Consider the following 72,089-nt stretch of genomic DNA (forward strand, 5'->3'; position numbering starts at 1 on the left):
AGACGCAATTTACATAGAACAGAAAAAAAGCAGTTCAATTTTGTGTTGTTTTGTTACTGCAAACTGTAGAGGGTAATAAAGAAGAATAAAAAAAATCTAAATAAAATGCAGAACAAAACAACAAGTACCCTGCGATGCATACCATATTTCGATGACTTACAGTTTATGGTGTTTGATTCCTTTTTAATTACTCCAGTAATAAAATGCTGAAATGAAGAATGTGGTGGGTCAAAAATGTAAAAAAGAAAAAGAAAGAGTTAAGCTTGAAGTTTACATTAGATTTGTTGTGCTTCAGTGTGTAAGCATCAGCGCTGTTAGACACAATAGACCCAAAAGGTAATACACTGCCTGAAAACATGGCTATCAATCATTGGCTCTGTGGAAAACAAGACCATAGTTGCTTATAATAAGCAGACAGGGGAAATATAAGGATGGGAGCAAAACAGAAGTAGCAGATTGAGGTGAAAAAAATGATGGAGTGGATACGAGGGGTGAAGGCAGAGGAGAGTGGAAAACTGACAGAAAGAGTGGTGAGAAGAGAATTATAACTACTGTATGTAATTACTGCAATAACAACCTATTTACCCTGTGTGACCAATTTTAGTTGGTCGATATGACAAGGGGGAAAGACGGTAATTGGTGTCCTAAGAACAAAGCAGATTGAAAAAAAAGAAGATGAGCCCATCAACTTAGATGAAGGCAAAGCGCGTGTATGTGTTTCTGTTTAATTGGGTGCTCATTACAAAGACTCTGCAGAGAGTCAAGGAAAAGGTGTGTGTATTCATAACAAGCTATATTAGCGTGTTCTAGAAAGTTAAGTTCTGTGTGTTTAGAGTGGCAGTATTTTGTTTATATATTTAGGTTCTTTTGTGTGTGTGTGTGTGTGTGTGTGTGTGTGTGTGTGTGTGTGTGTGTGTGTCTTGTAGATGACAGAAAATGACAGCTGCTGGGTTATATTGGATCTCACAGCTTGGTGAACACTGACCGAGGATAATGAAGTAAGGCTGCTTGCTGTTCATACTGTCTCACTTTATGAACACTCACTATGCCAGCTTCTGTTAGAATTTCTAATCATTTCTACTCCACTTATTTTCAGGCTTTTGTCCAAAGTTGTTTTATTGGTGCTGATCATCACAAGTTGAAACCATGGGTAAGTGTTTGTGTGTGAGTAAGTACCAGCTCTTGTACGTTTATTTTTGTGCAGACCAATTTGAATTTTTATCAGTTTTAGAAAGACAAACCCCCCCCAAAACATTTTGCTTATAACACTGTTAGATAAGGGGAGGTGGAGAAATTAGGTTTATGACTAGATTTAGGTTATCTTAGGGTTATATGGCGTTCAAGTGGATAAACACAGTAAATGAACAAAATCTGAAAAAGGCTGTAATTAAATGTAATTAATTAATTTCATTCTGAATTATGTTGTTTGTGGCAACAAGGACAATTAAAAAATGCATATTGAATGAATATGGCCCCGCATGTGGTTATTCCAAAAAGTCATTAGCAGTGTTGGGTAAGTTACTTTAAAATAGTAACTTAGTTAGATTACTAGTTACTTCTCTCAAAAGTAACTCAGTTACTTCAAGTTACTCGTTACTTTCAAAGTAACTAGTTACTAGGGAAAGTAACTTTGGTTTTACTCAGAATTCTCTTGTTAATGTGTTTCTTCCATAACTTTGCCAGTCTTCTAGCTTGCTTACTTGCCACAAGTGCACTGTGCCACCTACCAATAGAAAGGAAAAGATAATGTATAATGCATATTTCCACGAGAGAAATCCCACGCCTGGACCGTCATTGACTGCTGCCATGATTCTAGCCTACGTCACAGAGTCATGTGCGCCTTTTACATCCAACACAAAAACTGCAGTCGTGGTGCTTTCGATTGTACTCAGAACTCAGAAATTCTGTCTTCTGAATAGGAAGATGTAGGCAACACCAGACTGCAGATGAGCTGCATACAGGGCTGGACTGGGACAGAAAATTGGCCCGGGCATTTTGACTAGAGACCGGCCCGCCATTATAGGAAAAATCATAAAGCCTTTGAATGAAAATAAACACTGTTGTGACAGTGATGTACACTCTTTTGATGGTATATATGCATCAATCTATCAATCGTTTGTCGTAAGATTCAGATAATTATTTTTTAAAAGCGAGACACTTTAAATGAGAATAAGAAAGAAAAGTATTTCTTTGTGCCCCCCTCTCCCTGTTAATGCCCTACCTGCCCCCCTGGCAACACTTTGCTAGATTCGCACCTGCACAGTTACCAGCTGTCAGCTACCTAAAAAAGGATCCTGGTGTTATTTGTCTCTCAGAAACAGTTCATAACTTCCCTTCAACTCATTCATGTCACCTAAAAGGTAAACCTGTTTCTCCATCACCTGCTCAGCTCTCATGATCCAGTAAGGACATCTCCTGGTTTCATCTTCATGTTTCCCTCTCACCAGATAACCAAACCATATCATGACCAGCAGTTTTTTTGCAGCTGTGGCTCCAGCAAACATCAGCTGATACTAGAAATTAATATTAAATAAATTCTAACAACAGCTGATCAAGCTTAAACGTGCTGCTGTTGTTTAGCGCGACATCCGCTGGTTTCCTCTTTCGGAGCAAAGTGAGCGATAAACAAACAAGAGAGCCGATCAGCTGATCACTGATCAGTTTTCATGATTGAAGTAGAAACGGGAGAGGGAGGGGGAGAGGATGAGAGATGAAGAGGCAGCTGTGCAGCGTAAACACAGAATAACTCCAGCTTTGTGTCTTTTTCATTGTAGCTGAATTACGGGACAAACTGTTCCTTTTCACCTCAATAAGAAACGCGTAATATTTTCTCTGAATACCAGACGGGACGGTTGGCAACTCTAATAACTTATGAACAAAATAAAGTTCAACATCATTAACTTCATAGCACCACCCAGCTGTATAGAAACTCCGTCATGCTAGCTAGCACGCAGTACGGAAAAAGTCAGAATAACGAAAATAAACTCCACCTAAACTTGGTTCATATCTGACCCAGAGAGACTGCAGGTCATAACTTCTTACCTGAAGTTCAGTTCACACTTGGACCGGCGGCCGCCTCGGGTCTCTTTTCCTTCTGCGTCCCCTTTCCTTCATCTACCTGCTGGCCTCCACCACTTGCTAATGTTACTGAATCTGTGGAAGCTCCGCGATAGCCACCACACGAAGTAACGAGTAACGACCCTATCTAAATCCCAGTAACGACTAACGCGTTCCTGATTTTAGCATAATAACTAGTTACCGTGCTCGTTACCACAATAATAACGTAGTTACTGTAACGCGTTACTTAATAACGCGTTAGTCCCAACACTGGTCATTAGTGAAAAACACACTTACTATAATATCTTCTTGCGATGAAAATATATCATTGTTGTGTTCTGAGGTTGTTTTTGACTACAGTTACAGAAAACATCTCCCAGGTCAGAACTGGTTGTGTCAAAAACTGAACTGCAGATTGAGAGATGTGACACTATTTGAATGCAGAATAAAGGTCTGTGAGGTGTATTATGAAGCAAGGTTAATACCTTAATGAACCGTGTTGAGCTTAAAGTCAGAGTTTAAGACGTACCTTACTAAAACCACTGAATGAAGCGCATACTATGTGTCATATTGTCATGAGAATGGAAATGTATTAATCTGGTGATTAATTTATCTTATCATTAGAAGACATAATATACATTTTTACTGCTATGCAGATGACACCCAGCTCTATCTATCCATGAAGCCAGATAACACACACCATTTAGTTAAACTGCAGGAATGTCTTAAAGACATAAAGACCTGGATGGCCGCTAACTTTCTGCTTCTTAATTCAGATAAAACTGAAGTTATTGTACTCGGCCCTGACAATCTTAGAAATATGGTATCTAACCAGATTCTTACTCTGGATGGCATTACCTTGGCCTCCAGTAACGCTGTGAGGAACCTGGGAGTCATTTTTGACCAGGATATGTCCTTCAACACACATATTAAACAAATATGTAAGACTGCTTTCTTCCATTTGCGGAACATCTCTAAAGTTAGAAATATCATGTCTCAGAGTGACGCTGAAAAACTAGTTCATGCCTTTATTACTTCCAGGCTGGACTACTGTAATTCATTATTATCAGGAAGTCCTAAAAACTCCCTGAAAAGCCTTCAGTTAATCCAAAATGCTGCAGCAAGAGTACTGACAGGGACTAGAAAGAGAGAGCATATTTCTCCTGTTTTGGCTTCCCTTCATTGGCTTCCTGTTAAATCCAGAATTGAATTCAAAATCCTGCTCCTCACATACAAGGTCTTAAATAATCAGGCCCCATCTTATCTTAATGACCTTGTAGTACCATATCACCCTATTAGAGCACTTCGCTCTCGCGCTGCAGGCCTACTTGTTGTTCCTAGAGTATTTAAAAGTAGAATGGGAGGCAGAGCCTCCATATCTGTTATTAATCTCTGTCCCTCTTCCACAGCATGTCTTTATCCTGTCTTCCTTCTCTCACCCCAACCGGTCGCAGCAGTTGGCCGCCCCTCACTGAGCCTGGTTCTGCTGGAGGTTTCTTCCTGTTAAAAGGGAGTTTTTCCTTCCCACTGTCGCTAAAGTGCTTGCTCATAGGGGATCATATGATTGTTGGGTTTTTCTCTTTATCTATTATTGTACGATCTACTGTACAATATAAAGCACCTTGAGGCGACTGTTGTTGTGATTTGCCGCTATATAAATAAAATTGAATTGAATTGATGCAGAACATGTGTAATTGTTGTTATACTTGATTTCAACTTACTGATAAGTCTGTTTTCCTCTGCTGGAACTGCTGAAATGAAATTGCAGTCTAGTAGCTGCAGTTCCAGCAGTGTAAAGAAGACTTAGCAACAGATTAGAATCAAGTATTGAAACATACATTTTGTGAATTACCAAATAAATAATGCACATTTCCATGGCAATGTGATGTACAGTTTGCGCTTTTCATTCAGTGGTTTTAGTAAGGTATGGCTTAACAACTTGCTCATAGAAAATGTAGTCTATGGGCAGAAATCTGTGCCATCAGAAACTGAATTTGAATAAGTTCAATTTGAATTTGAATTGCTCAGATTGAATCTGAATTGTAACTTGAATAAATGCTTTTGAAAACTGAATTTGAATTAGTCTAATTTGAAATTGAATTTATGGTTTGAAAATGATCATCACTAAATTGAAATTGAATTTTATATTTTGAAAATGAATTGATTTGCTTTGAAACTGCATTTTATCCTTTAAAAATTCAGCTCTCGAATAATTTCAGTTTCACTTCTCACCATTCAGTTTCAGTTCTACAATTCAGTTTTTTGGAACTTACATCCGGTTCCAGTTCAAGCGCAGATTAATAGAACTACGTTTTACTAGCGGACTGAAAGTGTTACTGACGGGAATCTACAGCGTCTTGAGCTGAATTAAGACTTCAGAAGTCATTCGTCATGTCGAATGACCAGCGGATAAACTCTCAGGTTGGTAATAAATGTATTACATGTATAAGAACAACCGTCATGTTAACAAATGATAGCCGTAAGGTAACTTTTATGCTTTTTGTAGCTGCTAGCTAAAAACGGTAATTTAGCGTAGTTTGCCCTGGATTCAGCTTTGACAACAAATATGATCGGCTGTTTCTAGTAGAATTCCAAAGTTGTCATGTTGTATCCTCTCAGAGTACCCCCTCTGTATGCTTGCAGAGACCCCTACAGTAGGGAAACATGCAAAACGGTGCCCAAACCTTTGTATTTTAGCTTTATTTATGTCTTACACAGCATCCAACTCTTTAGCTAACTTAATAACTTTAGCTAAAGTGAATAGTTAGTCTAATTCATTAGTGCAGCATTACTGGATCACCTCTGTTTGAAGTGATATAATGTGATATACAACTATCACTGAAACAGCAAACTTTGTAAATAAGCAAACAACACTTCTCATTCTCTAAACGTTTGGCCACAGCTGTAGATTACACTATCAGTGCTTGTTCACTCTTGACAATAATAACATTTCTAAATTTACTTTGTGCATTTACAGGTAAACAATATCTAATATTTTATCTAAATGACTGCTTTGTCTTTGAAAAGGGTGAAGAGCCTGAGGCCAGTGACAGTCCAGTTCTACTCTAAGTACATCCTTACAGTGGCTCACAGGACAAGGCCACATTCCTGTCCTGCCAGAAGAGAAGAGAAACTTCAGAGTCTTCATGCAGTTCAACCACACCTGTCATATTCCATATGACAGGGGTCTCAAACTCCAGTCCTCAAGGGTCAAAGTGTCATGCAACTTTTCCATGTTCATGCTGTTTTCTACCCCACAGTTACAGCATGTCTGACTGCCTGTTCAGCATATGCAAAAATATATGGTGAGTTTAATAGAGCAGTGTGTTTAAAAAAAAAAAAAAATCTAATTAAGCATGCACTCAGTACCCTAAGAATTATTATGGTAGTTAAACACAGTGATAGTTGTATATCATATTATATCACTTCAAACAGAGGTGATCCAGTAATGCTGCACTAATGAATTAGACTAACTATTCACTTTAGCTAAAGTTATTAAGTTAGCTAAAGAGTTGGGATGCTGTGTAAGACATAAATAAAGCTAAAATACAAAGGTTTGGACACCGTTTTGCATGTTTCCCTACTGTAGGGGTCTCTGCAAGCATACAGAGGGGGTACTCTGAGAGGGTACAACATGACAACTTTGGAATTCTACTAGAAACAGCCGATCATATTTGTTTGTCAAAGCTGAATTCAGGGCAAACTACGCTAAATTACCGTTTTTAGCTAACAGCTGCAATAAGCATAAAAGTTACTGTACAGCTATCATTTGTTAACATGACGCTTGTTCTTATACATGTAATACATTTATTACCAACCTGAGAGTTTATCCGCTGGTCATTCGACATGACGAATGACTTCTGAAGTCTTAATTCAGCTCAAGACGCTGTAGATTCCCGTCAGTAACACTTTCGGTCCGCTAGTAAAATGTAGTTCTATTAATCTGCACTTGAACCGGAACCGGATGTAAGTTCCAAAAAACTGAATTTTGGAACTGAAATTGAATTGTAGAACTGAAACTGAATGGTGAGAAGTGAAACTGAAATTATTCGAGAGCTGAATTTTTAAAGGATAAAATGCAGTTTCAAAGCAAATCAATTCATTTTCAAAATATAAAATTCAATTTCAATTTAGTGATGATCATTTTCAAACCATAAATTCAATTTCAAATTAGACTAATTCAAATTCAGTTTTCAAAAGCATTTATTCAAGTTACAATTCAGATTCAATCTGAGCAATTCAAATTCAAATTGAACTTATTCAAATTCAGTTTCTAATGGCACAGATTTCTGCCCATAGTAGTCCCGCAGCAGAGAATCTTTAATGCACTTAAACAAGGTGTAAATCAAAGAGTCAGTGAAAATACCACTTCCAGCCAATTTTAAATAGAAACTTGGAACATAACCTGCTCCTGACCAAATTCTGTGTTCAGCAGAAGTTATCACAGTGATTTAGCCAAGTAAAAAGAGCTGGAAAACTCTACCTTTCTGAGCTTGACATAGCTTGCTGAGCCAATAATCTCACTTTGTAGCACACCCACAGAGCCTGATGTGCTGGACTGTTACAAATATCACTTCTTTCTTCTAGATGTCAGCATCATAAAACAGGGGATGGGTTTAGTGGATACTGAAGTCTATATCTCAGACGGAAAACAAACAAACAAAAAAAACAGGTTTGAACATGTGAGATCCTGGATTCAAGTCACTATTTAGCTGTTTTTTTCTTCACATTCTTGCTATTTAATTTTTTATTTATTTAATTTTATTATATTTAATTAAGCAATAGAAGGTATGCAGAAAGTAGGTCTTGAACTCAAGTCTTCTGGAAAGTCTAACTTTCCTTTAAAGTCTTAAGTCTAACACTGAAGACGTACCTAAAAATTGAAGTAAAAAAGATGTAGAGTGTCAAGGTCTGGCAGCCCTTGCCAGTTGACCTGCTCATTGTGTCCATGTATTATTATTATTATTATTTGTCTGGGCTCCCCTCCCAGTCCCCTATTTCCCTGTTTGTGTGTATTTGTGTTTGGGCATGTGTTTCAAGAGTCATCAGAGTGGGAAGAGTTCCCGCGCTGAAGTCAGCCACACCTGCTGCTCATCAGCCCTCACCAGCTTCAGCTGATTGTCACCACGGGCAGTCTCCCTACTTAACTGTGTGGCTGAGTTTCAGTCGACGCTGGATCGTTGAGCTTACTCCTCAGTGCAGTCTGGGCTCGATAGTGAAAACTTTGTGTGTGTGATGCTCACCAGACTAATCTATGCATTTTGTCTTGCTAGGATTTGGGAACAGAGATTGTCATGGGAGCAGAGCCACTGTACAAATTGGGATTTGTAATTTCACGATTCACGCCACAGACACAAGCACTGTGTGGGATTTCGGCCCTAAATGGGTCCCACCTAGTCAACATTGCTCACTGCACTCAGGTGATTTAGCAAACGTTGTCTGGCAATCATGTGGAGGAGGTCAGTTTGTTTCTGTTTTGGGCACCTAGTACTCCTTCGATGTTAGGTTATCCTTGGCTTTACTGGCATAATCCCCAGATTTACTGGGACCAAGGGCCACGTCTCTGGGTGGAGTACTTGGTGCCACGACAACTGTGCCTAGCATTGCAGTATCCAAACCTCCCGAGCAGTTAACTAAACCTGACCTCGTCGTCGTTCCTGAGATGTATCCCAATCTGGCCAAGGTCAATAAAGATCTGTCTCTATTACTTCCACCACACTGACCTTATGACTGGAGCATAGATCTGTTTCCCGGTGCTCCTCTGGCTACTAGCTGGCTGTACTGCCTGTCTAAACCCAAAAGAGACTCCTCCGGTCGATGCGGGCTTTTTCTTTGTCGAAAAGAAAGACAAGACCCTCCGTCCCTGCAAAGACTTCTGTGACCTAAACAAAATCACCCTAAGGAATAAATATCCCTTATCTCTGCTGTCTTCTGCATCCAAGTTACTGCAGGGAGCCACCATATTTACCATACTCATCCTCCGCAGTGCTTACCAATTGGTTAGTATCTGAAAGGGTGACAAGTGGAAACCTGTGTTCCATATTCATCTAGGCCACTTAGCGGATCAGTCCAAATGGCATGACTAAATACTCAATCTTCCAGTGCTTTGTAATGATGTGTTGAGAGACTTTATTAACCATTTTGTTTTTGTCTATGTGGACAACATCCTCATTTTCTCCAAGAGTCACGCCAACCATGTGAAACATGTCTGCCTCATCCTGCAATGCCTGTTGGAGAATCATCTTTTCGTGAACAGGGGCCGCTGTGGGCAGACCGGGCCAAATCAGGGCTGTGGGGGAGTGGCCTGAGCCAAAGAATCAGAAGGATCTGCAAAGATTCCTGTGGTTCACAAACTTCAACAGACAGTATATCAGAGACTTCAACAAGGTGGTAACACCCCTAACCCAACCCAAGTCACCAAAAGTTATGTTTCAGGGGTCTCCCTGCTCAGCAGGCTTTTAACCGGCTCAAGCAGCTGTTCTCCTCCGCATCCACTCTGATCCCGATGGAGCTCAATAATTGGGTAGAATAAGGTAAATTAAGTATATCAACAACGTTAAATTGCATATGCTTTTTTTCTCTTGACGTATCTCTCAGGCCGAACAAAACTAACGCGGGGGATCACAAGCTGCTGGCCATCAAATTAGCCTTGGAAGAATGGAGGCATTGGTTGGAGGGAAGTGAGCACCTCATGCTCATCTAGACGGACCACAAAAACCTGGTGCACCTGCAAGCTGCCAAGCACCTGAGTCAAGCTAGGTGGGCACTGTTTTTGTTTTGTTTTTTTCCAAGTTTTAACTTACTATCATCTACAGGCCTGGATTTCAAAATAAGAAGCTGGACACTCTATCATGCCAGTTTGAACCGCATCAAGAAGCTTCAGACAGAGAGAAGCCCATCCTACCCATCATGTGCATAGTAGGCTCCCTCACCTGGGAGATCGAAAAGCTGATTCAGGAGGCTCAAAAGAATGAACCAGATCGGGGGTCAGGACCCAACAGCCCACTGTGCGTCCCCACTGTGGGCGAGGCAAGGTCATCCACTGGGCAAACATGCCCCAATTTGCCTGCCACCCCGGTAAGAACTGCACGGTTCAGTTTCTTCAACATCTGTTTTGGTGGCTGTCTTAAGTGAAAGACAAGAATACATGACCACCTGCTCTGTTTGCATACAAAATAAGGTGCTAAACACTCCTCCAGATGGCCTGCTTCGACCACTACCTATGCCCAAGAGGCCATGGTCTCACATTGCCATGGCTCACAGGAACTGCCTCCTTCATCAGGTAATACAACCATCCTCACCATCATTGACTGCTTCTCCAAAGCTGTCCACTTTACTGTTCTACCCTAAGGTGCACACTGCCCTCGAAACTGTTAAACTGCTTCTGTGCAGCATCACAAGTGCCGCTGCCACGACTTGTAGAGGACCACGCGGGCAGCTCTCCTCAGGTCAGTGGAACAGAACAAACATCTCGTAGATTGACATCGTTCCAGCTCCCATCTATTAAGTTGGCCAGAGAGTATGGCTCTCTATCAATTAGTGGGGCAGTGGGGCAAAAAAGTATTTAGTCAGCCACCGATTGTGCAAGTTCCCCCACCTAAAATGATGACAGATGTCAGTAATTTTCACCAGAGGTACACTTCAACTGTGAGAGACAGAATGTGAAAAAAAAATCCATGAATCCACATGGTAGTATTTGTAAAGAATTTATTTGTAAATTAGGGTGGAAAATAAGTATTTGGTCAATAACAAAAATACAACTCAATACTTTGGAACATAACCTTTGTTGGCAATAACAGAGGTCAAACGTTTACTATAGGTCTTTACCAGGTTTGCACACACAGTAGCTGGTATTTTGGCCCATTCCTCCATGCAGATCTTCTCGAGAGCAGTGATGTTTTGGGGCTGTCGCCGAGCAACACGGACTTTCAACTCCCACCACAGATTTTCTATGGGGTTGAGGTCTGGAGACTGGCTAGGCCACCAGGACTTTCAAATGCTTCTTACGGAGCCACTCCTTAAGAAGCGGTGTGTTTTGGATCATTGTCATGTTGGAAGACCCAGCCTTGTTTCATCTTCAAAGTTCTCACTGATGGAAGGAGGTTTTGGCTCAAAATCTCACGATACATGGCCCCATTCATTCTGTCCTTAACACGGATCAGTCGTCCTGTCCCCTCGGCAGAAAAACAGCCCCATAGCATGATGTTTCCACCCCCATGCTTCACAGTAGGTATGGTGTTCTTGGGATGCAACTCAGTATTCTTCTTCCTCCAAACAAGACGAGTTGAGTTTAATTCAATTCAATTTTATTTATATAGCGCCAAATCACAACAAAAGTCGCCTCAAGGCGCTTCATAGATACAGAGAAAAACCCAACAATCATATGACCCCCTATGAGCAAGCACTTTGGCGACAGTGGGAAGGAAAAACTCCCTTTTAACAGGAAGAAACCTCCGGCAGAACCAGGCTCAGGGAGGGGCAGCCATCTGCTGCGACCGGTTGGGGTGAGAGAAGGAAGACAGGATAAAGACATGCTGTGGAAGAGAGACAGAGGTTAATAACAGATATGATTCAATGCAGAGAGGTCTATTAATACATAGTGAGTGAGAAAGGTGACTGGAAAGGAAAAACTCAATGCATCATGGGAATCCCCCGGCAGCCTACATCTATTGCAGCATAACTAAGGGAGGATTCAGGGTCACCTGGTCCAGCCCTAACTATATGCTTTAGCAAAAAGGAAAGTTTTAAGCCTAATCTTAAAAGTAGAGATAGTGTCTGTCTCCCGAATCCAAACTGGAAGCTGGTTCCACAGAAGAGGGGCCTGAAAACTGAAGGCTCTCCCTCCCATTCTACTTTTAAATACTCTAGGAACAACAAGTAGGCCTGCGGAGCGAGAGCGAAGTGCTCTAATAGGGTGATATGGTACTACAAGGTCATTAAGATAAGATGGGGCCTGATTATTTAAGACCTTGTATGTGAGGAGCAGGATTTTGAATTCAATTCTGGATTTAACAGGAAGCCAATGAAGGGAAGCCAAAACAGGAGAAATATGCTCTCTCTTTCTAGTCCCTGTCAGGACTCTTGCTGCAGCATTTTGGATTAGTTGAAGGCTTTTCAGCGAGTTTTTTGGACATCCTGATAATAATGAATTACAGTAGTCCAGCCTGGAAGTAATAAATGCATGAACTAGTTTTTCAGCGTCACTCTGAGACAGGATATTTCTAATTTTAGAGATGTTGCGCAAATGGAAGAAAGCAGTCTTACATATTTGTTTAATATGTGCGTTGAAGGACATGTCCTGGTCAAAAATGACTCCCAGGTTCCTCACCGCGTTACTGGAGGCCAAGGTAATGCCATCCAGAGTAAGAATCTGGTTAGATACCATATTTCTAAGATTTTCAGGGCCGAGTACAATAACCTCAGTTTTATCTGAATTAAGAAGCAGAAAGTTAGCGGCCATCCAGGTCTTTATGTCTTTAAGACATTCCTGCAGTTTAACTAATTGGTGTGTGTCATCTGGCTTCATGGACAGATAGAGCTGGGTGTCATCAGCATAGCAGTGAAAATGTATGCTATGTCTTCTAATGATACTGCCTAAGGGAAGCATGTATAATGTAAACAGAATTGGTCCTAGCACTGAACCCTGTGGAACTCCATAATTAACCTCAGTGTGTGAAGAGGACTCTCCATTTACATGCACAAACTGGAGTCTATTAGATAGATATGATACAAACCACTGCAGCGCAGTACCTGTAATACCTACTGCATGTTCTAATCGCTCTAATAGGATATTATGGTCGACAGTATTGAACGCTGCACTAAGGTCTAGCAGGACAAGCACAGAGATGAGTCCACTGTCAGAGGCCATAAGAAGATCATTTGTAACCTTCACTAAAGCTGTTTCTGTGCTGTGATGAGCTCTGAAACCTGACTGAAACTCTGGCCTATAATTAGCTAAGACTGCTGGGTCTAGAGATGGCTTTTTGAGTAAAGGTTTAACTACAGCCAGCTTGAAGGCCTGTGGTACATAGCCGATCATTAGAGATAGGTTGATCATATTTAAGATCGAAGAATTAATTAATGGCAGGACTTCTTTGAGCAGTTTTGTAGGAATGGGGTCTAAAAGACAGGTTGATGGTTTGGAGGAAGTAATTATTGAAGTTAACTCAGAAAGATCAATTGGAGAAAAAGAGTCTAACTTAACATCAATGGTACTAAGAGTAGCTGTAGATAATATTACATCTGTGGGATGATTACTGGTAATTTTTTCTCTAATGATAAAAATTTTATTTGTGAAGAAGTTCATGAAGTCATTACTAGTTAACGTTAAAGGGATGGTTGGCTCAAAAGAGCTCTGACTTTTTGTCAGCCTGGCTACAGTGCTGAAGAGAAACCTGGGGTTGTTCTTATTTACTTCAATCAGTGACGAATAGTAAGATCTTCTGGCTTTGCGGAGGGCTTTCTTATAAAGCAGCAAACTATTTCTCCAGGCTAAATGATGATCCTCTAGATTTGTGACACGCCATTTCCTCTCCAGATTACGAGTCATCTGCTTTAGGGTACGTGTTTGAGAATTATACCACGGAGTCAGGTACTTCTGATTTGAGGCCTTAGTTTTCACAGGAGCTACAGTATCCAGAGTCGTACGTAGTGAGGAGGTGAAATTATTAACAAGATAATCGACCTCTGTTGGGGTAGCGTTCAGATAGCTGCTCTGCTCTGTGTTGGTACAGGGCATTGGAGATGATAACAGTGGGTGGATTATATTCTTAAACTTAGTTACAGCACTTTCAGAAAGACATCTACTTTGATAAAGTCTACTCTTCACCGCGGTGTAATCAATTATTGTAAAAGTAAATGTTATCAGGAAATGATCAGACAGGAGAGGGTTTTCAGGAAACACTGTTAAATGTTCAGTTTCTATGCCATATGTTAAAACAAGATCTAGAGTGTGATTAAAGTGGTGGGTGGGTTCTTTTACATTTTGAGAGAAGCCAATTGAGTCTAATAACAGATTAAATGCCATGTTGAGGCTGTCATTTTTAGCATCTACATGGATGTTAAAATCACCCACAATAATTATTTTATCTGAGCTGAGAACTAAATCAGATATAAAGTCTGAGAAATCAGACAGAAACTTGTCCCCTTGGCAGAAAAACAGCCCCATAGCATGATGTTTCCACCCCCATGCTTCACAGTAGGTATGGTGTTCTTGGGATGCAACTCAGTATTCTTCTTCCTCCAAACACGACGAGTTGAGTTTATACCAAAAAGTTCTACTTTGGTTTTAATCTGACCACATGACATTCTCCCAATCCTCTGCTGTATCATCCATGTGCTCTCTGGCAAACTTCAGACGGGCCTGGACATGCACTGGCTTCAGCAGCGGAACACGTCTGGCACTGCGGGATTTGATTCCCTGCCGTTGTAGTGTGTTACTGATGGTGACCTTTGTTACTTTGGTCCCAGCTCTCTGCAGGTCATTCACCAGGTCCCCCCGTGTGGTTCTGGGATCTTTGCTCACCGTTCTCATGATCATTTTGACCCCACGGGATGAGATCTTGCGTGGAGCCCCAGATGGAGGGAGATTATCAGTGGTCTTGTATGTCTTCCATTTTCTGATGATTGCTCCCACAGTTGATTTTTTCACACCAAGCTGCTTGCCTATTGTAGATTCACTCTTCCCAGTCTGGTGCAGGTCTACAATACTTTTCCTGGTGTCCTTCGAAAGCTCTTTGGTCTTGGCCATGGCGGAGTTTGGAGTCTGACTGTTTGAGGCTGTGGACAGGTGTCTTTTATACAGATGATGAGTTCAAACAGGTGCCATTCATACAGGTAACGAGTGGGGGACAGAAAAGCTTCTTACAGAAGACGTTACAGGTCTGTGAGAGCCAGAGATTTTCCTTGTTTGAGGTGACCAAATACTTATTTTCCACCCTAATTTACGAATAAATTCTTTACAAATCCTACCATGTGAATTCGTGGATTTTTTTTTCACATTCTGTCTCTCACAGTTGAAGTGTACCTCTGGTGCAAATTACTGACCTCTGTCATCATTTTAAGTGGGGGAACTTGCACAATCGGTGGCTGACTAAATACTTTTTTGCCCCACTGTAAGTACCTATGTGAACCGAATCAAAAAAACTCGCACCCCGGTGCTATGGAGGACCACATTTTTGAATTCCAATTTAATAAACTGATTTTCAAAATGCTTTTTTAAAATTTCATTTGATAAACCTTTTTCGAATTCCAATTTAATAGACTGATTTTCAAAATGCTTTTTTAAAATTTCATTTGATAAACCTTTTTCGAATTCCAATTTAATAGACTGATTTTCAAAATGCTTTTTAAAATGGCGATTCCACTCCTCGTTTCAAAATCCATTTCCCTTTTCTGTTCACTCACGGATTAGCTCAGGGATTAACATTTGGATTAACAGATGGATTAGCAACTTCATTTTAAAAATCCTGCTGCTATTCAAATTATCCAAACCATGGGATGTAAGGAGCTCTCTGATTGGCTGACACAGGTTGGTTGCCTGGATTTTTCTATGCTGCCTGTAATTGGCCTTGCTAGAAGTCTGACTAGCTATCCAAACAGCTAAACATGAAGCCAGGAACTCCAGACAATAGATGAGATCTTATGAAGTTTACTGGTTCTTTCATTTTGTGAAACTGTAACAATAAAGCATATGTGGAAATGTACATTACTCATCTGTACTGTTAACAACAACATGTGCCTTAAACCAATGACCTAACAATGCATTTGAGAAGCTAGCATGACGATTAGCACCGCTAATTAGCATATGAACTGGCAATCTCATTTACATATGAATAGCACATTGAAAACTTGTTAACTGTGATCCATCACACATAAAGACAGCACTTGGATTGTCTCATTGCTTTTTACCATTAACTACTTACAGACAATGCTTTAACAAAAACCCAAAGAAGGACATGAATGTGGAGCAGCCATCTTGAAACAGCATAGCAAGAAAACATGAACTTCCTGTCTAACTCTTCTTCTACTGTCACAAAATATCGACTTAAAGGGGCCACAGGGTGGCACATTTTACTAACATTTAAAACATGAAATTAATTAAGCAGTAACATAACACTACCGTTTGTGCTCATAGCTTTGTCTTGCTAAGAAGCGTGTTGTCCAAAGGCCGTTCAATCTCGGGATTTACACTAGGCTCGAAACTTTATGTCGCAGCTGTACAAGCTAGACGTAAAATTTTCATAAGCTAAAATGACCTTAAAATAACGGGGCTACGTGTGGTGATGCTAGTGTTAGCCATGTTAGCATGTTACCTTCAACAGGTGGTCGGACTGAGTAAACAGGCACACAGTCAGAGGTTCAGCTCTCCGTTTCACTGCAGGGTTCCTTCATTCTTCACATATTTATGTCGCGCCGAGTGTAAATCCCGAGGCTGAACAGCCTTTGGACAAGAAGACACGCTTCTTAGCAGGGCGAAGCTATGAGCACAAACAGCAGCATAGTAAAATGCAGGTAGCCAGCCTGTGTCTGTCCAACCAATCAGAGAGCTCCTTACATCCCATGGTTTGGCTCATTTGAATAGCAGCAGGATTTTTAAAATGAAGTTGCTAATCCAGCTGCTAATCCAAATGTTAAACCCTGAGCTAATCCGTGAGCGAACAGGAAAGGGAAATGAATTTTGAAACGAGGAGTGGAATCGCCATTTTAAAAAGCATTTTAAAAATTAGTTTATTAAATTGGAATTCAAAAATTAATTTACAAATGTAGAATTTATTCTACAATTCTTTATTTAAAAACAGAATTCTTTATTTCAATGCGCGTGGCTCTTGTGGTCCTCCATAAGCCACAGTGTGGGGATTGTCACATTGTTATTCACTTTTGTTCACTGTAAATAAATTCGCTGTCTCCTTTTGGAAAAGATCTGCGTTTAGGTCTTATTTTTTTTTACCACAGACGTGACAGAGAGAGAAAGAGATCTGCACCTTGGAACTGTTTCATAGTATAACCTTCACATACTTTATCCAAAGCAGACTTTCTGCTGAATCACCCACAAGTTGTGTGTCTTTAGGGACTTGCTAGCTGGCAAAGCATTTAGCTTAATTATTAGCATCATCCCACTTTAGACAGAGCAGCTCTCATTTCCAGAAATGGACAAATTTATTAAACCTCCCAAAATATGTCTATCCAGAGTTCAGTCGAGGAGACAGAGTTGCAATATTACACAAATCTCTGTAGCTTCTCTTCTTCTGTCTTCTCCCTCCCAAAAAGCCCATCTCCATCTGCTCCCAGACCACCAAAAAACACAAAATCAACAAAAAAATGATTTAAGCATAAAAATTAACAAAGACAAAACAATACAGCATCCCCAGCTGGATCAAAGAGTAAAATAGAAGAGAGAGACCTAATTTTTATAACCCACATTTAAGTTCCCATTAGTAAATAATTTAATAATCAACCAACATATTGTTGATTAATTATAAAATCAATTAGACAAACCTGGTCTCAGCAGGATGAATGTCAAAACAGTTTAAATAGATTATCACCTCAAAGTCCTACTACACAGCAAAATCGCCAGTGTTAAATTGACACCGTGAGTGTTAAATTTAACACTAGAAAAGTGTCTATATGTGTCCACTCTTTTGAGTGTTAAATTAACACTTTTCAAAGTGTTATATTTTTAACAATGACCTAGTGTTATTCTAACACTGTACAGAGTTAAAGATTAACACTGACTAACACTGACCAGTGTCAACAATATTCTACACTGGTGTTAAGTGTTAAAAAGTAACACCAAATAGTGTTGGTAGTACTTTACACTAGCCCTGGTGTTTAAAAATTTAACACTGAATAGTGTTGATTGTCTAACACTAACACTAGTGTCAGGCAAATCATCAATACTAGCCAGATTACAATAAACTCCCATTAATCTCTGATATCTCTACTGCTACAATTAATTAAAATGTATTCACAGCTACAGACACTCTACCCATTAAAAGAAACAACAGGACAGTGTTCAAAATACTCTGTATTCAAACAGCAGATACACCACAAATAAACAGCGCATAAATATATACAAAACTAGAATATTGGACAATCTACATTTTGTCATTAGTGTCATTTGAAAATAGCCCATTGTAAGGTCTATAATACACCACATTATCTACACAGATCAGTGCAACAGCATCCAGTTTATCCTCAATAACAAATGCATTTAAGTGACCATTGATCATTTCTTCGGTCTCCATATTACTTAGAGCATGCACAAGCAGCTTTAAGTACATCAAAACACACACAGGAAAACATGCTCTACAGGTTCAACTATTTTCCATTTTTGCTCAAAATGTCTCATCCTTTTAGATTCTGTTGAGATATGAGAATGGGTTTTCAAGCTGATCAAAACATTCAACTTTTCCGAGGTTTCTCTTGATGACAAACATTCAACAACAGATTGTTTTGCATGTGCAATGACGCATGTCATTAACACTTTCTTCCAATGAACCAACTAAACACTGCACAGTACTTTCAGAACTCCTGAGGATTGTAGTTGAGAAATAACAGTCCTATACATGTCCTGTCACAAGATGAGCCACATTTACAGGCTGTGAAACAAAGGTTCTATCATAAGGTGCAGGCTCAAAATAAAAATTACTGATGACCTCTGAGTCAACAAAGTCTCCACGTGCTTTGAAGAGGTGTTGCTTGTAAAAGATAAATTAATATCTAGGCTGTCCAAAGCTCAAAAGTAAAAACGTTGCTGGAACTTGACATGTCTAAATAACACTGAGCAACTTGTGTGGTGTATCTTGCAAAAGTAACACAAGAACAGTCAAAGTACTGTATAGTCGATGTCTTTAGACTGTACTGTGAAGAATTCTTGCTCTGATTTCCCTGACCCGAGGACTCTCCTTCACGCTCCCAACATCAATGCCATACACGGTGGTCTGGATGAATGTGTAGAAGTTGTGCAATGCTTCGTCATAGGACACGGCAAATACAAAATGTGCCTTGAAAAGCTCGTCAAAAGCTGCAACTCCCGTCTGCGTCACACAGGGAATGACCTTTTGATCTAGGACAATGTAGAAAGTCTGGATGATGTTCTTTCTTTCTCCAACACACAGGAGGAATGGCTGAGTGGGGCCAGCCTTAAGAAAAGTCTCCATGCTACCTCCCACCTGAGGGAGTGAAAGAAACCAAATGATTCACATTAAACAAAATTGGTAATCGGATGTTGAGTGGCAGTGCTGCCTAAAATTAAGACAATATTAAATATATTAATTATATTATTATATAAATATTAAAATGTTTTACTTCGGGCCCACAGTTATTTTTGTTCCAATGTGTAATTTTAGGTTTAATGGTAACAATAATGTGCCGGCGTTGCAACACCAAGCCTATCTGGCATAGATATATCTGCTGCACAGTGGAACTCCTTGCCCTCTTAAAACATCTGATAATCTTTTCTCATCAAAAGAGAAAGCTACTTTAACACATTTCTAAAAAAATCATACCTTCATGAATTTCATTAGGTGGTGAGCAGCATCTGATGTGCTAATCTTTGAAGACTTCCTTCCCTTAGATGTTGGAGGTAACAAGTGAAGCAGCAAAAGAATGGCAGCCAACTCGCAGTCCCAAACTACAGAATAGGAATTAGGATAATCGCAATTACTGTCATTTTAAGGTCCACAGCAGTCATTTTGTCAATGTTATTCAGTTTTGGATAACTGATAATTTTTCAAATAAAGCAGTTTTCCAATGTCTTCAGTATGGTATGAAAATTCATTTCAAGACACTTAAAATCTTCTGGCCACCAAGTGACGTAAATATTGAGTCATAACAATACTAACATTAAGTAACTTTTTTTTGTCAAACTTTAAATGCCATTAAAGTTTGTTTGTAAATTCCTTTTCATACCATACTGAAATGAACAGAAACTCAACGTAATTTATAAAATCGACAGCTGTATTCCAATTTGTTGTAAAGGTGCCAAAACATGTTTTGATTTAATAGTATGGTCTAGGGCTGGGCCATATTATACCGTTCACGGTAATACCGGTATAATGTTAGGCAACGATAGGAAAATGAAATATTGCGATAGAATGGGAGTAAAACGCGCATGCGCAGTGCCTTTGTTTTCATACGCACATGGCCGATTGTTGAGTGAAACAGATGAACCAGAATTGGTTTGTAAAAATGGTGCAACTTCCGTGATGTGGAACTGGTTTGGTGTTTGTCCGTCAGATACCCAACAAAGCACATTTTTTTGCAGAACATGCAAGCGGCCGTTGTTATTGTCATATTTGTCGGACTAAGATGCTCTTAAATCTGGGAGTAATCTGGGTCCTAAACTCTGTATGCTTCAGGTCAAACAACACTGCAGCATCACTTAGAGTTAAAAACTGTCTAAATTCTTTCATCTTTAATAAAACGATCAGCATTGCTGCTTTACCAGGTGTAACTATAAAGTTTAACTTCCAGGCATCCATGAAAACAAAAGTTATTACATTTAACGGAGTTAGAAGTTAGCAGGAAGCTAGCGGAAGTTAGCTCGCTAGTTTCGCTAGTTACCTAAGCATGATATAGCATGTTCTGACGGAGAGATTTCTGAAAAAAATCAAACGTACAGCTCTGCTATCACTTCCAACATAAATGAAGACAGGAAACTAAACAGCAGTGACGTTTGTAGGGTTACTGAAGTTGGGCTAGCTGGTATATAATGATGTGCTACGTGATCGCTAGCGACACAGCTATGTTAGCATAACATAAACAGTGAAGCTGGAGGACGAACACTAACACTTTTCCACTTATAAAAGTTAACGTGAAGGTTCTTCATGGTTAGAGACAAATGCAATCGCATGGCAGGATACTGTAAACGGACCAAACTTCAGTCAGGAGAACAACTGAGATAATCCATCCACAATACGAGGTTAGTCATTAATATACTGCAACAACATGGGAATAGAGCAGCTGCCAGAGAATTCAACATTAATGAATCAATGGTACAGAAGTGGAGGAAGCAAGAAGAATGAGTTTAATAAAGTTTGATTTATCTGACTGCTTTGTTTCGCTTAATGTGCCTTATAATCCCGTGCACCTTATGGTCCGAAAAATACGTACTGCACACTGCAGTTTAATGTTGCAAAGCACCTCTTTTTAACTTCAGTGGATATTATACATGGTTATGCTCAGGATATGTCAGCCCATTTCTACTGGAAATGCCTTTTGGTTAAACTTTCAGCAAGGAATTTGCATTTGCACTGTTACATTTTTATAAAGCTTTAATGTACATAAAAACCAGCTTCTTGTTTAAGTGAAAATAAATGGAAGGTTGTCTTTTTGCGCTAGTAATGTTGTGGAGTTGTATTTTGTCTCGCATCAATTATATCGTCGGTTATATCGTTATCGCAAATTTTCAAATATATATCGTGATAAATATTTTTGGCCATATCGCCCTGCTCTAGTATGGTCCACCTAATATATTGTGCTGTGGGAATTGTGAAAATGCTGTAAAGACATGTGAAGTCTACCATCTCCAACTTACCACCCTCATCAGAGTCCCCCTGTGCAGAGACAAGCAGGTCATCCAATTCTGTACTCTGAGACAGATTTTTGCAATCTTTGATGATTCTTGGCTTGAAGAATGTTGGCCACTTTGCAAGGAATTTACCAGACACTTCCTCCCCAAACAGCATTGTGAAGTCTTGGTCAATGAAACACAAAATGTGACAATAGAAAGAACGCATTAACGAGCAAACAAACAAAGGAACCACACAGCTGTCAGTCAATCAGTTTATGCCTTACCAAGCCAGGTGTATCCAGAAATCTTGGGAAAAGGTCCAGGACAGAAGAAGCTGTGGCTGGATCTTGAATCACTTTTTGCCTATGTTGAAATGTCACCTTCATTTTCTCTTTGACAACTTTCATATCAGTCGAGTGCCTCATCACTGACATAGCTTCCTTGCATTCATCACCCGACAACTGTCTCGCATTTGTTGCGAAGTTGCGAAGAGTCTTGGGGCTGTCTTGAAAAGCTGACTTTGATTTCTTCATCTCTTCAGTAGAGTTGCGCTGCACAGTTTTCAATCTCCATGCCAGGTAACCAGAACCACTCTGGTGATCATAGAAATGTTCCTGCCGAATTAAGAGCAAGAGAGATATTTATTCAATATTGATTACCTGCTACTCTGTTTGTAGCAAGTGAAGAAAACTCCTGACTGGTGGGATTGTTCAGTGCTACATGTCAAAAAGCCAGATATGGCATCATGCATTAGAGGTCTATTTAAATCAATTGTTACACAATGACATTTTTTTTACATTTATTTATTTTGGGTCCATTAGGGAATAACTTGATAAACTGCCTGAATGACAGACTGACCTGAATTAGTCTTATCATATGATTTCTTTAACCACTCCATCAGAAAAGCCAACAACAAAATACTTTCACAGACCACTGACTGTCATATCTGCAGGTGTAGGCATTTATCACGTAAACCACAATCAAAAAAGTCTTAATTGCATAAAAACTGGGTCACAGACCCAGGACTATGACACTGACAGCATGTATGCATCATAACATCATAACTTACATAACCATTCTTTGAATCTGGGTCCTTCAAGTTTGGGAACAAGGTTGTAATCCCAAGTGCATACATAATGCGGACACTTACTGGTGGGATCCTCCTAAAAGGCAGATACAGAGAACACGAAAACTATCAATTATTTACCCCAACACAGATTCAAGTTCAATTATAAAATGTCAGCAACAAGAACAACATGTATCCAGGTGTATGATTTGAACTACCCAAACTACCTATCATCTGTAAATCATGACTGACCACATCACACACCTGACAGGTCTTTAAGAATAATGAAAATGAAGTCTTGGATTATGCTCCACATGGACTATGACAATTTGATGCAGACATTTTCCTAATGTTTTGCTGTTGTCAACCATCCCTGTTAAGAAGCACTATATTCAGAAACTACAATAATGACAATGGAAAATAACATCACTCCATAACAAATTGTGACTTTCTTTTGAAACATTATCAATATGGGGTTAGCAACTAATGAAAACTATGATTGATTTGATTTAACTTAACAATGACTTCATGACATATAGAAGAATCTATTTAAGTGGTGCAATAATGGTAAACAACTAAAATTGCAGACAAAAAAAAAACAAAAACAAAACAAAGATTTTTCTTAATGTTTACATCACTTACCCATGACTCTCTACCATGTCTGCCACAAGGATGTTCACCATCCTTCTTCTTGTAGTATCAGAGAGGCAGTTTGTTTTCTCATATTCCTTAAATACTTGATCACCATCTGGCTTTGAATACAAGGCTGCTCTGATGATCTGAAATAACAATTGCAAGAAATTCATAGAAAGCACCTACCAGGTGGGTATAAAAATTATCAGCATCAACTGCTATAGCCTTTGCATTAATCACTACATCTTATTTAATCATGAGAGGGACCATTGTTTTGTTTTTATAATTTTTTTAATAATATTTTTAAAGATATTGAGTATTGGTACAAATGAACAGGTAATTGGCAATCTTAAGTTACAACATATCATATCCTGAAGATTACTTACATTTCTTGCAGTGTTGCTGTCAGGAGGTCCTTCAATTAACTGTCTTTTCCGAGCTTTGGTAGATTCGAGTATTATTGTTGTGTCTGAACCTGATGATGATCCTCTTGATGCAGGTGACGGTGACAACTCTAATGAAGATGTGTGATCTGAAGAAGACCCTGCAACACTGTTGTCTAACAATACAGACAGCCTCATAGATTTAAACATGATTACACCAACTATAAATCAGTAAATTTAACAACGCATTTTTAAATGAAACATACGGCTTAAACTTCTTACCACTGCATTCTTCAGTGAAGACACTGAAAGACACCTGAGATGACTTCAAAAGTTCATCAAATATGTCCGAATCCACTTCCACTCCCGCAGAATCCATCAGGACCAAATTGGTAGAACCTGGCAAACTGAATTTCACCAGCACTAAAAAAGAAACAATCAATAAAGTTCTATATGAATTTATAATTCATAAATCCGTGAATCACAGTTTTACTTTGACAATATTTATAAATTCTTTATTCATTCAATTACTAAAATAATTATTCATTTAAATTAGCAATCAATGTAGTGAAGTAAACTTACAGTATTTGCCCTTGGTCTGCAGTGAAGGCTTTGAGTAAAGTACAAGTAAATCAAAACAATACTTGCATGAATAGTATATGAATAAATTTACTTAGTTACTTTTAATCACTACACTCAAATTACCTCCTTGCAAAAATTCGGAGTAATTGTAGGCATCGTCTGTCTTTGGTACCCTGACCCATTTGCTCATTCCCTTAAACTCGACAGGAACCAGCATATCGCCACCTTCCAAGAGTAGAACAAAACTGCATAACTGCACTGCAATACAGTAGTCTCTTGATTATCGCGGGGGTTAGTAGAAACCATATTTCTTTTTTATTATTTTTATATACATTAAGCCATAAAAACTCTCCCTGCACTCTAACAAACCCTAATATAAAGAGGCAGAAAAATGCTTATTTTACCATGAAAAAAAACAATCTAAAAAAAGAAAAATGCCTTATTGTCACAGAAATGCATAACATATGAAATTACCATAATTAACAAGATGTAGGGGGCATACTCTAGTGTAAAAATCTTTCCATCTATACATACTCTCAGGGTAGCCTTAAGCATCCTAGTTCACCTAAGCCAGTGTCTCAAACTTCAATGAGCTATGGGCCACTGCCATCTCATTGGAGGGCCACTTTAGTGTTCAAGTAGTACAAAGAAAAAAATACAAAGAAACCACCCACAAATATTTCCCAAAATGCAGTTCCTCGTTAGTTTTTAAAATTTCAAATATTGTATAAGAAGGCAAAACCGCAAACTTGAACGCATTTTTCTCACTCCAAACTAACCGAAGCCTAGCTCCGCGGCTCTGAACCGTGGTTAAAAAAAAAAAAAAAAAAAAACCTGGCTAATACGTCGGGTCCCGCGTCGGGCTCGTGGCCGCTAACTAGCTTTACTGTCAGCGAACACAGTGTACACTCGAGTATAAACAGCTTACTTACAACTGGGCTCGTCAGCCAGTCTTTTTGGCTGCAGTGGTTATTATATCTACATGCTTTCATCTTCCGTTTCTCGCGGGTAGCAACTCATACTTTCTCCCTCCCTCGCACTCAAACCGGGAGGGGGGAGTCCCACACGGGGCCGCGGGTTTGAGACCCCTGAACTAAGGATTTAGCAAGTTTAATTTGAAAATAAATAAAAGGCGTTTAGTAAAAACTGTGACATATATTAACAAGTAATATTCGTTATAGTCTGCCAACAGCCAGATTATGTTAAATGAATGCTAGGAAAGTAACTGGTACTTTGCAGTTTTAGCTAGCAGTAGCCCAGCTTAACAAAAAACAGTTAAAATTCAAATATGACACTTAAAGATAATGTATTTTGAGACAAATACTATTGTTTTTACTAGTTATCATGTTACTTGTTCTAACATCAATCTAAAACTTAATATTTGACCGAATAAAACTTACCGCAGCAGCAAGAAAAAATGGCGACCGAAGATTCTGAAATGCGAAGCTCCACAGGAAATGAAGGCGTGGTCTAATTTAACACCCACAGTGTTAAAATGCAGTAACGACTAAAATCCACACTTACACTTTTCAGGAATCAACTCCCGATGTGTTATTTTAACTCGATTAAGTGTTGAACTAACTCGGAACTCTGTTGAAATCTACTAACACTGAAAAATCAACACTGGCATTTTTGCTGTGTAACTGTCAGAATCCTCGAAGCGCAGGCCAAGGAGGAGGACTAGCAGCAATCTTTCACTCCAGTTTATTTACCAACCAAAGACCCAGACAGAGTTGTAATTCATTTGACTGATTGTTGGGGTCTTACCCTACAATGTAAAGCACTTTGAAGCAACATGAAGCAAGATTATATACCTTTAGAGCACTTCTTATACCATCCTGTGAGGAGAAAACTCTTAGGAGGCAAGAAACACAGACTCAAAGATTTTACATGTACATGGGCGATGCCCCCACGCGGTCCGATCTGTTCTGCACTAACGTGTGCACAACAGATGTGACACAGAGAGAATCGCACGGGGCTCTCAGTACATCCTTTATTTATACTCAAACAACAACAGGCGTGGCATGTATAGAATTCAATAACAACTCCTTAAAAGGAAAAACCGTTAGCTTATCTGTTGAAACAGGAGGTAGCTGTTTTGCTGTCACAGCACATATTTTCTCACACAATGTCTCACTTCCCTTTCCTGCAGTTGTACAACTCATAAGCTCTTCTTCCTTTAAATGAAGCTACAAATAAACATAACACAAAACTCAAAATCTCCCAACACATCCAAAAGTCTCTCCAGTTATCTTTGGGGGTTTTTTTCCCCTCAAAATTGTATGAGTATAGGAACATGTTTCTATAATGCAACAAATCCATATACTGTATATGTGAATGTGATAGCTTTGTGTTTGTGTGTGTGTGTGTGAGACTGTGGATGCAAAACAGAAATGGTGAGTAAATTAAATTTTTGAATAAACAGACCATGAAATAGGTTGTCAAGATCTGATGACACTCCAGCTGTCTCAGATGTTCTGTCTGGTTGAATTTAAAGCATTAAAGTGTGTTTGAGGATTTATGTATGTTGTGAAATAATTTGCATGAGGTTGGTTGTACAAGATTGTGAAACCTGTACTTTGTGACTCACTCCTTTCTCACTATATGCAATGATTTCACATAACTGCATGTATCTGTGTCAGTAGTTTGTTTTTGCTTTATGAAATTTGGAGAGAAATGTATATGCATCTTAGCACATGCGCATGTGAGCATTGAACAGTTTCCTATTTGATGGCTCATGTACAGATGTGGTTACGTGAGTGTGTGTAATTGAGTTAGAGTTGACATTGCATTTCATATGCATTTGAAGGCAGATGAACAAATATATAGTGTCTGTCTATATATTCCAGAGCACAGGGACTCCTGGATACAGGGAGCATACTCCTTTGAATTTTTGCAAGCAGTATTTTAGTGACATATCAACAGAGTAACATAGAGCCTTCCAAATAGCGCAAAGGGGCACATCAAAGCTGTCAGAAAACATCAAGTGTTCTGCAAAAAACCCTGAAAAAAACTCTTCACTTGCTTTATTGCCTATTTCAGCTTGTTTTATTCCTACAGGACACCTGCTTTGATTTTTTGATGTTGTTTTGAGATCTGACTTTTGTCATTTCAGCAGACCAGTATAAATGGTTGCAATGTTGTGATAATATCACAGTTCATATGCACAATGATGGGCTTTAGCTGTTCCTAGGATTGCATTTTTCTGGGCAGAGACCTCAAATGTGGAGCCTGGAATCTCTCTCAATTTGGGGGTTACAGCCTAAAATGTTTCGGTTGTGCTACTTTGGACTCCAGTTGTTCCTTCAGCCCCTTGTATTTCTGCCGAAGCTGCCATTTTATGCTCATCATCAACTACCACTGTGTCTGGTTGGTTGGCCAACAGCTGCTTGTCTGTCTCAAACTTGTAGTCTCACAGGATCTTAGCCCTGTGGGGGAACTTCTAATCCACAGGCAGCACAGATGTTCCTTTTCACCATCCCAGCTTGCATATTAAATCCCAGTCCTACAGTCCCACTGTAGGACTGGGACATCTTTGCACAACCTGCAATTTGGGCACTGTCTGTTATGGTAGACCTCTGTCTTTATGGCTCAGCTAAGAATAGGTGCTCACTGTAAAATATGTACTGACTATTTGCCTGAACAAAGTTAAAAAAGGTGTTAAGCAATAACAGGAGCAACTGAGTCCTGTTGTGCCCTATAGCTCACCTGTCTAAGCACCAGCTGATATGCTCCTGCCATCCCAAACACACGGTCTCCTTTCCTTCCAGTCATTCCACTGCCACTGTCTAATAAAAACAAAGCAAAAACCTAGAGGTTATCTAAAAAAACCCTACTAAACCTATTTAACTGTAAGTTTATATCATGAAATAAGCTACTGTACATTTTCTTAATCCATAAATCAGTAAACCTTGAAGACAAAGAAAGGACAGTTCATTTTCATTTGTCCTTGCAAAATGTATATATTTCAAATTCATAAACCGATCGATTTGTAAGCATTGCAAAAAAAAATATGCAATTGCAGTCTTGGGCGCCAATCTGTTTGCATGTTGGCTGCCTTTTGTTGCATTCTGTTTCAAGATGATTTCACGCCTCATGCTTCAGTATTGTTAAGATCTGAGATATGGGGTGGCCTGATAATGTCCAATTGTGCGTATGTCTACCAAGGTATGCTGAAAAATTAAACTGTTGCCAATCAGATGTGTTCTATAGTTTAATTTACAGTGGATCAAAATCTTTTCAGCATTCATAATTCCATCAGTTGTGATGAGTTTCCAATACCCCTGGCTATAATGCAGCACCAAACCATGACAGAGCCTCCACCGTGTTTTATAGATGATTATAGAAACTCGCCACTTTCTCTCTTCTGACCTCCTATGTTTGAAGCACTGACATTGATTTTTAGTGCAGTTCTTTTTTAATTGGGTAAACCTCACCTTTTTCTCAAAGTTCCCTTTCTTTAAGAACAGCTTTTTCACAGCTACTCTTCCACTTAGACTATTTCTGATGAGCTTTCAGTGAACAGGAAATGAAAAACGCTTTTTTAAAGCCTACCACTTCTTTTATCCTCCACTTGTCCAGTTTCCTCACCTTATTAAGGACATGCTGCAGAGTATACATTGTAAAAATATAAAATTTTATGGATAACTATACACTGTTAACCTCTACACAGAAAAAATACAGGATTAAATTTGGCAAGAATAGACAGATTTGAAATAGCTAACCGATGATAATCGAAATGAAGTTGTTATCTAGCTTCTCTATGAGTACTCTACCATAATAGTGTACTCATAGTGTCCTCTGTGCACACACAACCACTATGATTTAAAATGTGATAGAATCCAACTTTCTTTATCCTTAATATGCCCTCTATATATCCCTCTCCCCTGCGACAAACCTTGCCTTTGCGTTTATATTCTTGACTGCCATCTCCCTCTCTTGATTTTGGCAACGGGCCTCTCCGGTGTCTGAGATTGTCCTGCAGTTATCTTCTGCCCAAGCTTTGACAGATTGCCTCCTGGCAGGACCTTGTCTCAATATCACTAAGGGATATCAGCTTGCGTGTTTGTGTAAGAAGATGAAAGGCAAATTAACAAACTTTTAATTTCAAAGATGGAAACAGGGCGATTAGTGGGTGGAGGCGGGGCAAGTTTATTGTAAAACATTTTTAATAAACATAAATTTATAAATAATTTGCTGTCAATACCAAAACCAGATTGCTTCAGTGTAATTTTCTGGGAGTCACAGAATGAAAATATACATCAGACAAAATGTAGTTTCATATTTTTCTGGTTGAAATGTCAGGGATTGACATTTGGTGGAGCTCTCCATGGTGCTGAAATACAGAAAGCGTTATCCGCAGTGAAGTAAAGGTTTTACAAAGTTAAATATAATAATATATTACTACATGACTGTATGGAATTAGTTTAAGTTGTATTGTGTAGGATATTATAAGGTGCACACAATGTTAGTGAGTTAAAAGAAAGTCACAGACAGATAGATGTAAGATCACATAGTCAAAATTCATTTAAATAAAACATTTGGTGTAACTAATAAATTAAGTAACTTGTAAAAAGCAAGCAAAGAAACATAATCAGTTGAGACCTTGTCCCACAGAGCATGAGCAAACACAGAATCATTCCTGTTGAAGTTTAACTATATTAACACCACTTTTGGATAATATTTCAAGACAACTGTATGGTTAAGGTATTAAGCTTAGGCAGTTTTAATTTATGCATGAAGGGAAAAAAGTAGCACTTTTTGTATTAATTTGCTGAACCTGGGAGGCGATATGCTCATCATCCAACTCTAAAACAATAACAATTTATTTTTTTATTTCTTCTTTTTTATTTTATTTTTTTAAAATAGACAATTTGTTTTCTCATCTAGCAGATCCTAATTGAAATGATGTGTTTACCCTGAATTGTTAACATGGTAAACAAGTTTAAACACTCTTCTCTTATTCCCTTTCTCTGCCAACTTTTGTCTTGGCATTGGTTCAGCACTGAAATGAAGTGAGGAAAGATGTGAGACATAGCCTCCAGCACATTAAAAAGGTATTAATAGATTAGGACCAAAGGACAACACTGCAATTGTTTTGACAGTTCAAAAATACAGCAGGCACTTTTAGCTTTGACAATTATACAGTTGTAACAAATTATAAAAAAAGTATATAATAAAATTATAAAGTGTGCAAAAAATACCAATTTTTCTTCATTGAAGTTAGCAACATAAAATGCACAACATTTGTACATAGTATTTTCTAAAATGCTATGTACAAATGAACAGAATTGACTTTTCAGGATTTCTTTACGTTGATGATTGAACATGCATCAAGAAAACATCCACACAGATTTTCCATGGTGCTGCATATAGCTTGATTAGACGTCATTTTTGGGAAAAAATAATTTTAATGCTAAATGATAGTGGGGTACACCCTGGACAGGTTGCCAGTCTGTTGTAGGGCTAACAGTTAAACTTATCCCACTAATTGCATGTCTTTGGACTGTGGGAGGAAGCTAGAGTACCCAGAGAGAAAATGTAATCTTCTAACAGAAAGAAAGGCCCCAGACAGATGGTGGATTCAAACCCAACACCTTGTTGCTGTGAGTCAATAATGCTAACACACAGTACCAACACACCCTGCCTCTCGCCCTATTGCAGCTGGCATATTCTCCAGCGCCAGAAGGATATTTATGTATTGATTGATGGATCAAATGACAATAAAGAAGAAAAGGTAATCTACTTAAATATTAAAATATTAGCGAGAAGAGAAAAGTATACGTACCTTCAGGATTAGAAATTAATATCAAAGTGTGATTATACTCAGATGCTATCAATTTATGAAGTGTTAGAGGGCATCATGATGCAATTTAAACAGCAAACATCTGTCAAAGTCTGATCAAAAACATATTTGGATTCCAGCGATATTGATACAAATCTGGCTGTAAAAGGTTACAAAAGCATCTCATTGATGGTTAAGCCGCTCCAGTCCACCATTAGACAAACTGTTTATGGGGATAACACAGAACAGCAATGATGTGCTTAGAGGAATATTAGAACAATATTTAGTGAACAGTTGAGCACCAAAGTAAGTTGAATAAAAAGTGTATTTGGGGAAAGAAAACAGCGCTTCAATCTGTGAAACATAGTGGTACCATCATAGTTAAAGCCTTTGTTGTTGTATCTATACAAAGACAAATTGATTTTTGCAAATTCTAAAAACCTGCGGACACCTTTCCATTAACGGAATCTCAAGACCTAGTGTCCCATATATGTCCTTTCACGAAAAGAATTTATTCAGTATGGTTCAAATTTTCTGCTTCTGCTCAAAAAGGTAATGAAATCTTATATTTATGTAAAACAGAGAAGATCCAAAAAGGGTTCACAGCATGTGATGCCGTTATAGTTCCCTGTGTATCGTAATAATGTATTTAAAATCACATAAAAGATCTGAGAGGAAAGACTGAACACACAGAATACCCTCCAGCTTCAACAAATAACCTGATTTTAACCTGGTTATTTTAAATGGTGATTGAGTAAATGGACAAAACAGTATGGAAAAAAGCTGTGCCACTCCATTTCACTATACACAATTTCAGTGTTAATCCAAGCTACAATAAACAATTAACTGTAGATATTTTTGAGAAGTGATTACCCTGCCACCCGTGACTGCCTGCTTCAGTTCAAATCACCCTCATGTCACACGTATTGAAAATCATTTACTAAGTAGCAGCCCTGAGGAATTCACACACTGAGAAAGAACAAACACAGACAAACATGCTGTGCATTGTCCTGCTGGCAGAGAGAAAGGAGGACACCAGGAGTCTCCATCGACCAGCAGTCAAACTTTTAATAAACACGTTAAATCCTTATGGATCCTCCCACTGAGCTGCCACTAAATGGCACTCATGAGGAATTAGCACTAGGCAAGATTAATTGGCTGCCTGCAGAGGAGAGGAGGGAAGAGAAAAAAGAAGGAAGGAGAGGGAAATCTGAGCTGGATGAAAGGGAATAAAAGGAGAATTAATAAAAGACTACAAAACAATAGTAAAGGAAGAGGGGTAAGGAAACTGAAGAGGAAAGACAGAAAAAGACTGAGAGGTGACAAATAGAAAAGTAGAGCAGGTAGGCAGTGGAATTAAGAGGGGAAGTGAAGAGTGGACAAAAAAAGAGCAGATGAAAGCTCTAAGAGGGAGCATGGCAAGACTTTCGATTCAGGGTCACCCCAAGGAAACGTGATGGAAAATTAATAACAAAATGTCCAAATTATCATTAAAGATGGATTAGAACATCTTTATGTTCAGTAGCCAGTCATTCATCAGCCTGCTACTGTGAAAAACTAATTATAAGTAATTCAAAAGTTTCTCAAGAGATACGTCATGTCAGACAAGACTTTTTATATAGGACCAAAAAAAGTTTAAAAAAAAAATCTTTTATTTATGATTCCTTCATGTCTAAAATAGGAGTATCACATGAGTAAGCTTTAATTTCCTTCAAAGTAGAGAGGAGAGCACGTTTTCCCCTTTTTAGATGGTAGATTTTACTAAAAGTGTCCATCAATGTGCCCCCGACCCCCCACCCTCCATTTATTTTTTTAACCACAGTAGAAAGCATTTTAGATTTTTGAAGTGGTGTTGGATTTTCCTAAACAAAAACTAACTGTCTTGTAGATCCCATTGTTATTGCAGGTAATAGAAACAGACAATACATTTTCCAAATGCTTTGTTCTCTGCGTGGTGCAAAAGCATCGCAAATGCTCATTTTTGTGGTTCCAAAAACAAACACACATCAGTTGCTCAAATTTAATAAAACAAGTCTGTTTACTGCTGTGGGTTTGCATTTCTGATTTAGTCATTTTCTGTTTTATTTTGAAATCTCACTTAATTTATTCACTTTGTTTATTTCAGTGTGAACTTTCTGTCTATTTTTGTCCCTCCACTTATGTGTATTTTCTTCGTTCAATATTCCAATCAATCATCTTGGTTTACCCCACAGACCACTAGAATATCAGCAGCCGGATGCCCAATTGTCCTTGTAGTTAAGCCTTCCAGCTATTTTCAACAATGTTTTTCTTCTTGTTTTCATGTTTCAAGTTGATGTCCTTCTGTAGTACATTTGTGCCTGTTTCCTAGATTTTTGCCTCAGGCTTATCCCTTGTTAATCTTGCCTTGTTATATTTCTGGATTCTTGCCAGTTTGGGGATTTTGCCTCTCATTTGATTCCTGCCATAATTGTTTGACATGCTGACTGACTACCCATGCATGACCTCAAGCTTGTTAAATTTTTGGATTTTGACTTTGTCTCCCTGTGGTGTTTGGGATATCTCCTCTTGGTAATGCTCCCAAATGCAAATGGCTCTGTGAGTCAGTCAAAATGTGATATATTTTGCTCATTTTGTACTCATTACCAATCTTATAAAACTTAATGTCACAGCTGATCTAGCTGGACATGATTCACTTTTTTCCTGACTTAAGAGATTGTACATTAGCTTTCAGCTGGTTATATTCTTAACAGCAGTCCTCTCTGAAACTAACCACCCAAAAGAAAAGGCAAATTGGATTCCCTGAAATTGACACACAGTGCTCTCCATAACATTTGGGAAAAAGACACAGTTTTTGTAGTTCTGCCTTTGTACACAACCAAGGTGGATTGTAGGTTAAACAATTAATATATGATTGAAGTGCGTACTTTTAAGATTTTTTATCCCTCATTTTGAAGGTCTAGCGTCATTGTCATCACCCCGCCCCTGGGCATTTGCCCAGGGTGTCCATTGGACAATCTGGCCAAGACGGACACCCAACCCAAGCAACATTTTCAAATTGATACCATAGCAGTGTCTTCCAAATATTTCAAACAAGTTTCAATTTTGTTGATGTCAGAGGATAAGTTTACTGGAAATCTTGTGAATGCCAAAATATCATGCAGCCTTACCATAATAATGCTAATCGACCTAGACCTTTATTGCAGTCACATTCTACTGCAAAACATGAGGTTTTACATTTTGCAACGCTGTTTCATGCTTATTACACAGAAACTACCACAGGTAATTGCGTGGTAATAACTTAGAAATGACCATATTATTAAGTTCTTGTTTCTTCCTTGTTACTCTACTATTACCCCTTTATTACTGAGATGTAAAATAAAGTGCTACCTAGATTTCTACTAGACCTTTATTGCAGTTATCCTTCTACTGCACCAGATTATTGATTTGGTGCTTTTCTGGTTTATTTGGATTTTTGGGCCTCATGTTTAAAATTCAAATTCAGAACCTTGAATTAACTTCAGATACTATATATAGAGAAATAGTAGCAAAAAAACTGAGTGACCTCTAACTTCCACAGTTAAAGCTTCTTAGTATCAGTGTACTTATACAAAGCAGCTCCAAGGCTTTAGTTTAGAGACTGACTAATAAATTTGAGGCATGTTTTGTATGCATGCTTTGTTGATTTCTGGATGAAAAGAAATTACTTGAAAGAAACAGTTACTTCAAAGTGGGTACCCTTTGGAAGTGAAGAAACAGACCTGAACTCAGTGCAGGTTCACACGTGATTTGCAAAACTTTATTGTGCTTCATGCTCCACCTTGTGATCAGCTTCAGAGTGTATATAAATTAATCAAGGAAAATGCTACCATTTTACATTTATTGTTGGCAACATTAAATGTTACTTGTAATTTTTATTGTGCTTGTCACAGTTTCCACTAGACTTTTTAAAGTCCAGTAAAAATATAATCTTATTTCACGAAAGCACAGGTGGGAGCAGTTCAATGACATTTACTCTTATATGTGCTAAATAGTGTAGTCATATGGTTTGGTCTCAGATGAGTGAACTGCTCTGTTGTCTCAAATTCTCTTAAAGCACAGCATGCCCTATAACTGGGAGAACAGATGGTACTACCTGACTCACAAACTAAAACACACACACTGATACACGCTTATGACTTGCTGGGTCAACAGTGAAACACATGGTCTCATTTTAAGGTGGAAATGTACACGTACACTTTCTCTTGGTATAAAGGAATCCTTGTGGTGACAGCTGTGAGTGTGTAACCTCCGATCTTTATCAAAGTGTGTGTATGGATTATCAGTCAGCATGTGTTCAGAGATCTGCTTCATCAACATATGGTTAATTGCTTTATCAATTACCCATGAAAAATGTTAATGTGAGCCTCACTATCAATTATTTAATCAGATATATAACTTATTAATCAAACAGAGTGTAAATTAGCACGAGTCAAGGGCATGTTTAGTTTTAAATCCAAAGTACTTAAGCACAATAACTCATGATCTAACTATTGATGAAATTACCTAATTTTCTCCGTTAGGATCTTGGCCTCTCTAATGGTAGGTTTATACTGCAGGAGTTTTGGGGGTTATTTAGCCTCTACTCACATTTCCTGACTTTTTAAAGATAAATATATTTAATGTGTAGGATTGTTTGACATTATAAATGGGCTCTGGAAGTTTATGATTATGAATATATCAGCATTTTTTACTCCTGTCAATGAGAAAGAGACTAGTAGCTCACAAAGAGAAATGGGAGGACATTTTCAATAGTGCCAGCAAAACAAAACTGCTCCATTTTTAGTTGTGATAGGTATGTAAAATCAAGCACCTAGCAATGCCATTTGCCTTTACAAACATTTTTGAAATAACTGGTTGTTTGAAAGATCTCTGTGCCTATGAGTGTAGTACTGAAAAAGTAGTAGTATTTATTTATTGTCATTGTCAAGAACAATGAAATTGCGTTTGGGGCTTCCATACAACCCAAAAAAAGAAGAAAATAATAAATACCCCTTAAAACCCAAGTGTACATATTTAACCCAGTGTGACTCCAATGCAATAAGACAATCCTTAGCAATAATGTTTGTAGAAATTCAGACAAAGACCTGAGAAACATGACAAAATACAACAATGCAACCCATTCAATATTATTGTACTGTGAGATATGATATCAGATATGATAGTTATCTATTTAAGAAAGAGGGGGGGGCAGGAGGGGGGAAGAGAATAAAGATATGATGCACCAATGCAGACCAGTTCATTGCTATTAAGAAGTTGGATATGGTTATTGTCCGTGAGAGGGGGGCAGAGAGTTCAGGAGCCTCACAGCCAGCGTGGTTAAAATCCCCAGCCGCAATAAAGACACTGTTCTCAAAGGGTGTGACATCTGCAATAAGTCAGTTGGTCTAATTTCTTGTGTTTTAGAAATGTCTCTATTTATTTTAACTACACTATTGCAAAGCGGACTACAGCAACTCAGTGACCCTATGCTCTATCAGTGCTGCTTTGAGGCTGAGTACTGTGGCACAGTGTGTAAAAGTCACCAACACTCTGCTAACCAAACAACTGCAGTTCAGAAAACTCGAGCATTAATATCAGCACAAAGCCTGAGCAGCTCCTCCAGGTATAAGTGGGCTGGTACTTTTCTTACTGCAAAAGGTCTGTTGGTTGAAAAACAAGCTAAAATCATCACCCTTACAACACGTTACCTGATATATGGTATGAAATGTTTGCCACTGACCGGCCAGTCTGGACATTGCAGTGACATTGGAGGAAGACCACCTGTCGATGGGGTGGCCATAACCATGGGGTGGCCATAACCGGTGGCATGAAATCAGCTGGTCCCATCACCACCAGTGTTGGGCAAGTTACTTTGAAAAATTAATTAATTATAGTTACTAGTTACTTCTTCAAAAAAAGTAACTGAGTTACAAGATTCTAAAAGTAATTAATTACTTGAAAAGTAGCTATTGTGTTACTTAAAAAAAAATTATTCTGTTCTCTACCTGGAGACAGCAGTTACCTCATTATTCTGACACACAACACAAAACTATCCACAACACTACACACTAACTACACAAGACAACACATTAACTACACACGCCAAACATGCTAAACACCACCACCAAACCCTAATTCGGCCAGGGACACTGGCTGAGGCAGTGTAGGTGGAGGTTAGGTATGTACATGGGGACATACACAAACATCCCTTTATCGCTATGGAAATTACAAGAGCAACACACAAATTCAAGACTGCAGTTAGCTCCCGCCTGATGCAGTCTTTAATTCAGGGAACATATTGACTGGGGTTTAATAACCTGTTGGGGAAGTGTGTGGGATGCTTTCATGACCAATAAGCGATTTGTAGTGTCTTTGCTGCGTTCAGTGGTGACGTGAGGTTGTAGTAGTGACGCTTCTCTTTAGTGTCAGAGGCTCCGCTGTCTCCAGTGAATTATTCCATGGGAGAATTCCCACTCTCAAGACGACAATCGACCTTCGACAAGATGATGAAAATCAGTGTTCAAATGGTGCACCCTGACATTGCACTGACCTACCCACATTTTGTGATGGTTAGGGGCAGACTATATCAACTGAGTCATGACAGTCGCATGAAAGAGGAACACACCCAGTTGCTGGTAACAAAAAGCAGCGGGGAAATGATTTTCCAGACTGCTCACTATAACCCCATGATGGGACATATGGGATATGACAAATCTCTGTAGCAAATAATAACGACAAAGGGCCCTTGCCCAACTAGTTTGGGATGTTGGTGTTGTCTTTTGTGGATGTCCAGACCTTTTAGAGTGTTTTTTCATTTGGGTAGGTTCTAAAATAATTGGCATAGATGCCACTTTAAAGCCTAAAGACCACCTCAGAAACCCTTGTGGAGCTGGTAGAGACTTATAATCAAGGGCAGCTTCTTTCATTTTAGTAAAAAGCTATATCCAAATATTCACTTTTTATCGTTTAAAGCTTGTCAAAGAAACCAAATTTGAGAATACGGTTCCATCTAAAAGCACCCAAAAGGAATTCAGAGAGTGATTTGAATCTCCAATAAGATTGTGTTGCTGGAGAAGAGCTTGGTGTTTGATCAGCAAATTACAACAAACAGTCAGTTTGCTCTCATTTGAGATGGTGGGGAAGAAACAGATTGTTTTCTAGTGTTATCGTTCCAAAATATGAGGCATTTATATGAGTATTTGCTTCAAAGGTCCACTCCATAATTACCATAGGGAGCCAATTACTTGCTTTGCCTACACCGATTTATCACCATCTCCCTGAAATGATGTCAAAAATGTTAATGAGGTTGATATCCCACACACTTACAAACCCATGAATTTCCAAGCATTTTCCCTGTGTCCTTGGGATAGCAGGAAAATAATGACTAAAAATTGCACTCCAGGTCTTCTGAAACTGCTTTCAGTTGCCATCAAAACAAAAACAAGATTGCACTCAGAAATAAGTGAGTGGCAAATTAGAGGTCTTGTACAGAAAAGGTTGTCGCCATTGCTTTTTATTTTATTTTATTTTATTTATTTATCTTGAGCATTGCAATTTGCGGTATTTTTGATTAGTTAACGCTGACCACTGGTGGCATTAAAGAAAATAAACAAAAACCTCAATCAATTTACTTTTATCAACCCAGACACTGTTTACAGCCTCTCAAATTAAAGTTTTAGAGAACTGGGAAATTCAGAAAGGCTGCCAATTATGTAGTCATTTATCTCTTGTCAGACAGCTATAGTTAACAAAATGAAGTTAGACTGGTAAACCACAAAGCACAGAAATGAGGGAATTCAGAACTCTAACACCATTTTGTTTCTTTCAATAAGTATGTCATTCATAAAAAGATGAGAAAACAGAGCAGTTGGAAAAAGAGGCCAGCAGCTCAAGAAAAGATTCTGTAAAAACTGTGGACAAAACATGGCTTCATATATTATGTAAACATACATTATTTATCTTACAATTATGACTGTGTCTTTCAGGCCAGCGATGGCTCCGAGGATTTCATCTTCCAATTACAAGAATCCTGCTTGAGGTCTCTGTCTCAGACGCTCTGCAGCTGCCAGCAGCAGAAGGGGAGACCACAATACCAGTGGAGCTAATTTAAAGAAACCCTCTTCATGTAGCCAAAGGCTAATGCTTCTGCCACAAAGTCCAGCCAAATTCTTCATCTCTGTTCGACTGAAATTTTGAGTGTTTTGGATCATCCATCCCAGTAGGAATGATATGGCCAGTATCTTTAACTCTGTTTCTGGGTTTGATAACTTGAGCCTTGGATAGTATTATTATAGCACCATGTTGGTTGACATGGTAGTGAAGTGGTTAGTGCTGTTGCAGAAAGAAGATTCAAACCTCCTGATTGACTGAGACCTGTTTGTGTGGAATGTGCATGTATATCTGCACAGATTTCCCTCCAGCTCCAGCTCCTCCCATGCATGTTAGGTGACATAGTGATTTAAAAATGTGTTGTAGGAGTGAATGGAAGTTAAATGCAGTGCTGAAGTGCACGCAAATAAATTGCTGTATGAACACTTGTGAGAAAGATGAATGTGAATTTATTGCAAAGTGCTCAATAAGTAATTATTTGTATTTTTTTATCTGATTGTAATCCACAATAATTAATACGTTCATGTACATAATAAATCTAAAATACATTGCCCACTTAATAAGCATTATGTTGTACCTAACAGTAACTGTTGGAAGTTTCCTCTAGTCTTGTAGGAAAGTGTTCTGTCTCATGCTTTGGTGAAATGGTGTGTTTGTTCCCATCTGCTTAAGTCTTTTGCCAACTCAAGCAGCTACTGTGGGGCTGAAATTGTGTGAGAGACAAGGTAAATTTTTGGTATGTGTTAAGTTTATGTTTAAGGTCATTATCAGACATTGCTACTGCAGCTGGAAGCACTCTATTAGCATTGTTCTAAATGGGGACTGGTAGTTAGAGAAGCAGAACTGCAAACAAAACATTGCAAGTTATTTCATCTTTAACACAGTTACTGTGTTCTTGACCAAGGCCCTTAAACCCAACAGCTGACGCAGTGTTGCTCAATGTTCAGCAGTTTTGGACTGTGAGTGTGCTATGAAACTGAGTTGACTGGACAGCTTCCACTGCGAATGTGTTTTCAACTGTCTGATTATAGTGTACCTCTAAAAGCAAAGCGTCTTCTTCCTAATAATCCTGTATAAATTACAAAATAAAAATAAAAATAATGCACTAAACTTAGGGGTATTATTTAGGAAATTTTAATGCCTTTAATGTTGAAAACACACACTCTATCCCACACCTTCAAAATCATTGTGCTATCAAACACACTACAAAAGGCTAATTAAGAATATGCATGGCTTGGACTTAACAAGCTCATTTGTCTCAAGCTATCCACACAGTACTAACGAGGCCCTCTGCTCATTAAAACCGTTAAGCTGGAGGCCAGACAGTCCGCTGTCAGTTAGCTAACAAGGTAAATGAAGGAGGCAGCCTGTGTTGATTTTGCACAGGAATCTGGAGGTGGAAGATTAGGCTGCTTGACACTACACCAAGACAGCAAGGCAAAGTTTGTTTGACCCAACAAGCACCGCCCAAAATTTGCACCCAAAAGGGTGCAATCGTACTAGCAGGATGACTCATACATGCATACAGTTGCACTTGTGTGTGCTGCCATGCACCTGAGGGTATGCTAGTGGGAGGTTAATATGCCTCCTTGACTTATTTCTGTGATTGAAAGTATTTTCCCAAAGGAAAAAAGGTCAAAACAGTGTAATGGCGTCTGCAAGAAGACAGATCATACAGGAACAAACTTAAAAACAAGAGCATGTGATTTTCTTCTTGCTATTTGTCTTTAGGAAAAATATGAAAAGAAATGGTCAAGACTAAACACAGGACACAGTTTTGATGAATATGGATACGAATGATCTCAGGTGAATTCCTTAGTCTTCTCTTTTATTGCTATCAGCAAGTATTTAACTGGAAAAAAAGGTAAGTTTTGTAAAATGAACAGATGTCTGACAGATGAACCGGAGAAGCCCTGTGGTCTTCACAAACCCATATTCCCAGGGATATTAAAGATTCTTCAGTCAGGGATAAAAATGAGAAATGCACTCCCTGTGAGTCTAAAATTGAGATTTATTATAACATATTGCCACTGCTGCCACCAGAACTAAGCTTCAGGCACATTTTTGGGCCCTGGGCCTACTTTTATTCAGCCTCTATGTGGCAAAAGTTCCAGCATGTCTTAATGAGGCTGGGATCCACTGTGAGATAAGGTAAGGCAACATGAGATTAACTTTATTGATCCCTGAAGGCCAGGCATGCTAGAGGGGAAATTGAGTCATTACAGCAGCAAAGCATAGAGGTGTAGGATGGAGGACAGAGTAAAAGGGGCAACAAGGTGGTGTATTGTGCAGAGAGAATGGCCCCCAATCAGCCTTCTTAAGTCCAAGCCTAAGGCAAGCAAGGAGTAGAGAGTTAGCAGTGAAACAGTGACATGCAAGTATACTTCAAGCAGAACTTTCTTCCAGGGTGATGTTTTCATTGTGCAGAGTTATTGGCTGTTATTTCTCCACAAAACCTTTAATGTATATGAAGACATCTGCTGTATATCTCTGTGACACAAATCAAGTCCTGCAACTAACTGAAAATACCACTGCAACAGTTACACTAATGTGATGTCTTTTTTATTTTTGTCAACATTAACACAACAAATTCCATTAATTTTCTGGTTTCAAATAAGCGAAAAGCTAGAAAATTCCTCCAGGAATCAAAATTAAACCAATTTCTGATGTTCCAAACACAACACAAGTCGCACTACTAAATTATCATACTTTCTGATATGCACATGAAATTATTTCAGTGTTTCCATGGATGGGGTCAAAAGGTAAGAGGTAAATGTGATTAAAAATACAACATTGTCAACTGGGACTTTGGATTTTAGATTACGTTTTTGAATGTCATATGGGATCAGTTTTAGGATTAAATTTGTTTTTACTTGACTTTTACTCGAATCGTTTGGATCTAGGAATAAAAAACGGCATCCTGGTGATTTGAAAGACATCATAGTTTGGGTTCAAAAACATCCTTTAACTGTGTTAAACACATTACAAGCTTTGTGTGTTTACACGGTGCTGAGATACGCTCTCTCCAAAGGTGACAACAACGGCACACAGTCTCATTATAGCTCTTTACAAATGCTTTAGAGGCTGCTAAACTTTAAAACATAATGACAGGCTGTCTTAACAACTTGAACAGATGACCTGTAGGGTTGTTTTCTTGTGGGAGGACAGTCTCATTGAATAGCAACACTTTTGTCTCAGGCATGTCATGCAGACTGCTTTGTTTCAAATGGAGCGAGGCTTTGAAAATAAAAAAGCTGATGGCTACAAAGACTGCAATTTCATTAACCGGAAATAATAATGAATGTATTTCTTCTTAGAATGTTGTACACTGCAATTTGTGTCAACTAAATTGCCTGATTTTTTCTTTAGTTGGAATTGGCACTAGACTCAATCATACACACATTATTTCCTAAATATTTTGGTTAACTTACTTATTTTTTTTAATGATTATTATATATTATCTAACAATACTGCGCTTGAAGACCCTTTCAGCCTTGTTTAAGGAAGACCTTCAAAAAGCTTTCCTGAAAAAAATAAATTTCATTAATTCTAAAGAGCATGGCAAGTTCTTTCATGAAGGAGAGATGTGTTTTTGTTTTGTTTTGTCTCTGACTTTAACAAACCGTCAAACAAAAGAAGGAAAGGAGACCAAAAAAACAACAACAACCGAAAACCCAGAAATAAAGAGGTGCACAGAGGGAGTGGGCGAGTGGGAAAAAAAACAGGAGCAGAGGGATAGGCAATAAAGGTTCATGGTGTGTTAGTAAGCATGTGTGCATGTGGTAGTGGTGGTTGGGGGGACAGGTATGGGTGAGCTTGGGCTGATAACCTCAGGGTGTGGTAAATAAGATTCTGTCAAAATAAGACAGTTCCTTCGATAAAGAAAGGTTGTGGGATGCAAGCTACAGGATTTTATGAATTGTGTTTGCACACTTGCCCCTCGAAACGTTTTCCTCTGTGCGTATTACACAATCTCTTGGTCTTTTCACAGCAGCGGCTGCAACCTCAGCCGCCTACAGCACAGGCTGTGGCCTCACCAGGCTATGGGCTGAAGAATAACTCATTAATCTAATGTCCCTTGCCTTCACACTCTTTGAAAACATACACTGAAACTGAAAAACCTTCACACATGCATATGAGAGACCATCACACAGTATTTCAAAAAATAAGCCCATTTAAAAAAAAAAAAGATTTATTTCGATGACTTGTTAAGTGTCATGGAGGAGAAATTAAAATAATATTTGCCTCAACATGACTGTGGGGTCTATAATTAACTGTTAGCTCACTTTTACACATAAAGATGTGAAAATGGCTTGTCCAAATCATGCTATTATCACATCAGCCATTCAAGGAGGAGGAATGCAATTTTCACATCATTAGTTTCCATTAAACATATTGCAGTAGTGGCAGCGACAAATGAAAAGGTCAGTTTTTGAATTAATCACTGTAATTTCACACAAACTAACCAGGTCACTGCAAATATAGCTTAGTTATGCATGCTGTCGTTGCTTCCCCCTTATCAGTGCATTAGGCATTTATGCATGTATTTCTTTTTGCATGATTTAAATTGCAGATGTGTGATATGATGGTAGTTTAATACCGCAATACTGAGTTGGACAAAAAGCAGGCTTTTAAGTAAAATTGAGGGCTTGGTCACACAGACCTAAGAACTGATTGGTGACCCCCTGGTAAGCTCTGGTTGCTAGGGAAAGATGTGTGTTCCCTGACCAAATGGTGAGTGTTTTCCTGAAATTGCTAGAAGTTGCTAGGTGAAACTGGTCACAAAGAGTGTGCTGCATCTTATCATTACTTTGGTTACCAAAGTGTTGCAGCCACTCATAGTTTGCATGGAAGAGCTTGACTTGCCTGCAAAAACTCACTAACCAACCACGCTTGAAATAACATGATGCAAGCTGGAAACAAGGCCATATCCTTTCAAAGTAGAAGTTGTGCATTATTGCTGAAACCAACAGTTTCAAAAGATGCAACCTTTACTTTGAATGGCCTCTGTTGTTGGTTTACATCACACTCTTTGCAGTTTAGTAGCTGCCAAATGTTTGAAGAGAAATTGTCACCTTCCATGCAACCTACAGATGACTGTGACAATTTTATTGCAACCAACACATATTGCAATGAGGTTTTCGCTGCAGCATTGTATACCTCTTTGTAAGCAGTTTCACCTAGTGACTCCAAAAAACCAGCAACCATTTACCATGAGCTACAATCTGGTCTTTGGGAATACATGACTTTGTTAGGAACTGACTGGGCAGTAACTGCAAGTATCTTCAGCAGCCACTCTCAAATGCTCAGGGAAAACTTATCCCATAGGGACACACGGTTGCCTGGTCCTGATGAAAAATGGTCTCTAGGCTTGGGTGACTGGGGCCAAATCTGTTGTAGGGTTTATGTTTCAATTTAACAACAGTATTTTTTTAATTGAGCCCTAAATATAACCAATTAGTTCTGATGCTTAAGATGGATCAAAACGCAAGTGAAAACAAGGTAAAACTAAAATGTGAAATTGGATACAATCCATGATGTTGTAAATTTATGTTGTTTACCTGTCTGTGTCAAGAGCTCAGCTTTATAGCACTAATGTCAATAGTCCCCACTTCTGTAAAGTGTTATGATGATAACCTACACAAGAACCAGCTCATTTAACATCAGTACTGTACTATGATGGCATTACAAGGCACACAGAAACAACATAACTTTCCACAATGCCAGAATTCTTTTTTTACTGTCACTGACACACCATTACCATACCACTGTTAGCTGTATCAGGTCACACACACACACACACACACACACACACACACACACACACACACACACACACACACACACACACACACACACACACACACACACACAGATTTATAACAATTTCTACACCTGTGGCACTTCATTACCTACATATACTCATCTTTTCTTTATTACTTGTCAGTCTTATTTTGATCCCAAATTTCGGTTGTTCATCAAAGTTTTGTTGGTAAAAAGTAAAAAAGTAAAAATATGGTACCACCGCAAGTACAGCGTTGTTATCGGCACATTTGTTAGTTGAGCAGCTAATTAGCTGACTTGTCATAGCTACAATCTGTGTTCTGTGTTAAACCACACACACACACACACACTCATGCACAGATACACATGCCAGTGGCTCTGCGCATTCGTCCATGCACACAGAATAAATGGACAAGCTTGAGAGTACAACACTCAACGCTCACACAACACTGAAGTGGCAGCAGCAGCCTAATTAGAAGTAGTGGGAGCTAAGTGGGTGAATAAAACAAATGGGAAAGAAGAAGAATAAAGTAAAAGATAGCTCAAGAGGCAAAAGGAATTCTTTATTGATTGTTGCTTCAATGCAGCGCAAGTTTTTTTTTTTAGGGTGGATTCTGACAGAGTGAACATCTTCCTCTGCCCAATTATAACACTCAAGCTCTAAGGAGTTGTCAAACATGGAATATAATATGTGCTCTGAAAACAGTGTAACAGTGAAATGGAAACACAAACAGATGGGGGGAAAGATAGGGGGTCCATCAGGGAGAAAAAGCATTAGGGAGAAAAACGAGGGAAAAATACAAACCGAGTACAGACAAAACACTACTTACATTTTGAAAATAAAACTTCAAAATTTACACCTTAAGGTTCACACTTCCTTGATACCTCCCAGAGTCCTCAAAGAGACAATAGATTCTTCCTGTGGAGCTGTCTGCTTCCCCCAACTTCCTTACTAGACCCCCACCATTTGTCTTACTGTATGAGTGTGAGACTTGTTAAAATCCAGTGGCACCAAGGCATTATACAATAAAATAATGTGATTAATACATAAGTAAAAGAAATTTCTATACAGCATTAATCAAGTTACATCTCTAGTACAGTAATGTGATATATTACCAGTAGTCACACAGTAATTATTAATCAAGCAGGGTTGCCATTACTTATGTCTCGTAAGCTCTTTAATTACCTGCATGATAAGAGAGATAGAAAAAGAAGTGTAATCAAATTCATATGCATGTGCAGGATTCTTGGTACTTACACAGCACTATTCTTAATGAGCACTCAAAACTCTTTAAGGCCGCAGGCCACTTTCATCCTTTCATACATATATTCATGCAGCCCTTTATTCTATTCATTTAGGCATTTTTTAACAGAAATTATACACTCGCATAATAGCTTTACACTGTTAACTGGAAGCTGCATGATGATGCACAATTAAACAAAAATCCTTTTCTATCACTTAGGACTCATGACTTTTTAAACACCGTGTCGCTGTCAAACATCATTGAAAAGTAATAAATGCACTGTTTATTACTTCATCACGAGAGTGAAGTTGTGAGCTGTTTATATGTCGATTTCCAGCTTTTTTTTCCCCCCACTGCAATTTTTCACATCATCAGATTCAATCATTAAAAATAGAGACACAAAATTCTTTATTATGATAAACATAATAAAACAACAGAAGTGAAGAATTGCATCCGACTATTGAATGTTGTTTACTTCAGAATAGGAATGTTATCACTTACTAATAGTCATCATGGAATAGTTAGGAAAAACGTGAAACGTTATCAATAAGTTGTCGGAAAAAATTTCAGACGGACATGAAATAAAGCAGATGGAATTTGTTATTAAAGGAGAGATGACATCACCTTATTACTCAATGCATTAGTCAGGGATTGGACTTTAACGCTCCTTAAAACTTATAGTGTCTATTAGAATTTGCATTGCTGCGAGATAGCCAAAACATGGTGTATCAGGATAAACAATACCATAAAGACAATATTTTTGACTTGATGGTTGTGAATAAAGTTGTTTCACTTGAAATATATTGAATGTCTTTTTATTCCACTGACCGAATTCGAACACAAGTTAGATGCTTAGTCTTCTTATTGCTATACTTTTGCTTGGGTTAAATCCTTTGCAGATCAATGTATTTCTCTGTCTAGACTTCAAACAATGGACCTAATCCCTACAGGGCGAGCTGTTAGTTTCAGTTGTGCAGCATAGTCTGATTGCTGATTGTTGCTTTGTCTCAGCTGGTAACACCAGTGGGCTCTCTGCGGGAGACATTTTGGCCCATTTCTCTTTCTGTTGATTCTGTGGTGGCTCTGGTTGAGCCCTACTATTAGAACAACCTGTCGAAATCGACGTATCTGTTGGACTCATGTTAACTGTATGGACATGAATTAAACAAAGTTCTCTTTGAAGGCCCTGTCGGACAGGAAAGACACAATTATTGGCAAGCAAGGAGTAGAGAGTTATTGGTCTGTGTAAATAGAGAAAAGACACACAGAGAAAAGAGAAATCCTTTCACATATACTAAAATATTGCAAAGGTAGATGCTTTTTCGGAAGGTACTAAGTGGTAATCCATTTTACTAGCTTGTTGCTGGTCTATCACAGTAGCTCATTTCCCAATGGACCTTCCTCACAGGAGAAATTTTTGATTTGTCAGAGTTGGGAAAGTACTCGGCCACTTAATCTTGGGTGCAATGTGAAAAAGGAAGACAAAACAGAACACTGAGAAAAGTCAAATGACACAGTTGTAACTAAAAGTGATCCACTGGCCATTGATTGGAAGTATGTTTAGCCCTCTAGAAGAAGCAGCACAAGAAGAAGAAAACAACATTCAACTTTAGTAAAAGGCTTTGTCCTAGTTTAAGTTATGCCATGGCTTCATATATTTGTCTAGCAAAGTTAAAACATGAATATATAAACTCTTGCCTGCAGTTGCAGTTGAGTATTTTTCATTTTTTGTGCTGCAGAACCTTCCTGGAGATGCTACTATTTTCACAGTCAACTGGCCTCATTAAATCCATTACACTTTTCTGATCTTCCACCACAAGCCACAGGGGCGAAAACTCTTCAATACAATAAGGAATTCTGCCAAAGCGCTGCCTCGCCATTAGCACTTTACTAAGGAATGTCACTCTGGATCAAAACACACTCGCAGCTGAAGCAGGCTCTCAGTATTCAGTAGGATGGAATACATAAAGAGGTAAGGGAAAAGCTTGCCACAAAAAGTGGAAACTATGTGGCACCAGATATTGCTTTTATTTATAATTTTTTTTAAGTGAAACAAAAGATGCTCTTTATATTTTGAAAATTTTGAAATTCCCTTATATCCTAGATTCATGATGCCATTGACTCAATTTTTATTAACTTCACTGTTGTGTCTTAGTACACCTCTCAAATGCATATGCCTTCTATTCTTTAAACCTTATCACTGGGATTTTGTTTGAAATTTGAGTCTGCCTTAATAGATTTTCATATTTCTTGCACAGTGGTTTCCTGCCATATGTCGTCGAAGCTCAAGAGCAACCATAATTTAATTCCAACCAAACACAGCGGCAGGTGATTTCAGTGATTGCACCCTACTCTCTGGTTGAAGGTGCTAATCAGTGTAATCAGCAGCTCCAGTGTTTGGTAGTAAAGAAATTCAGCAAAATGTTAGCCCTCTGTGAAACATCATTGGAGGCAATTACTGTAGATGAACATACCCAGTCAACACTGACATTGAGTTAAATTTGTAGTGCAACACATATGTGATCGTGATTCACACAGGTTTTGAAAATTATGCTATTATTTCATTGTTAGATAATGAAACAACGCAAAACAACATACATATACACTCATCAGAGATGTGAATATCATCGCAATGGGTTTTTAATGGTTTCTTTGAACTGTTCTTTTTCCTGGTTCAAATCTTTCAAATGTCATACATCTTTAACGGCAAAAAAAACCAAAACCTGGAGTTTAAATTTTTTCTTAATTTTCTCTGTTCCATACAGGTCAAAAATATGTATATGTGACAACAAATATTTCATTAAATGTCTCTTAGCAAGTTGCATCTTGAGCACATACTATTGGTAGCCATCGAGAAACATGACACATTGCAGTGTCAAACAACAGAAGACAATGTCCAAAAGTGAGAGAGAACTTTAGATCTTTGCAAGCATATGTGCAGATAGCATGGTAACGCCAAGCTAGCCAAGAATGAATGATGTTAAAGCTGAGTGAATGCCGACCCAAGCCCAGCAGCCAGACCCTGAACTTCAACAGGTAACAAAGGCAGTGACGATCAGTCAGGCTGCAGCCTATGTTTCTATCTGTTTATGTTTCTACTGTAGAATCAATGTGGAGATCGTTTTGAAGTTTCTGTGGTCAGGGTTGTTTTGTGTTGTTGACTTTGTGTTCATACCTAAAAACTACAAGAAAGCTTGTATGTGTGTCCTCATTAGGACAGACGTTTGTGTTGGCCTATGGGTCTGTAGCCTGAGGTTTATATTGTTAACAATAATTGTCAGGTTATTTTACAGAGAAATTAGAAGGTAATAAGATAAGATAACTCTTTACTGTCATTGCACAGTCATACCTAATACAATAGTACAACGAAATTAGAAATGTGTAATGCAATGAGTTGTGTAACAAATTACTCTCTCCAGCAATAATTAAGTAACGTACTCATTACTTTTAAAAAAGGCAACAAGCAATGTGTAATACATAACTTTTTTTGAGTAAAGACAGCAAAACTCTTCACAACAAAGAGTGGACATACTTTCAACATGCACAAATATTTGACCACAAAGCATGCAATTAATGTGCACAAATGTAATGTCTTTGATATGCTGCTTAGCGATGGTGGTGACTGAAGGGGGAGCCAATGAGAATCCAATGAGAAACAATAAGAGAATCAATAATGAATCAAATTGCTAAATTCTTTTAAATTTGCATCCTCATGCTGTATGTAATAGTATTCTAGCATTTCTTATTTTACCATGAAACAATCTTTTGTTTCATTCTCTGTTCCCATCTGTTACCGCAGTTGCCATTGTGTCAGCCTGAGATACTCATCAGCCTTCTGGAAACTGACACTAAAGAAAAGCTCATATGATTAATATAACGCCTCCAGAGATGTAACTCAGTTTTATTCAATGTTGCAACACATATTCTGTTCTTTTAAATAGAGATTTTCTACTTCCATTCCAAATGCATGCTTTGCCTTATAGCTTATTGCAGGCATCAGAGGGCAACAAAGAAATAGACTTAAGATGAAATATCAAATAGACTCATTAGCATACAGATTATTGTTTGAACATCTAAGCATTTCAATGCCCAAAGTAAAATCACTGTTGTAATCCCTTTTAAAGAGGATTTATCTGAAGTCAAGAGCATAAAGATGAACCCCTCTGCTTTCACTTTTTAAACAAACTCTTGACCAGCCTTTCTATTTTGCTCTTACTTTGTTTAAGTACTTGTATTGTGCATAAAGCACACTGATACAATAATAGGTCTTAGAAGAATATGTACTTTCAGGTTTAAGCCTACACCAGTAGTTCTCAAACTTTTCACAGTGAGTACCACCTCATAAAATATATGGCTCTTAAAGTACCACCCTTATGACTGACATCAAAGTACAGTAATATAGGGCTATTTAACACCATATACAGTTTACAAGAGACAATTTTATTTCTTATATGAATGTTATTTATTTTAACTCATAAACAGGATGTAACAAGTGATAATAACAACAACTTTACTGCATTAAAACATTCTTTTATTGAGTGGTAAAACGTTAGCGTTCATCCTCCAGCTTCACTGTGTTTATGCAGCCGGTTCTCACTCCCGAGGCGTAACATGTCGATGTTTTGTCACGTCCCGCGGCATTCCTGAGGAACGCGAAAGGAGACCTTCGGCGTTCTTATGGTACGCGGCGGGTTATGGCTGGAATCCAGTGCAATGACGCTCCCGCGGGAATAGACGTTCCAGCCCTGTATTCCAGCCCTAAACCTAACCTTATCCCTAGCCTTAACCATAACCTTATTCCTGATATTAACCAGGACTATAATGATGTTAAATAGCGTGTTTCTAAGCAATTTGAAGAAAAAGAGCGAACATGTGTAGATGGAGTCCAGACGGTTCTCATATTTCCTCTTTTTTCCGAGGTCGTCATTTAGGAACGTGGTGGGTAGCCGAAAACGTAATATGTTGACGATTTGTCACCTAGCATAAAATGTTACGCTTTGGGAGTGAGAACATGTTGGTTTATGTTATACTAACCATTGTTGTGTAGTGTAACAGTTGCTATTGTAATGCAGTGTATCACCACATGGCGGCGCCTCCTGTTTCATGACTGGTGTGTCACCCCCTTTTTTGGTTCTTCTTCGCACTCCTCCTGTAATGGATGCTCCCGTGTGTACGTGGACTAGTGTGCTCTTTAGTAATGTGTGGTAGAGGTAGCACTCTTATTTTTTTATTTTTTTAATCTTTATTTATAAAGTTTTGCACATGTAATTTAGCACTCTTATTTTTGATATTGTAAATAAATGAGTACTTTTTAGAAAGTCAGAAGCTGTTGCTCATTCGCTATCCATCTGCACACCTCCGCGGCTGGCTTCATCTCCACTGCACGTTACAGTAGCTAGCCACCATGTAGCACATCACTATATACCAGCTAGCCCAACTTCAGTAACCCTACAAACGCCACTGCTGTTTAGTTTCCTGTCTTCATTTATGTTAGAAGTGCTAACAGAGCTGTACGTTTTAATTTTTGCTGTGGTGGTTAAGCTGCCAGATTTCTGGCTTCACGACCCTCCTTCGTGGTTCGTGCACGTCGAAGCTCAGTTTGCTCTTTGCGGCGTTTCAGCCAACGACCAAAATATACCATCATGTGGTGGCCTCGCTAGATCCGCTGTCCACCCGTCGTGTGATGACCCTCCTCCGGGATCCCTCCACCCTCAAGGTGCTGCTGCTGCAGTGCTACTCCCTCTTTGATACAGAACGAGCCGAGAAACTCCTTTCTCTCTGGCCTGGGTGATGGTACTGCCCTCGAGCTCATGGAGAGCACGCTGTCCTTGCTAAGAACAGATGACGGAGGTACTCCTCTTTACTCACCTCTTCCTCCGACGGTTTCCCGCTCCAGTGCAAGCTGGCCTTGCCAACTCCCCGCTGCTGGCCGCAAAGGATTACTTGTAGATCGCATTCTCCCGGCTACTAGGAGCTTCAGCATCCAGGCAATAGTTCCCGACTCACCAACGGCATCTCCTGCGCCCCCACCGATTTTCCCAGAGGAGCCTCTGACTCAACGATGGTGGCTGGGATCGCGGCACAGCGACACCGCGGAAAAGGGCTGTGTTTTTGCCATCAGCATTTAGGCCCTGCAGCATGGCGCTGTCTACCGCCTTGCATTTTTAAGGACCAGGGAAACAAGCCCGCCAGTGCTCTGTGGCAGCCGCGACAGCTGGCGATAAGGAAAAGCTCACACTCGGGAGACGCCTCAGGAACTCTCATGTCATCTTTGCATACCTCCACAATGATATAATTTTTAATCTTAAACAAAATTTTGGGAGATTTCCCACGTACCACTAGAGAGCCCAAGTACCAATAGTGGTACACGTACCACTGTTTGAGAACCACTGGCTTAGACTACATTTACCCCCTGTGTGCACACTAGCATTACATAATCCATCTGTGCTCCAGATATTGACTGCTTTTTTTTTTTTTTGCATTCCCCGTCAACATGAACTGACACTGCTTCAATAATGGTGGGGCCCAGACTCTGGAGAGGCCAATCCATCACTGATAGTCCTTTTCCACTAGTACCTACTCAACTCATCTCAGCTCGACTCAACTTTTTCTTTCATTAGGTAGTAGCACCTTGTACTAGGTACCCTTTTAGTACCTCCTTGGCTGGACTTCCAAACGACCTTAGTCAACCCAAAAATGTGATGTGAACAGGCTACATGCCAATGATTGGCCAGTCACAGGACTCTTGGTTGCCTCATTATAACGACCCCATGCACATTAGGTTGTGCTCAGTTGTAATGGAAAACGGCTGAAACTGACTTGAGTAGGCACTAGGGGAAAAAAGGCTGGAGTGTTCCATTGTATGTTTTCCTATCAAGGTATGCTTTAGCAGTGTGTTTGGGATGCCATACTGAAAAATGTAGCTGCTATAAGTCAGACACTTTCCAGATGGTGTACCATTGCATGGTACATAAAAATCTGATGACAATTTTCTGCATTCATAATTCCATCCATTTTGACAAGATCCCCAACATACAGCCATCATCATGTTTTACAGATGCCTGTAGACACTCATTGTTGTACCTCTCTCCTCTACATACTAAGGATGATTTGAACCAAATCATTTTCATTTGGATTCATCACTTCATAAGACCTGTTGCTACTGATTTTCAAACCAGTTTTCATGTAATTTGGCATAGATAATCCTTTTCTTCCCATTTCCTTTTTTTTAAAGAATGGCTCCTTCATAGCCACCATTTCTGATTGCCATTTGTGATGAGGTTTCAGCAAACAGTAGGTACATCCTCTGCCAAATATATCCCTCAGGCCCAGTGTTAATTCTTTATTAGATTTTTTTTTCTTGTTCAGCCACCTCTTTTGTTCTTCACTTGATTAGTTTTCCCTCAAATGTTTTAATGACACATGACATACCAGGTTGTGATATGCTACATCTTCAAATACCAGCCCTTTGTAAATCACCTTGTTGGTTCCAAAATACTATTTTATTCCTGGCAAACTTATCTTTTGAATTTTTTGTCAAATCAGTTAAAGAAATGGATACAAATCATGTGTTCATGTAACATAGTAGTAGTTTAAAAAAAATGGCTAAATACACCATTTCAAATTCCTTAGCTGTCTGCTGAAGTTGCTGCTTCATCCCTTGAGTTTTCATTGGTTAAATGATGTGTGTCATATTCACATGTGAGTGTTAGGTCAGCAGTCCCAAACCTTTTTTGTGCCACGGACCGGTTTAATGTCAGAAAATATTTTCATGGAAAGGCCTTTAAGGTGTCGCGGATAAATGCAACAAAATAAAATGATATGACCAAGACAAAAACTGTGGTATTTTGTAAATATAATAATAAATGCGAATTCACTGTGTAATTATTAACAGCGTCCTCCTGAAATGCGCCAACAACATTGAGAGCAGCATCCTCCTCTCTGCCCCTTAATGCTCTCTGGTCACTATGGTTACATGTAATTATTCCTTTCAAAATAAGACACAACTGCAACACAGGAAAACATCCAAGGAAACCTGAAAAACATCAGTTTCACACCCGAGCCTCAACTCCGTGGCCTGGTACCAAACGACTCCGGTCTGTGGCCCGGGGGTTGGGGACCGCTGTGTTAGGTGATTTAATGAAACAAATCGTTTGAGAAAGGCCAGGTACGAGGACTGAGTGGATGAGTGGATGAGTGGAAATGAGTGAAGCAGCCAAGTCCAATGAAAAGCCTGGAGAACTATTTGTACCAGGTGTCATGGCTGAAGGCCAAACCAGATAAACAGATTCAATTGCAGATACAAACAGAGGCACTGGTAAATGTGATTACAAGACTTTATTTACAAACAGAGAAGTACAACTATAACGTGACTATGAAATGTGAACTATGATGCTACGTGAACTATGAGATGTACATGATATTCTAAGAAGTAGAGTAGCAAATATGACCTTTACCACAACACTGAATACTAGGGAACTTTATACACACGAATCCTGTGGTGTGGGGAAAAGGGAAGTCAGGCCGGGGAGTGAAACCAGCCGTCTTTGAGTCACCGTTATGAGAGGAGACAATGTTCAGAAGGTAATCAGGTCAGGTGAGAGCAAACACGGACAAGTTCTATCTTACTTATTGTAGGTGGGCGGTGAGATGGTGAAGGTTACAGCCGGTGATGATCTCCAGTAACTGTGGCAGGGAGGCAGGCAGGCAGGTGAAGTAAGCATGAGCTGTGGCAGAAGAGCTGCCAAGAAAACCAAGGTCCAAATGAAGGTGAGTATTGTCAGAGTTAGAGCGTGGAGATCGGATGGATGACTGCAAGCAGAGAAGCACAAGGTGAGCAGAGAATATTGCTATCAACAGCATCACGAGAACTGTGATGTCCTACACTAACAGAGGTTAGGTGAAGATCTGGCGAAGAGTAGTTGCGAGCCCTGGTCCTGAGTGCTGGCAGCTTAAATGCCAACAGGTTTGGACTGCATGCTTGAATGTGGTGACTCCGCCCAGAGGTTGGACCACCGGCTCTATGGAAAAAACCCTGCACTCACCCGGACCATAACACCCATAACAACTCGAAAATATTAGAAATTTTGGTTTCCTTTCTCCACTTATTTCAGGTTGTTTTAGCTGAATAAGCTCCTTGTTGTGTCCTGATATTGTGAATATGAATGTTAATCTGCTGTTGGCAGTGAAGAACGACTGTTTACTGGTTCTGAAAAGTGATTTTGAGAATGTTAAAGCTAAAGCTAAGCCTGCCAGCATACACATGACTCTTTCATGTATTTGTGAGCTACTAAGCTAAATTGGTTTAAGACCAAGCACTGGTATGTTGGTTAAAACAATCAGAATACATAGGTATTTGGGTTAAAAGTTAAATAGAGGTAAAAATTTATTTGAACATGCATTTCATATTGTTTTGAATTGTCATTCAGAGAGAATAGCCGAGTAAATGATTTGAAGGTCACTACACGTGAAGCATTCTTGTTTCCCATGTAAAGATCGTGGTATTGCAGCCTGAACATACAGACTGTTTTATTGTTATTTCTGTTGTATATGGAGAATGGTGATGCTGCAAATTAAAAATACATGTGATTGTATAAATAAATATGGCAGAAGCGAGGCAAAGAGAAACTTCACCAGTCGTCTCCGTCTCATCATTTCCCTGTTTTGCAGGAACATTTAATCTTTTTTACCGGCCCAAACTCTGGGTCGGTTACAAAAGCAACATTAAAAGAAATGAGAGGTGACTAAAGACTTTTGCACGTCATTGTATGAAAAGCTTTTGTGTGTTTGCTAAGGTGGCAGTTTGTTAAAAATTGTTCCACTTTATTCATTCAATTTGGGTGTAACACTGTGTCATGCAGTGACTGTGTGCAACAAGAAGGTGGACCCAAATGCAGGACTCCAGAGACAAAATGAAAACAGCTTTATTGCTGGAATTCACAAAAAATACAAAACTGGCATGCCACATATGAACAAGGAAGAAACATAATGGAGGAAACAAGACAGAATCAGGGCAGAGGGGACACACCTGGAGAACACAGATGAACATAATCTTATTGATGAGGAGCAGAAAGCAAAACTGAGCACCACACACACGAGACAAGGGGCTATCACAATGAAACAGAAATCTAGCACTGAGGTACAGGGACAGTCTCAGAGACATAGACCAAAAGGAAGTAAAACATGGAGACATAACTGACCGGGGAAACAAGACAAACTAAACAGGGCACAGAGAGACCACACAAACACAAGGACACAGAAGGGAACTAACGCAAACAAACAAGAAAGCAAGAAGTAAATATAAACTCAGAAACACTAAAAAACCACACCGTACTCAATAACTCAAACACAAATTCTCTCTTCATTTCAAAGAAATATATCATATGTACAGAACAAATTCAAAATACCGAGTCGAAGACGCAGGATCATGATTCTTTGGAGAAGAGGCTGGCTTTGCATAAGATCGACAGGTTAACTGTTGGTTTCTCAAGTTGTGAACTGTATTTGTTTTTACTAGGACTTGCAAGGATGTACACTCTAAAAACTGAGGATTACAATCAAGAAGTAATACCAAGAATACCATAGACATTTAGATTCAGCTTACTTGCTTGAGACTTAAGAATAGATCACTGTACAAAAGGTTACAAGGGCTCAGACTTGAAGTCTGAAGGGTGGACATGGTATAATTTATGTTTCATTCTGTTTGTTTCTTTTCTGTATCCAAGCTTGAGCAGTTGGTGCATGTTTGTCATTGTTTTCCTCCTCTATTCTGTTTCCTTCTATTCCCCAGACACCACCTCTCCCCAATGGGTCTCAGCAGGAGGTCTTGTCAACTGTGAAGCTTTGTCTGCCCTTTTCTAATCTTTCTTTCTTCTACACAAGCCTCTGCATTTTTCACTATTTCCCCTATGTCCCTGCTCGTTTCAGGAGGTGGTCATGTTTTACTCTTTGACTGTGCTTTCAACCTTATTAATGGACGCCCCTACTCATCTTGTTTCCCATGGTCCTCAGTACAACTCAAGTAAATCTAAATAGCATACTGTAGGAGCCGCTTTCATATAGGAGCCAGCTAACATTTGACACTGAAAAATTTATTTACTTCAGTCAGCATTTCATAAGATTACATCTAGTTTGTGTACAAGAGTGTGGATCACTATTGGTTTATATGTCTTATGACGCATTTAAACATTTCACGGAGAAATGTTTAAATGACAGATGTGGGTACCCAAGCCAGAGCACGACTCTGCCAAAGGACATTGTTGTTTTTCATCAGCAGGAGGCAGATGAAGGGTTGAGTAGGTGGTCCTACAGTGTGTTGTGACACATTTCCATCCACATTGTTGAAAGATGTCGGCCATTTCCAGCCCAAACTGCCTCAAAATATGATCTCAGTTATTGGATCTCAGTGGAACACTCAGCGTGCCTTATGTGCGTTCACATATAAACTTAGAGCTGTTCATACTTCGTGTAAAATATTTATTTTGTCTTACTTATATCCCAGCTGTTCCACATTAGCCAAATGTAAAAACATGGGCCAATGTTGTACTAATGAACCAAGTATCTGCTCTGTAACTAAAGGTCCTAAAAGGTACAGTTTGGAAAGTCTCACCATCAGATGTCAGTAGATTACAGACTAAAGTCGACCAAATTCTGTTTTCTTGCCCCTCCTAATTCAAGTGTATCATCCTAGCTACAGTGGCCACTGCGGGACAAACAATCACCATTCATCTATAGTGCGTTTAGGCTGTCAGTCTATTGTTTACCTCAGCTTGTGTCCACATCTATTTACTCTTGAGGAGGTAAATGGATGTGAAGTCAGTGAAGCTCACTTCTTTCTAGTGACAGGGATATTGAGCTGAGATGTTGAATGTGGTGAACTTTCTGTTGCGCTGCTGTTTTTGCCAGTGTTAGCCACTATTAGTGATACTAATATGATGTGAGAATATAATTAAACTGTTTATCAGAGGGAAAGTGTAATTTTTAGGACACTTGAGCCTGACATGAAAATGATAATAAATGTGAACGACATATTGAGAAAAAGATGATGAACATATATATGTACAAATGTTAAATTGTCATACAGTTTGAATGAGCTATTTTTACCTCAAATTTGTATTACCTTTTAAGAAATTCAGTCATTAAATATTTTACCACCACTACTTTTCATAATGTGACAATTCAGTCAGTTCATTCCATACCAATATGTGACCCTGCTTTGTTGGAAGGAAAACTTGATATCAAACACTGCATGTCTAAAGTGCTTAAATCTGACAAAAAAAAAGGACATTGAAACAACTTCAATATCAAAACATAGTCCTAGAGGTCTTATCAGGCTCTGAACAGAAACATGTGTGGAGTGCCCATGGGTGTAGAAAGGGATTACACGCACATGCTCCTACAGATAAAAAAAAAAGAAAAAAAAAAAGTCCCCTTACTTTAAATGTATTGAATGTCAATAACATTGACTGTTTAAAAATAAAACGAAACACTTGAGAGAAAATCAGTGTTTTACCTTCGGTTATGGCTTGCAACACTCGTGTGCAACATGGATTATTTTTGCCTGTCACTTCATGAGAGACAATCATGTGCATTGCATGTGACTGTACAATATATACATTCAGTTTAAAAAGAAACAAATGATCAAACACGCAAACTGCAAGTTAAATGCCGCCAAACTGTTCCTAAATGCTCTTTTACTGACAGTTTCACTGAATATAATGACAAGTACATAAAGTTGCTCCCTCTGGCATTATGTTTTAGACACTTTAAGTTACAGTTTTACTGTATGAGTCATATTTGCAGTTCTTCTGAACAAAAGATTAATTACTTAGCAGAACAAAATATAATTTAGTTATTGCAATACTGCCATAGCACAGTAATAGTGCCATTTCAGGCATAGTCGTAATGAATGTAGGCTTTGGGGCAGACATTAAGGTGTATTGCTGCTTCCATATTACCTATGTTTAATCTATTGAATATTGTCAAAAACAGCCCCAGACACAGAATGATATAATAGCAAGGTCATTATATAAAAGAAGAGCTGCATAACGCTGCCCTCCCCCCCAAACCTTTTTTTTTTCTTTTTTGCTGAATGGTTGACTGGGTGATCGTTTGCTCCCTCAGCACAATCACTCATCTAATGCTTCCATCACTTTTCCTTATTAAAAGTTTCCTTCATTCAGCATTAGCAAAAACCCTCATTTGCAGTTTGTGTCAATGCACTGTGGTGGTGATAAATGGCTGCTACATTTCTGGGTCAGTGCTGCAAAAGTAAAGACCTGGTTCACGATACACTCCCTAAGAAAACAGCTAACCTCTGAGACAGGCTTCTATGTAACTCTTGTCACACTGTAAAAAGTCCACCTTGCATTCTGTTTTACTGCAGAATCTGGCACAGATGAAAATGCCCTTTTTAGAGCACATGCTCTGTGTGAAGGGCTGCACCTTAACGCAGTGTGTGATCCACTGCAAAACCCTCAAAACAATCAGGTTTGCAAAAACCATCTAGGTAGGTATTTGAAACATGTCAAAGTGATGTGAATTGACCAACAATCAGATGTTTACGTACAGTAAGCTGATAAAATTTGCCACTCATCAATATCTAAAGCCATTAGTAAACAGTTGAAACTCCTTATTCTCCTCTAGCTCTGTGAGCCTGTCATCTTTCTCTTTATTATAATCTTGTGGGACTCAACAGAAATTCGGCTCAAATACTGGAGTTGTTTCTCACTGTGACTGCAATTATCCCAAAGAAATATGAAAAAGGACTTTGAAAAAAAAAAAAGGAAAAAACAATTTAACAGCTTAAATATCTAATATCGTTATCTAGGAATTCACACCAGCAATTATTTTGGCAGGGAGCCCAAATGCAAACCTGAATACTCCAATTACATTAAGAACAAAGACAAAGGGGAAGCAACTTCCACAAGCTTTCAACAGATAAACATGTGCTTCAAAGTTTACCTACTATAAATCTACAAGTGTCTTTGTGTTACGTGAGAAAGCCATATAAAAGGAATCAGAAATGCTTTGAATCTAATGACAAAGTATGTGTCATATATTCTGTTTTTACACTTGTTTCAACATTTGGTCTCGTAAGCAGACCCCAGACTTTTAATATCATTTGATTAGTTGGGAAAAATTAATAAAAAAAAATTATTCTAGCCACGGTTAAAATGTATTTAAAATTTTAATTCAACAACTATTGATTTTCAGCCTGAATATTATGCCTTGCCCATGAGTTAATGACTGGAATTTATCTCTTGACATCATGATGATTAAAAAGGTTTTGATTAGTGTCTCCAAGCAAAGGATGAAGAATAAAAAATATTCTTTTGCACGTGGCTTAATGCAGACCTGTCTGTCTTACACACCACACACATAGTGCCACTTGATATTCTGAAACACCTGCTAGCTTTTTGATCACCGCTGTTTTCTATTCACAGCTGTGTCTATGTCAGAGGCCAAGTAGAGCTGTATCTATGCATTCATTTATTCACCTGTGTAATTGTCCATCCTTGTATTGTTTGCATGTCTGTGGGCTTTCAGAGAAAATACAGTACAGAAAACAATGAAATAAAAGCACACCTGTATTGTGGCTGATACAAAAGTTCAAAAATACACAGTTTCCAGAAAGCAAGTAAACAACAGAAAGCACAGGAGCCAGTGAGTAAGATCAAAAACACAGCAAGAAATGAGACTTACATAAGCAAATGTAATCAGATACTTTGACAAAGGGAAACCTGGACTAAAAATACATGAGGGCTGATTGAAGAATAAGAACCAGAAGGGAAACAAGATACAGGTGCATGTGAAATATACATCCATCCATCTAAATACTAAAACACAGAAACAAAAAGACTCTATGAAGCAGAGGAAGACAGGGGAGAATTATACAGGGAGCAAATCCCTCGAGTTTGATGATTTAGTCTTGTAGCTTTAGCATTTTGATGACATCCTAGAGCACCAAAGTGAAATGCACCCCCCCCCCCCAAAAAAGGAACATGTTTACCTCCTTTTTTTTTTTTTGCACACAGTCTGATGGCTGGACTTCAGGATTTTCAACAATTAAAATTACAAATTTTCTAGTCTTGGAACTCATTCAAATGTGAGAAGAGCTTTTGTGTTCAGTGGTTGTTGTAATAGATCTCTAGTGGGTGCCATTTTTTTGATTTTGTTGAATCACTGACCTTAACACCGACCTGTAGCTAAAATCACCGAGGCAAGTGAGGCCTCCAGTTCTTTAGTTCTTGTTCTGGGTTCTTTTCTGACCTCCAGCGAGTCATCAGTGTGCTATTTGAGTAATTTTGCCAGGCTAGCCACTCCAGGGAAGGTTCAATACTGTTCTAAGTTTTCCCCATTTGTGGATAATGGCTCTCTCTGGATCACTGCAGTCCCAGAGACTTAGACTTACTTGGGTTCTTTTTGTTAACATTAAAATTTGTTTGACAATCCAAAACATGCAAGTGTGATAAATGTTAAAAATTAAGAAATCAGTAAGAAGGATAAATACTATTTTTTCCCTCCTCTGTAACCAAACCTACATCATTTTACTCAAATAATTTGTTAACACACTAACTCAGTGTCACGGTACTGGGTCGTGTGACCCAGTGTTTGAGTTTTTATCAGTCTAGTTAAATTCTAGGTTGCTGTTCAGGCCATTTCTTAGTTATTTCTGTCATCTCCGCCTGTACTCAGTCTCCCTGGTTCCTGCACCTACGTTTCATGTCTATGCGGTTAAGTTCATGTCATGTTTTATCTCCATGTCTATGTCTCCGTGTTTCCTGTTTTATTTTGTGAGAGTCTGGTGTTCTTTGTTCATTGTAGTTAGTGTTTCTCTCCCCTGTATTGTCATTATGTTTCATTCGAGTCAGCTGTGTTCTCATGTGTCTCCACTTCCCCTGATCACCTCATGTGTGTATTTAAGTCCTCAGTCTTTCTTTGTTTGTTGCCGCGTCGTCTGTGTACTTCCCCTCTGGTCAAGTTAAGTGTTTTTCAGGATTCTGTGCAATTCATGTTTGCCATTTAGTTTATGTTGTTTTTCATGCAGCCGCACGATGAGGTTCCGTGCAGGTCATGTTCATGTCTGTTTCGTCATGCCATTTGGTTCACAGTTTCCATGCATCTGCACAGCATTCTGTTCACAGTGATCATAGTTATTCCTTTCAGTCAGGTTAGGGTTTTTCCAGTTTAGGTTTTTGGTTAGTTGCAGTCTGTTCCTGTTATGTTTTGTCTACTCCCTTCTACATCAGCCCAAATAAAGGCTCGCTTTCAGTTTAAGTTCACTCCCATCTCCTCGCCTGTGTTCGCGCCTGGGTCCACCACACACACTCTCCAGACGGTCTGCCCCCACTGGCCGTGACACTCAGATTCAGTCATTTACAGAACACCTGGACTTATTGGAGTTTTGGCTATAAATACAGAACAATCAGGCAGAGCCTGTTTTTCCGTCTGTCAGTATCTTGTTAATGTTTTCTGCTACCATGATAAACAGAATATCCTTGTAAAGCTTGTATTCTGTTCTTTCTAAAATCATGTGAATTTTGTCTGTAGCACAAACGATAGCTGGGTTATTATTACTTAGTGCTTGTAAAATGGGCCTGTCGCCAGGCCCAAGGTGCATTTACCGAAGTGATAAACAAAAGAAATTGCTTTAATCTGTCTGTTTTTGAAGAGATTAGTTATCTCCCAAAACTTAAATAACCCCAAGTACCTCAATTTTAAGTGCTTATGCAGTGAGGTGGCTACAAACTACCCTTCTTGTGAGTCAGCCCTATTTTTTTTTTTTTCTGCTTGTAAATTGTTTATCTGTCCAGCTCTGCAGTAGTCTGACTTAATTTTCCTACCTGCCTCATTACTTGACTTGTTCTCCTTCTTCCAGCATATTTATGTGTCTGTCTCCCTGCCTGCCTATTTACCTGCCAGACTGTCCATCTATCATTCACCATAAGTGTTTATGCTTTGCGCTGCAGTTTGACTCTCTTTGCAGTTAATGGCATGCATAAGTAACCCGCAGTTGATGTGGTTGTAGGCCATCCATCCATCATAAGCCTATTATACATTCAAGGCTCCAGCTGATCTGCGATGTCTCTCTCTTCCTACTCTCCTCTTCCCTGCCCACCTGTCATTCTCCCCCGGCCCTGTTCTATCACTGTCTCTCTGCATTTGTCTTTCATCTACCTCCCTTTTCTTTTAGTGTTGTCATTTCTCCCCCACATTGCACACACCTAGCTTAAAGAAAGACAAAAAAAAAAAGAATCTTGATAAAAGGTTTGGATGCTTTGAATGACAGGCCCTATATACAAAAGAAATTCTAGTTAAATGACACGTAACTCACTGCAAACTATGGTGAATGCTCCAATTTCAATACATCCATCTAGACCATAATTACTCTGCTAATTCTGTTCTATATGGCTGCTGACACTCTCTTCACCTGAACTGTTGCTTTTAATATACAGTGAGGTACATGCATACCCTGATGAAATTCAGCCTTTACTTCATAGTTTGAACAAAAAGGCGTTGCGTTAACTGTTTGGGAATTATAACCATCTTCATACTACAGGAAATAGTCAGGGCTGGATTTAAACCCGCCTGTAGCCTTTTGGCATATGGGTCACCTGCTCAAGCAGGTGAGCTACAATGGTGTCATTACCTGTGATCTTTAATTTAATACAAGCTTATAATAAGCATGTATTAAAGTTATATTTAGATGTTCAGGATCTTCATCAGTTTTCCCCTTCCTTTCAGGATTCTCAGTAATCAGCAGCAGTTTATTCATAATCTATCAGGTTATGGAGGGTTAAAATAAAACCCCAGGGCAAGAACCCCTGCTGTGCTTCCACTATCTTACATGCAGGTTCATAAAAGGACTGAGGCTTCACATGTTTGCCACAAGTAAGTTTCAAAGGACAAATTTAAAATTTTACCAAACAGGAAAACTCCTAGCAACCACACAACACAGAGCTCAGTGGTCAAATGTCAAGGAGCACTTGGTGCAGAGGCTAGATGTGCAATTTCGCTAATGAGCAGAATGCTGTTCAGGTGTTGCAGAACACTTTCAACAAGAGGCAAAAGGTTAGTGTACCCAACAATGATAGAGTGGCCCTTTTACGTCATATACCATTTGATATCTTCTTAACATGGTATAAACCAGTGCTGCTTTATATGACCATAAGAAATGTTGGTTTTTAAAGTTAGAGAAGAGAGTGAACAGGGAAAAGCAAATACATAGAATGGCATGAAGGAGTGAGAGCATGTTCTGACTGTGCAAATGCAATATCTTGTCATGTATCACACAGGAAAGATTGTGATGATAAGGATTTACATGTCGTTGTACTGTCTGAAGCATAGAAACAGATCTTCCATAGCAATTTATGTTAAAAAGCAAGAGGGAAGCAAACAAAGTGTCTTCAGGTTATTGCAAATTTACCATGTGCAAGTAGCAAATTTATCATAAAACACATTGTTATCTCATCAGATTGTTTGGCTCAAGCTACACAATATATTCATTTCACCAGTTTCATTATCTCTCTGCTGCTGCTGACTTTATCCCCCCATCCCTTTTTTTTTCTGTTCCTTATCCTCTCAGAGTGATTAACAGTCACAATGTGTCAGGTTTTAATTAATCACAGGCCCTATAATGAATCCCTGTTGCTGTGTGCATCTGTTTTCTGAGTGTGTGCGAGCGACTGTGGACGCATGCATGCATACATACATGTATACATACATGTATTTGCAGGTATGCAGAGGTGCAGAGCTCTGGCTTCAGCCAGGGATTGAATGAGTCACATTCGGTCATTGAGTGCTCTCACTTATGGAATGAAACCATTTGACAGAAAAGCCATTTAACACAATAAGAAGATTTGGTATATGTGACAAAGTACTGTGAAACCTAATGGGCAATTAATGTCTAATGTCGAGGCAGGAGCAAGGAATATCATAAATGAACATTAATTTTTTCCTCCTTGCACACAAGGTACTTAAATTCTGTCTGCAGAAGTAAAGTGTTTGTTTCCACGAGACTGTTTTCTTTAGCCTCAGGCAATTACCTTGAGAGAATGAAAACTGTATGAGGTGAATACATTGGGAGAGAAAAAAAAAAGAATTATGTTTTTTCATATCTTTGTCAGAAATGAAACCATAGTCATCAGTTATTCATTTGACTGAGAGGGTAAAAATCACACCCGGTTATCACAAATGGTTTTCTTCAACTAGTTACTTTACTCTTAAAACAACATTGCCCCCTTTTTCACAGAAAAAATCTGAGATAACCGTTTATATCTTAGGAACTTGCTAATGATAACACAATGAAAAAAACTGAGATTTTAGTAGGTTGCAATGATAATACATTTCATTAATTGAACTGAATCAGCTCTACATACAAACCCAGTGTAATGATGCAATATTTGTCATAATCTTGAACCACACATTAAAAGTCCAGGTGCAGTTGGGTGTGATTTTAAAAAAAAAAAGTGAAGTCATTTGGCAATAGTCAGTTTTTAAACAGGTATGAAGACACAAAGATATGAGTGTTTTTGAGTGCTGTGGTCCCATATAAGGGTGATGAGCTGTCATGGTTAAAAAAAAAAAAGAGTACAAAAATGCTATGTTTATTAATCAAATAGTAATTGAATAGATAAAGAAAAATATAAAACTATAGAATTATTGGCAAAAACAAAGAGCAATAAATAACTGGTCTTAGAGCAACATCCTCTCTTGCACTACTACTCAGTCACGAGGATAGGCGTATTAATCCCAAACAGAAATAACATAATAAAAAAGTATGTATATAGCCATATATATTTACGCTTATATATGCCCATATGTATAGTCAGTGGCAATAATCCAGTCCTGTTCTCGCATTGTTCCTGTGTTGTACTACCATACTGTTCAGGACATATTAATGCCAATGTGTCTTCCCTATCCCTATTTATCATCTGATACTCAGCAAACATAAGAAAACCATAAAAACAAACAAACAAAACCCACCAAAACTTTAAACTCTGTCTAATTAAGTGGCCAACTCCTAAAATCAAATTAAAACTGATGAATGATCAATAATGAAAAAACATCAAAGCTAACTTTGTCTACCATCAAAGTGCCAGGCAGCTCCTAACGCCTGTGACTGTGGCTGCATCTCCATATTATTCTATGCTCACTACTTGACTGTGTTTGTGACAATAACCCAAACATTCTTACAGGCATTTAGGTAAGGTCAAAGCAGGGCAAACCCTTTACCATTGCTTTTCCTGGTACTTTGAGCAGAGACTTGAAAATGGCTAATCTGCAATCTTTGCATCTCATCCTGATAGAGCTGTCTTTTCATCACTGTTATCCCCTGCCTCCTCCCGCCATGCTGCCTGACTCTGAAGAATCTCTGGGTGATATCTGCCATCTGGAGTCTGATCTTTTTATCATTGCCCCACCTGGTTTTGAAACTCCAGCTGCATCCTGCCCCATCTGCAGACGTCAATGCCTTACTGAGAAGGGAATCGAACATTCGCCAAGTCTGGGTCTCTCCCAACTCAGGGACATGACAAACAACCTGGGAGCCTGATCTGTATTCAACCTGGGAAATTTGCTTCTCTAACATCAAACACTAGACGTGAGTGTACTATAAAGTCTTCTCCATTACTATATCTAGTACTACCTAACATTTCTACTACAGAATTTGCAGTAAATTTGGGGTTTGACTGAAAATGCACAGCCTAACGGCTGCTATCCAAGTAGTGTTGAAATACATGCTACGGTCAGAGAATTGTCAAGTGGCAGATGGTATGTATAGACAACTACTCTTCAAACCAAAAAAATGCAACACACACTGAAATTGTGCATGGATTTAAAACACAAACAAACAACTAAAAACAAACAAAAAAGATTTGTCAGTACCATTAGGAAAGCAAATGAAAACCTAGCATATGCTGCCACCACTTGCCCCTCTAATCAACTAACCTATATTACAATTGATAGGAACTGAAAGATCAAGCTGCAACTGATGTGTTGATGTATTATCAAAACCCACCAGTTTTACTGGTCTCCAAGCTGCCAAAATATATCAGCGAAGATGCATGGATTTGACACTTGAACCACTTCAGCTGCATTTCAGAGATTTATGCATCTTCAAGAAGTTAATTTCGTGCTGAGTAAAAATCAAATGTATTCCATCTTAATGTTTGCTGTTAGTTAGCGATGTATGAAAGGATATTCAGCTCATATCATATTCAAGCCCAGAAACTCCATCCCCATCCAATCACTAATGAAAAACTAATAAACGTCATTGATTCCATTATTTGATTGATTTTCTCTCTCTTTGTCACTATGGTAGCTTGCTATTGTTGGTTATATAGGTGCAGTATTCCACCCTGGAGGAATAACCTAGTAGCTTAATTCATGCTTTGATTTTTATAATGATTTTCTGTCTTTGTTCCTACATTGTATCTGACTTATTATTTATCTCTTTCTGTGTACCCGTTCTTCATCCAACCAGTTAATCCTGCCGGCAATGTGTTACTTTCCTCCAGAAGGAAAAAAGCAGGTAGCTTTATCTAATCCATGATTTCCCAGGTGACTCCCAACGTGCCGTTCCTTTTAGATAAATTCATTCTGCTATCTAGCCAAATCTCTTTCCACACTACTACTAATGAGCCAAGCTCTAAGTATGAGGTTGCTCCTAAATGAGCTAAAATAAAGCTCAAACACAGATGGGGAGTTATCACAACCTATTATCCCAGCCAGAGCTGTGTGTTTGTATGTGTGTGTTGTCAAATTAGATGTTCAGTGTGTATTATGTTGAGGATAGAAACTATGGGGTGTAAGTCCACTACAGTACATCCATTATAATTTCCCACTGAATATCTCAAAAGGCTCAAGTCCCTTAATCCCCCTTGATAAGGGATAAGATAACGCCATTATTCTGAGAGTTACACATTCTTTTACCTGCACCGAAAGACCCTTGGAAAGTGCTTTATCAACTTAGAACAGTTGCTGGAGAAAAACATTCAATTATTTCAAGACCTCAGTGGGGGGAACAGTCTGTTTCTTTAGAAGCACAAGTTCTTAACTTTCCAGAGAGGTCAGTCTTGATGTTTATTGTTCTTTCACATGAATAGAAATGGCCTGAGACTGGCAAAGGACAAATAGAAAGTTTAAAAGGGTAGAGACAATTGATAAAAAGACAGTGACGGGCCAATGTATGGAAGCAGGCCAGACAACAGAAAAACAACTTGTCAGCCTAATGTAATGTGATGCAGTCCCCCAGCAGCTAGAGTATATTAGTGTGTGCCAAAGTATCTGTATTTGTGGAAAATGTTGTTGGAATAAACTTTCACTATGCTTTCCATGGGTTTTCCTTAACCATAGTAGAGATAGTTCAAGCCATAAAATAACTTTTGACCATAAAGGAGGAAAATGATCCCAAAGGACCACTGGCTCAAAGAAGTCATTGATTTCTGCTCTGCAAACCAGAATGTAGTTGAAATGTCTTCATATAAATGATGCTCGAATGTTACAATTTAAATACATTTTCACATAAGTGCTTTTCAGGGCCAAAACAAAAATCTTAGCACCATACCTTTTTCAAATGTCACGGACAAAGAGCTCTTGAATATAATACTGTGTCACCCATCATTTCTTCATAATTTGTTAGGAAAATGGGAAACAGGTGCAGCATTTTAGTCAACTTTGCACATATACATGTTAATACAATATATAAGACAAAAAGACTGTACAATCTACAAGCTTGAAAGTCAGTATTTAGTATGACCACCTATTCTTCAGCACAGAATCAATTCTTAGACAAACTTTCCTGCAATTTCTTTAAAAAGTCTTCAAAATAATTCTCATGGCTTCTTGAAGGACATCCCAAAGCTTTTATTTCCATGTTGAATGCTATTTGTTCTGGGGTCCGTTCTTCGTACCTCGCTAAGTAAGTTAGCTGGATTTGATTGTTGACGATTTCGCGTGATCTTGGATCGTTCGGTTCCCCGAAGCTCATCCGGGACTTGCTGTCATAGCAACAGATCCGTAAGCGTAAACCTGCTCGGGAGCAGGCTTACTTTATGTAAACAGGATTAGATCGCGGCCACTCAGGTATGTCCGCTTCATTTATACGAAAGCAACAGCGATATTTTTCCACTGTTTTTCCATAAATAAATATTATCAATGTAACTAAAGATAATGCAGTACTTGATCCTTTTATTGATGTCATACAGATACATACAGGTCATTTCCTAAAAAAAGGGAAATGTACTATTAATCATTCTATTTCATGTATTTGATTATTTCAGATGTAATTCATATTTTAGAGTAGTAATAGTAAATTACTTCGTGTAATCAAGATGAGAGACCACGGCTTTAAAAGCAAAGGTGGATTTGGGAAGTCTGTCGCAGACCTGTCCTGTCCGTATATGCGAGCAACCCATTGCCGAAGGTGCAAGATTGATAAGGAGAGTTTTCAGAATTCAGCGTATATTGCGGGATAGACAGGATCATTTAGCTCAACGCGACAGTGTGCTCATAGAGAGATATCGATTTTCCCGTGAGGGTATTATTCACTTAACCAACTTGTTGACGAGGGGGTGCAGGACCACCACCTGTCCTTTTTTTGCTCTGCCCTTTTCTTGGTTGCTGTTATAACCAAACAAACAGATTATTTCAGGGTCTCTTTTCAAGAGACTAAAAGCAATATTAGTGATAAATATTACCATTCTGTAGAATATTCTTATATTTCACTTTTACTTGTTCCCATGTTCTAGTGGGTCCTGTTGTGGCTCTAATGTGAAAGAGGATATAATATGATATAATAAATTACTTACGAGTTTAATTTGTCAGCAACTTTCTGCCATCATGTTCGTCAGAGCGAGAGAGAAGCCAAGAATAACATCTAAGGCACCTTCAGGGCATCTCACACACAACAGGACTGTTAGCTCTGAGTAGACCTTGACAGACAATCCAAGTTTTCCCAGCACACTGCCAAGAGCACCTTCAAAAAAGAAAGTTTCTAAAGACACCCGTTATCTGCAATGTGTCGACACAACCCTGGTTCATCTGGTGAATTTGGTACCTTTTTTTATGGTAGAATAATTTGTAGATCGTTGTTAAGTGGCTTAACAAAATAATTGTAATAATAATAATAATTAATTAATCTGAAAATGGACAGACATAAGGACACAACCGAGTGAAAAAGCACCCAAAACTTTGTAAGACTTTGGAGAACTATCGCTATAGCCTGAAGATTTATTGCTCAAGATAAACTTTCTTGTGAAAACAAAACAAATGAACAAACAAACAAAACAAGAAAGTTTGTCTCTTTGGAAGCATAAATACACAAAAGAAGTGTGGTTCAACACTTTTCCACAGAACTGTGAGAGCATCACCCACTGCCTTCTTTGGAGGAATTACAACCCTGGCCATGCAGGAATACTATACTAAATTGGTCATATGGATAATATAGGTTTCCTCTTTCTTCTTATTTCATTCTTGCAAAAGTTCTTTGGAACTAATTTTGTCTTTGGTTTAAAATTCCAGCTCATGTCTACCCCTATGGGTGGTCAAACTAAGAACCTATTACACAGTGTCAATCAATCTTATTGTGTTTTTTTTTCTGTGTCCCATCCTCTGTCCCTCTCAGCTCACTGAGCCAGGACAGTGTGACAGCAATAAAATAGATTTTGTCCAAATCCTCTTTGTCATCATCTTTTTCTCTTGGTCTGTCTCTATCACATCATCAGTCTATCATTTCTCCCCTTATGTTAAGGTTATGCTTTGGCTAATTGAAATCAGAGAGTAACTGTTTTGGTTAATTTTAGTCAGAAACGTAGTCCAAAAACATACAGAATTTTGTATATTTAGTCACACACCATCTCTTAACAGCTAATTAATTAATCGCTTCACCTGTCAGCTCTTTTTCCAGCAGAAAGATGGCAATTTCATTCCTAGAAAGTGAGATCATGGCTGATTTACAGCACCATTAAAACTGCCCTTGAAGGGAAAGGTAGGTAATCTCACCAGATCACCATCTCACAATTAAATGAGTTCATTCTCGAACAAAAACAACATCTGCCAGAATCGTTAAAGCACCATAATATTAAGAGTGAGGGAGATGAACATTCCCAACTATCCATGTAAACACACACAAACAAAAAAACATGTTCTTCCTTTTACCAACAGCTGTGACCCAATATCCCTGCTCTAACACACATTTTTATGAACTGAGGTAGCTCATAAGAAAATCAGTGTAGAGTGAGGTGACTAGCATTTGAACTTCTAAGCAGCGTTTCTTGATAAGTTACACATTAAAATGGCAGAGCAACATATTTAAATTTTCACAGAACTTGACCACAACTATTGCTATGGCTAGATGAAATGAAAAGAGATTAAATACTCATATCTTTTACAAAATACTATATGCGCACAAAGCTCATAGAAGCCTACTACAAAATGAACACACATACACATAGATACACTCAGTAACTCATATTCAGTGACCAATTCTTACATATGCACCCGCATAGCATAGCAGTGACAGTGATGGGGATAATCCAGCTGACATATTTATAGATAGAATCAAATGGAAGTTCCACCTATCAAGTCAGTATGAAGGTCATGGGTGCAGACTGAGGGACAATCACTGTATCTATTAGTACCTACTGAAGTGTATATTTAAGTATGGAGACACAAATTTCCTGCAATGACATTGTGCAAACTCTCATATAATCTTGACACACTATAACCCCAAAAAGTTAACTACAAAGTGTTGTGGTAAAAATTTGTTTTGGGGCCAGATTGTGTTAAAATAAGTTTTGCAGTAAATCATTTTGAGGTGACGGTTAGGTCCTTGCACATGCCAAAGTAGGTAAAAGGCAAAGTATAGTAATTGAGTAGAGAAAGGTATGTTCACACAAAGATTAGAGGAATTTCTGCAAAAACAGGTAGCTAG

General features: G+C 38.7%; 2 long non-coding RNA genes across 2 annotated transcripts; both read left to right on the forward strand.

Annotated features, from left to right (window-relative positions):
* Positions 1-859: 859 nt before the first annotated feature.
* LOC145430060 (uncharacterized) lies at positions 860-39,688 on the forward strand. Its single transcript, XR_013910465.1, has 3 exons — positions 860-998; positions 1,097-1,150; positions 39,005-39,688. It is a non-coding gene; the product is annotated as an uncharacterized LOC145430060 (long non-coding RNA).
* LOC145430061 (uncharacterized) lies at positions 5,297-6,610 on the forward strand. Its single transcript, XR_013910466.1, has 2 exons — positions 5,297-5,478; positions 6,085-6,610. It is a non-coding gene; the product is annotated as an uncharacterized LOC145430061 (long non-coding RNA).
* Positions 39,689-72,089: the final 32,401 nt, after the last annotated feature.

This window comes from Astatotilapia calliptera, chromosome 7 (assembly GCF_964374335.1).
Source record: "Astatotilapia calliptera chromosome 7, fAstCal68.1, whole genome shotgun sequence".
Taxonomy (NCBI): domain Eukaryota; kingdom Metazoa; phylum Chordata; class Actinopteri; order Cichliformes; family Cichlidae; genus Astatotilapia; species Astatotilapia calliptera.